This window comes from Zea mays, chromosome 1 (assembly GCF_902167145.1).
Source record: "Zea mays cultivar B73 chromosome 1, Zm-B73-REFERENCE-NAM-5.0, whole genome shotgun sequence".
Lineage (NCBI taxonomy): Eukaryota > Viridiplantae > Streptophyta > Magnoliopsida > Poales > Poaceae > Zea > Zea mays.
In genome coordinates this window covers 152153866-152225954 of record NC_050096.1, presented here as the reverse complement: position 1 = coordinate 152225954, position 72089 = coordinate 152153866, and the positions used below count along the sequence as shown (strand labels likewise).

General features: G+C 47.3%; 1 protein-coding gene across 1 annotated transcript; it reads right to left on the bottom strand.

Moving 5' to 3' along the window:
* Positions 1-45683: 45683 nt before the first annotated feature.
* Positions 45684-53936, bottom strand: LOC103639488 (intermediate cleaving peptidase 55, mitochondrial). Its single transcript, XM_008662240.4, has 13 exons — positions 53727-53936; positions 50587-50694; positions 49515-49778; positions 49352-49444; positions 49059-49262; positions 48125-48228; positions 47895-47961; positions 47706-47813; positions 47504-47596; positions 47300-47390; positions 47116-47186; positions 46310-46438; positions 45684-46218 (listed from the first exon to the last, which is right to left on the bottom strand). Exons 1-13 carry the CDS (start codon positions 53760-53762, stop codon positions 46102-46104), a joined length of 1485 nt encoding a protein of 494 aa, XP_008660462.1. The 5' UTR covers positions 53763-53936; the 3' UTR covers positions 45684-46101.
* Between the last annotated feature and the right edge of the window lie 18153 nt (positions 53937-72089).

Sequence of the window (72089 nt, the reverse complement as noted above, 5' to 3'; positions counted from 1 at the left end):
TAATGACTTGCGGACGAAGGTTATGAAGGTCATACCTTCATAAATTCATCAAACAATGACGAAGGATGAAACATAAAGAATGTAAAAGAAAACATGAACAATCATTTATTATTATTGAGCGTAAACAAAAATATTATTGAACTACAGGTGTACCTTCAATCGGAAGGAAATGACAGTACAAGTGTGACGCAAAAAGCGAATGCCAAGTCAGCGTGAACAGTACGGGGATACTGTTCACCTATTTATAGACACAGGACGCAGCCCTTACAAAATTACATTCATGCCCTTTACATTTGATAATAACTCTATAGTAGTCTATTGAGGTCTGAATAGCCTTTTCATCTTTAAGTCGGTTCCACTCTTTGCTGTCGCGCCGAAGCTTTCCTGCTCGCACCTTCGGCTCTGAGTCAACCTTCGTATTATTCCGGTTCACTGCAATGCCGACTTTAGTCCGAGGATACCTGTTTACACATTGTACTGCAGGAATACTGTTAAATCCTGTTTTTGAGGACCTTCGGACGCCGAAGGTCCCCAACAGTAGCCCCTCGCAATATTAATTTGTTCGAAATAATAAATTTAGATTGCGATATGGACGAAGGCTTTACGCCGAAGGTCCGAAAAAACACCTTCCCTTTGCTAGAATAGCAACATTCAATGACAAGTGGGGCCTTTCAGCTTTCAACGCACCGAGCGTATAAATACGGCCATACCGCGAACTTATTTTGCACGCTTTCTGGCCAACCACTCCCGCTCACTCAATTTTTAGCTCTTGTGCACTGTGATTTGCTAAGCTTTTAGCTTTGAAGCTTCAGATTTAAAAACAGTTTTTTAGTGTTTCCGAAGATGTCTGAAGCTGCTAAGAAGGCTGCTGCTGAGATGAAGCTAAGTCTTGATGAAGAGAAGAACTTAGGGTTTCTTATAGCAATGTCGAAGACCAACACAGAAAAGATCACCAAGGAGATTCTGGAAGGGCTGTCTGAAGATACTGGTGATAGTGAAAGTTATGATGTGGACAGCGGTGGCGAAGACTCCGAAGATCGCCCCTGGCGACCAAGCCATTCAGTTTATGGTAAATCAACTATCAAAGAGAATCATCTTGTTAATATGAGAGGAAGGTATTTCCGGGATCTGTCCGTTGTGAGGGCCGACGAAGGGGAGAAGACTTGCCCAGACCCCAAAGAAAATGAAGTCGTGGTGTTCCAAAGCTTTTTGAAGGCTGGGCTGCGATTGCCCTTGAGCAGCTTCGTCGTGGAGGTGCTGAAGATCTTTGAAGTCTATCTTCACCAACTTACCCCCGAGGCAATCATAAGGCTGAATATCTTCGTGTGGGCCGTGCGAAGCCAAGGTCTGAAGTCTGATGCAAAAAGTTTCTGCAATATGCACGAATTATCATACGAGACAATACCTTGGGGTAAGGAACAGTATCACAATAACTTTGGCTGCTACAATTTTGTTTCTCGGTCTGGGTCAAGCTGCCCCGTGCCAACTTTTCGGAAAAGATGGCCCAGCGGCTGGATGACAGAATGGTTCTATGTAAAAAATGATCTGAAAGCACGAGAAGACATTAAGGGTATAATTATGCGCCCTATTTGGCAAAGCTTCAGCCTTCGCAGGCCGAAGGTTGAAATGAATGAAGCTGCCGAAGAATGCCAGAGGGCCTTCGGAATTGTCTGTTCTTTTATAGGAACAAGAGACTTAGTACAAGAGCATATCGCCTTCAGGGTGTGGCCGCTTGCGGAGAAATGGGAAATGCCACAAGAAACCATTAAAGAGGCCGACGAAGGTGAACTTATCAGGTTTAAGTACACTTTTAAGTTTGGAGATAAATTTATTGAGCCAGATGATGAGTGGTTGAAAAGCATTGACAATTTAAGTGATGAGCTGCTTGGGACCTACTCGAAGGCCGAAGATACTGCAATGTCAGCAGCCTTCGGAGGCCGAAAAAAGAAGAGGCTGAATCGGGTATTTGATGCCATCGGGTTTGTCTACCCTGACTATTGCTATCCCACCCGAAGGCAGAAGAGAAAAAACACAACCTCTGCAAAGGAAGAAACTGCAGCTGCTCCTAGCGAGCCAGAACCGAAAAGGAAGAAAATAAAGGTTCTTACGCATCGGCCGCGCTATATTGAACCAGCTTCGGTGCCTGAGTTTACCGGAGAAACTTCTTCGGCCACCGAAGCTGAAAAACCAGCCGAGCCAACTTTGCTGCCAGAAGTCGCAGAAACGGCCGAAGTGCCAACAAAGACAAAATTGGAGCAATCAAAAATTTTGGCACCAGAAACGAAAGAGAAGGCCGAAGCGCCATTTACAGAAAAAATGGAAGAGATAAAGGAAACATCTGAGGGCTCCAAAACATCAGAAGTTTTGAGTCCTACAGCAATCATTGGGATAGCAAAAAATGAAAAAGTGCCAGCCGTAACTCCGAAGAGAAAGAGAATGGCTAATGTGCTAGATGTACTAGAAACGATCATATCTTCGAGCACACCTCCGAAGAAGGCTGCTGTTACTTCTGAAACAACAACTGAAATTTCTGGTTTTATAGTTCCAGAGCAAGAAATTGAAGCCGAAGCTGGGCCCTCAGAGCCCGCAAAGGCAAAAGCCTTGGAAAGTGAGGCAGAAAAAATAACAAAGCCAACTTTTGTTGAAGAAACTGGTGTTGTTACCCCCGAAGCATCCCCCAAAATTCGTGATTATATTTTTCGTCATGCTTCGGGGAAAAAATTATCAGAAAAAGAAGAACAAGAGGCCCAGCACTATGCCCAAAAGTTGAAATATCCAAAGGGGGCGTTGATATTTAATGGCAGTGGAGAAGAAGATTTCTTGTATTGTCTCCCCGACAGCAAGGAAATTTCTGTCTGTCGGGAGATGAGCAGAAGCTTCGGATTCCCAACTTTAGAAGACGGACTTTCGGTGCTGTCAAAGAACAATCTGGCTGACAGCCTAGCTTATAACAGTTTAAAGGTGCGACAAATGGCATTCTTGTATTTTTTGTTGAGTTCAAAAATTTTCGTTTGCTTAAAACTATTGACACAGACATATTCCTGTTTGCAGGGCCTGATACTCAGCAATGCCCTCAGGGCACAGAAAGATGCTGAAGACGAAGGGTGTACTATAGCCCTGAGCAACCTTCGTTCCGAAGTAATTGAACTGAGGAACGAAGGTCTCGAAAAAGACAAAATATTATACTCATTGATAAATAAAATAAAAGAGGACGAAGCTGCTTTTAAAAGTCAAGCTGAAGCTCAGAAACGCGAGATTGAAGACCTTCGGAAACAACTGGCCAGAGCCAAGGAAGAACGCATACTTGAAGAAACAAAGCGTGAACTCAGCGATCAATGGGCAGATCACCTAGAAGTGACTGTTGAAGAGCTTCGTTCGTCCAAAAAGAGATGCTACAATAAATCTATAGATTGTGTCAAGAAATTAAAAGCTAGCTTCGCCAAGGTCGGCGCATTCTCAAGTGAGGAAAACTTTTCAAGAGGCAATCCCGAAGGTGTCATTGAATGGATTAACCACGAAGCCGAAGCCTTCGAAGAAATTTTAAATAGCCGAGGAGATATATGCGCCTTCTCTGGCGCCAGAGGGATTGCCACCATCTTAGAGAAGAAGGGCTGCGAACATGTAAAAATTTTAGCACAGTCCGAAGCTGCCTTGTCCTTTGAAGATACAAGAGATCCTTCGGCCGAAGCTAGCATAATTGGTGGAAAGTTTTTTACCGATATCTGGGATAATGGTGGCCGAGAAATGGCCGGAGAAATTATTCGAAGAAGTGAGAAGGGCATTCACGATGCTAGAGAAGTAGCTGAGGCTGCTGACAAGAGCGCAGAAACCGAAGGTCAATTAGGTACTAAATAATAGTTTTTATTGTGTTGTAATCTTTAGGCTTTAAGATCTGTTTGCGATTTGTAATAGCAATGTAGCCGTGCCCTGCTTCAGATCCGACTAAAGCGCCTTCGGACCCTCAGCCGAAGGGGGACGACGAAATTAAAAAGATGGCCGAAGATATTATGGACGAAGTCGTCAATCGGCTCCTGAATGAGGCTGCAGAAGTCGTTTTGAGAGAGGATTAAACATTTTTGTAAAAAACTTCTGAAATGTAATATAGTGTAACATTTTGTAACCCCGAATGTAATATATTTATTTTTGTTACTCAATTCTTTACGATGCATGAAACTTTACACACGTACCGTTTTTGAGTCTTTGGCGAAAAAACACCTTCCCTTCTTTTCATGCTTCGTGAAGAAAAATTACCATTTATCACAACAATATCCGAAGTATCCTGAAAGAGTGTTGAAGCTTCATAGAAACATGCTTCAAGGCTATACTTCAGAAATCAATATTGTTGCTCCTTGTGACTTGGCATGATTTGCCCCTTTTTCAAAGCGTTTTCCCGAAGATTGATATCATATTTTTTCCTTATGCCACATGCAGTATGATGTATGATGCTTATGTTATGCAAAGATGATGTGATGATGTTATGCTATGTAAGGTGATATTCCGAAGGTACACGCATATCTGTGCGATAAAACACAATCTTTTTGTGAATCAGCGTTGACTTTTTGCTATAAGCCTCCCTTAGGAGCTTCTTCGCCTTTTACTTCAGCGGAATCAGCGTTGACTTTTCGCTGTAAGCTCTGCATTCCCTTAGGAACGTCTTTGGAGCTTCTTCGCCTTTTACTTAGGCGGTATCAGCGTTGACTTTTCGCTGTAAGCTCTGCATTCCCTTAGGAACGTCTTTGGAGCTTCTTCGCCTTTTACTTAGGCGGTATCAGCGTTGACTTTTCGCTGTATGCTCTGCATTCCTTTTGGAACGACTTTGGAGCAGAAAACTTACGCTGCGCTCCCTTCGGAGCGGCTTTTTGTGACTTCGTCAAACTTACTCTGCGTTCGTTAGAACGACTTTTTGTTGCTTCGAATAATTTTTGATAGTTCGAAGGTCCTTCTTATTGTCACAAGTCTTTAAATTTCGATCAATTTAAGCCTGTGGAGAAAACAACATATTTTTTGTAGGAATTAACGAAACTAATTACCCGAAACCTAAACAATGTCCTTTATTATAGAAAATAAAACTGAATGAAAAAGATTGCTATTAAGGTAGGATATTTGTCAATAGATGTGCTTTGACTCTGGCACAGTGCTATTGACTGTACGAGCTTCGGACTGTTCTCTGAAGTCCCTCTGGTGTGGATTATACTGGCTCCCTTCTGGCTACTGGCCTTGTTGCAACGGAGGTGGAGGCGGAGGCTGTTGCCAAGAAGCTTGAGGCTGACTCGCCGAAGCAACAGAAACTGCAGGATGATTACCCACATATTCTGGGATGTAGGGCGAATGATACGAAGCTGTATGCATGACCTGCTTCGGCTGAGCCTGTTGTGCTGCTGCTTCAGCTATTTCCTTTTGCTTCTGAATAGTAACGTGGCACATCCTGGTAGTATGGCCTTTGTTCTCACCGCAGAATAAGCAAAAGATTCTTCTCGGTTGGTCGCCGAATCTTCCTTCGAAGCCCCTGGCGCCTCTACCTCTTGGAGCTGGAGGTCGGAAGGAGCTTTGCTGTTGTCCAGAAGCCTGCGAGGAGCATTGTGGCCTTTGCTGTTGGCTTCCTCTGTCATCATTTTGTGTAGAATTGTGGATTGATCTCACATGCCTTGGATAAAACCTCCCTCCGAAGCCCCTGGTCATTTCAGAAAACCTGAAAGCCTCTTCCCTTCTTTGGCGAAAATCATTGTCGGCCCGAATGTATTCATCCATTTTCTGGAGAAGCTTCTCCAAAGTTTGAGGAGGCTTCCTGGCGAAGTACTGAGCTGACGGACCTGGCCGAAGCCCCTTGATCATGGCCTCGATGACAATTTCATTGGGCACCGTTGGTGCCTGTGCCCTCAAACGCAAGAACCTTCGGACATATGCCTGAAGGTATTCTTCGTGATCCTGAGTGCACTGGAACAGAGCCTGAGCAGTGACCGGCTTCGTCTGAAACCCTTGAAAGCTGGTTAACAACAAATCCTTCAGCTTCTGCCATGAAGTGATCGTTCCTGGTCGAAGGGAGGAATACCAGGTTTGAGCAACACTTCTGACAGCCATAACGAAAGATTTGGCCATGACTGAAGCATTGCCACCATACGAAGACACTGTTGCTTCGTAGCTCATCAAAAACTGCTTCGGATCTGAGTGGCCATCAAATACGGGGAGCTGAGGCGGCTTGTAGGACGGAGGCCAAGGTGTAGCCTGCAGCTCAGCGGACAGGGGAGAAGCATCATCAAAAACAAAATTCCCATGATGGAAATTGTCATACCAGTCATCTTCGTTGGGAAAGCCCTCCTGATGAAGGTCTTGATGCTGAGGCCTTCGGTGTTGCTCATCCTGAGCAAGATGACGAACTTCTTCAGAGGCTTCGTCTATCTGCCTCTGCAGTTCAGCTAGCCTGGCCATCTTCTCCTTCTTGCGTTGAACCTGCTGCTGAAGGATTTCCAGATTTTAAATCTCCTGATCTAGATCATCCTCCGGAGGTGTTGGACTGGTAGCCTTCCTCTTCTGGCTTCGTGCCTCTCTAAGAGAAAGGACGTCTTGATTGGGGTCCAGCGGCTGCAGCGTGCCAGCCCCTGGTGCTGAAGCCTTCTTCGGCGGCATGACGAAGGTGATGCTTGCCGAAGGTGTTGAAAAGCTTCAAGAAATGGAAGTGAGTTCACCGGAGGTGGGCGCCAATGTTGGGGACTTGTTCTCAAGTGCTAAGAGTTAAGAACAAGGCAACATAGAAAATGTTAATCGTTAATATCCTTCGTCCTTCAAAGCATTATTTCCCTTAGGACATAATGACTTGCGGACGAAGGTTATGAAGGTCATACCTTCATAAATTCATCAAACAATGACGAAGGATGAAACATAAAGAATGTAAAAGAAAACATGAACAATCATTTATTATTATTGAGCGTAAACAAAAATATTATTGAACTACAGGTGTACCTTCAATCGGAAGGAAATGACAGTACAAGTGTGACGCAAAAAGCGAATGCCAAGTCAGCGTGAACAGTACGGGGATACTGTTCACCTATTTATAGACACGGGACGCAGCCCTTACAAAATTACATTCATGCCCTTTACATTTGATAATAACTCTATAGTAGTCTATTGAGGTCTGAATAGCCTTTTCATCTTTAAGTCGGTTCCACTCTTTGCTGTCGCGCCGAAGCTTTCCTGCTCGCACCTTCGGCTCTGAGTCAACCTTCGTATTATTCCGGTTCACTGCAATGCCGACTTTAGTCCGAGGATACCTGTTTACACATTGTACTGCAGGAATACTGTTAAATCCTGTTTTTGAGGACCTTCGGACGCCGAAGGTCCCCAACATAATTTGTATTATAATGTGGCTTGTTGGCCGTATTCGCACGCCTATGCTGATCCGACTGCACCCTTGGGCGACTTTTGCACGGAGTGTCTTTTTAATAAAAGACTTCAATTAACGCACTTGTTGTGCTATTCCGGCTGCACCCTTAGGCGACTTTTGCACGGAGTGTCTTTTTAATAAAAGACTTCGATTAACGCACTTGTTGTGCTATTCCGGCTACACCCTTAGGCGACTTTTGTGCGGAGTGTCTTTTTAATAAAAGACTTCGATTAACGCACTTGTTGTGCTATTCCGGCTGCACCCTTAGGCGACTTTTGCGCGGAGTGTCGCACGCGAGGGTAGTCTGCGCTACCTGTCGCGGTGACTTCGGAGTGGTCAAATGCCGAAGACCGTTGATGCGGTGTTTTTCGACACGTTGCGTCTGAGTTTTTGTTTTTGCGGGGGCTTTTGCAGGTATATTACATGGCTCCGCCTCATTAAAAACCTCACCCCGGGAGGAAAAGAGTGCGGGCCGAAACAGTATTGTTTGGTGGATTACAAGGGCTCGTGGGATCTGAGGGTTAAACAAAAAATTTGCGGAGATTATCAATGTTCCGGGAGTGCTCTAAGTCTTCGCCAGAGGGCGTTGATAGCCTGTACGCATTGGGGGATGCCTTCGTCTTGACGATGAATGGACCCTCCCATTTTGGCTCCAGCTTGCCCCGTGACTCTGTCCGGGTGGTCCGGACGAGTACGAGGTCTCCTTCGTTGAACTCTTTTGGGACGACCGCGTTGTCGCGCCAGGCCTTGGTTTGAGCTTGGTATTTATTGAGGGCCTGCAAGGCAAGGACACGGTCTCCGTCGATGAGGTCTTTAAACGTTGGTTCGTCGACGTCGGGGACCGCTGATATGCTTGTTCGGGGTGACCCATGCTTTATCTCCTGCGGCGTCATGGCCTCCGATTCATATAGTAGACGAAAAGGTGTGAATCCGGTTGCCTGGCATTCGGTCATGTTTAGGGCTCATACCACTTCAGGTAGTTGGTCGGCCCATTTACCCTTCTTGTCGTCGAGAAGTCTTTTCTTGATGGCAGTGAAAATCTTGCCGTTGGCGCGCTCAACGATGCCGTTGGATTGTGGGTGGTAAACCGAGGCGAAGGCAGGCTTGGTGCCGATGGAGAGGCAGAAGTCCCTGAAGTCCTGGCTGTCAAACTGTTTGCCGTTGTCGACTGTGAGCTCGGACGGGACCCCGAATCGGCAAACAATGTTTTGCCAGAAGAACTTCTGGGCGATCTTCGACATTATTGTGGATACTGCCCTGGCCTCGATCCACTTGGTGAAGTATTCGACGGCGACGAAGGTGAACTTGAGGTTCCCTTGAGCCATAGGTAGTGGCCCGACAATATCCGGCCCCCAGGTTTGAAGGGGCCATGTGTGGGCGATCAGCTTGGTGAACTACGAAGGGTTGCTCGAGCGGGGAGAAAACTTCTGGCAAGCTTCGCAAGACCTCGTGACTCGATTCGCGGCGCAGATTATCGCGGGCCAGTAAAATCTTTGACGGATCACCTTGGCGGCGAGGGCCCTGGGCCCTGAGTGGGAGCTGCAAGTTCCGTTGTGGACTTCGCGAAGAATTTGAATGCCTTCGGTTTCGGTCACGCATTTTAGCATGGGTTGACTGATCCCCTTCTTGTATAGCTGGCCCCCAACTAGTACGAAGTCCCGGCTTCGGTGCTTGAGGCTCATGGCCTCATTGACGTCACTTGGGTGGTAATATCCTTGCAGAAATAGGGTTATTGGGGCCCGCCAATCTTCAGTCATGATGAGGTTGAGATGCGATGGCCTTCGGCGTCATTGGTTACTTGTAAGCCCTCTGGGTTGCGGACGGCTAGTGTGCCAATGACGTGGTAGAACACGTCAGAGGGCAAGGTCTCGCCTCTAGCCGCTGCCTTAGCTAACGCGTCGGCCTCTTCGTTCCTGGCACGGTCCACATGCTGTAAGGTGAAGCCCTTGAACTGTTTCTCGAGACTGCGAACAGCTGTGAGATACTGCATGAGTGCGGGGTCTGTTGCTGAATATTCTTTTTCGACCTGGCCGGCAACTACTTTGGAATCTGTCTTGACTATGCAGGTGGTGACACCGAGTGCTCTCAGCTTGCGAAGGCCTAGGATGATGGCTTCGTATTCTACTATGTTGTTTGTGCATCTGTTGGACTCCAAAGCAAAGCTGAGGCGTGCTGCTTATCTGTGCTTGACGCCTGTGGGTGACGTGATAATTGCAGTTACGCCTACCCCCGCATGGCACCATGTGCCGTCGCAGTAGATGGTCCACACCTTCTCTGGAGGTTCTTCTTGATGCCGTGTCGACCCAGTCCAGTCAACGATGAAGTCTGCCAGGACCTGCGACTTGATTGCTGTCCTGGGTTCGAAGGTGATGTGGTACCCGGAGAGTTCGGCTGCCCATTTGGCATTTCGGACGGACGCCTCCGGGTTTCTGAACAGTTCTCCCAGTCCCCTGTCCGAGGTGACCCGCACCTTGAACGCCTCGAAGTAGTGGCACAGCTTGCGCGATGCCATGACGACTGCGTAAGAGATTTTTTCCAATTCAGTCATGTTTCACTTGGAGGTCGTGAGGACTTCAGAGACGTAGTAGACTGGACACTGCCGGGTCGTGCCCTCTCTGTCTTGCTCTTGGACTAGCGCTGCGCTGACTGCATATGGCGAGGCTACGATGTAGAGCAGCAGTGGCAGCGAGGGGTCTGGACTGGTGAGAATTGCCAAGTCTGACAGGTGTTGCTTGAGTGATGCGAAGCCTGCCGCCTGTTCTGGTCCCCACGTGAAGTCTTTCGCACCACGCAGTGTCTTGAGGAAGGGTAGACTCTACTCTGCGGATTTGGAAATGAATCTGTTGAGGGCGGCTAGTCTGCCTATCAGACGCTGGATGTCCCTGGTTGACTGCGGGGGTGTCATGTTGATGGTTGCTTGAATCTTGGTTGGGTTGGCCTCGATCCCACGGTGCGACACCAAGTAGCCTAGTATCTTCCCCTGGCAGACTCCGAAGACGCACTTCTCGGGGTTGAGGCGAAGCCGTGCGTCCCGCATGTTTGCGAACGTCTCTGCGAGGTCAGCCAGGTGGTCTTCTTTATTTTTGCTTGCGACAACGATGTCATCCACGTATGTGAAAATGTTGCGGCCCATTTGGCTCTCGAGCACCGTCTTGGTGAGGCGAGAGAAGGTTGACCCAGCATTCTTGAGTCCCTCTGGCATCCTGATGAAGCAGTACGTGCCGAAGGGTGTGATGAAGTTGGTGCTGGCCTTGTCTTCCTCCTTCATGTATATCTGGTGGTAGCCGAAGAAGTAGTCGAGAAGTGACATAACTTCGCATCCGGCTGCACTATCGACTATTTTGTCAATTCATGGCAGCGGGAAATTGTCCTTTGGACATGCCTTGTTGAGGCTGGTGAAAAGTCGATGGACATCCGCCACTTGCCGCTTTTCTTTTGTAACATGACTACGTTGGCGAGCCACGTAGGGTAGGCTATTGGTTCGATGAAATTGGCCTCCAGCAGGCGGTGCACTTCGGCTTTGGCGGCTTCCATCTTTTTATCGGACAGTTTGCGCAGCTGCTGCTTTTTTGGGCGCACCGAAGGGTCGATGCCCAGACCATGCTCGATGACGGTGCGGCTAACTCCGACCAGGTCGAGGGCGGACCAGGCGAAGACGTCCTTGTTTCTGGAGAGACAGGAGATGAGTTTCTCCTCGTCTTGCGGAGTCAGGTCTTCGCTTATTACGACCATTTGCTTGGGCGTCGCCGGGTCGAGGGGAACTGTCTTCGTTTTGTCGTTGCTTTGCAGCTGCGTCGTTGCTTTTTTGTCCGCAGTTGGACGGGTCGCTTCGGAGACTTCGCGCTGTGTTGTAAGGCAGTGTACATTCCGTTGACCTAGAACAAAGTCTCTCTCAATGTTGCGCGCAGTCTGTTGGTTATCATAAACCGTTATCACGCCTTGCAGACCCGGAATTTTCATGCAGAGGTACTAAAAGGGAAATAGGCTTACACCTTTTCCTATATGAATTTTGGTGGTTGAATTGCCCAACACAAATTAATTGGACTAACTAGTTTGCTCTAGATTATGAGTTCTACAAGTACCAAAGGTTCAACACAAACCAATAAAAGTCCAAGAAAGGGATCAAATAAAAAGAGCAAAAGACAACCCAAAGGCAGCCCTGGTCTGGCGCACCGGACTGTCCGGTGTGCCACCGGACAGTGTCCGGTGCACCAGGGAACCCAACTCCAAACTTGCCACCTTTGGGAATTCTGGGAGCCACTCCGCTATAATTCACGAACTGTCCAGTGTGACACCGAACTGTCTGGTGTGCCAGCGGAGTAATGGTTATACCACGCCAACGGTCGTCTGCAACGCTACAGTGAAACGCTACAGTGCGCGACTGCGTGCGCAAAAGTCAGAGCAGGCGCAGAAGGCGCACCGGATAGTGAACAGGACCTGTCCAGTGCACCACCGGACTGTCTAGTGCACCACCGGACTGTCCGGTGGCCTAGTTGTTAGAAGCTCCAACGGTCCGAACCCAACGGCCTGGTGACGTGGCTGGCGCACCGGACAGTGTCCGGTGGCGCACCGGACTGTCCGGTGCGCCATACGACAGAAGCCTTCACAAACGGTCAACTTGGTGATTGGGGCTATAAATACCCCCCAACCACCACACTTCAATGCATCCAAGTTTTCAGCCTTCAAACCTCATACAAGAGCTCTAGACTTCACTCCAAGACACAAACAAAGAGATCAGATCCTCTCCCAAGTCCAAAGATCATTCCAATCAAATAGTGACTAGTGAGAGAGACAATTGTGTTCATTTGAGTTCTTGCGCTTGGATTGCTTTTCTTCTTCCTTCTTTCTTGTTTCCAACTCAATTGTAATCAAGGCAAGAGACACCAATTGTGTGGTGGTCCTTGTGGGGACTTAGTGTCCTGATTGATTGAGAAGAGAAGCTCACTCAGTCTAGGTGACCGTTTGAGAGAGGGAAAGGGTTGAAAGAGACCTGGTCTTTGTGACCACCTCAACAGGGAGTAGGTTTGCAAGAACCGAACCTCGATAAAACAAATCACCGTGTCATCTGCCTTATTTGCTTGTGATTTGTTTTCACCCTCTCTTTCGGACTCGTTTATATTTCTAACGCTAACCCCGGCTTGTAGTGGTGCTCAAACTTTATAAATTTCAGATTTGCCTATTCACCCCCCCTCTAGGCGACTTTCAATTGGTATCAGAGCCCGGTACTTCATTAGAGCCTAATCGCTCGAAGTGATGTCGAAAGCATCCGCCATGAGGGAGATCGGGACCGGCGACAAGTCCGCAAGCTCGGGGAGAACAAACTCACGAGAGTCCGCCCACAAGCACAAGGAGGAATCCTCTTCCTCCATCAAGTCCCAACGGAAGGGTGACAAGAAGAAGATGATGAAGAAGGTGGTCTACTACGAGACCGACTCTTCGTCACCCTCCACCTCCGGCTCGGAATCGGCATCCGCCACTTCTAAGCGCCATGAGCGCAAGAAGTATAGTAATATGCCCCTTCGCTACCCTTGTATTTCAAAACGCACTCCATTACTTTCCGTCCCATTAGGAAACCCACCTATGTTTGATGGTGAAGATTATTCTATGTGGAGTGATAAAATGAGGCATCACCTAACCTCACTCCACAAAAGCATATGGGATATTGTTGAGTATGGAGCGTAGGTACCAAAGGAAGGGGACAAGGATTATGATTCGGAGGAGGTCGAACAAATCCAACACTTCAACTCCCAAGCCACTACTATACTCCTCGCCTCTCTAAGTCGAGAGGAGTATAATAAGGTGCAAGGGTTGAGGAGTGCAAAGGAGATTTGGGATGTGCTCAAGACCGCGCACGAAGGAGACGAGGTGACCAAGATCACCAAGAGGGAGACGATCGAGGGGGAGCTCGGTCGATTCATGCTTCACCAAGGGGAGGAGCCACAAGCGATGTACAATCGGCTCAAGACCTTGGTGAACCAAGTGCGCAACCTCGGGAGCACCAAATGGGATGACCATGAGATGGTCAAGGTTATTCTTAGATCACTCGTTTTTCTTAACCCTACACAAGTTCAATTAATTCGTGGTGATCCAAGGTATAAACTAATGTCTCCTGAGGAAGTGATAGGAAAATTTGTGAGCTTTGAATTGATGATCAAAGGCTCCAAGAAAATCATCGAGCAAGACGCCACCTCAACACCCGAGGTGCAACCCATCGCATTCAAGGCGACGGAAGAAGAAAAGAAGGATTCTACACCAAGTAGGATTCCCATCGACGCCTCCAAGCTCGACAACGAGGAAATGGCGCTCATCATCAAGAGTTTCCGCCAAATCCTCAAGCAAAGGAAGGGGAAGGATTACAAACCCCGCTCAAAGAAGGTTTGCTACAAATGTGGTAAGCCCGGTCATTTTATCGCTAAATGTCCTTTGTCTAGTGATAGTGACAGGGGCGACAACAAGAAGGGAAAGAGAAGAGAAAAGAAGAGGTACTACAAGAAGAAGGGCGGCGATGCCCACGTTTGCCGGGAGTGGGACTCCGACGAGAGCTCCACCGACTCCTCCTCTGACGAGGACGCCGCAAACATCGCCATCACCAAAGGGCTTCTCTTCCCCAACGTCGGCCACAAGTGCCTCATGGCAAAGGACGGCAAGAAGAAGAAGGTAAAATCAAGATCCTCCACTAAGTATGCAACCTCTAGTGATGAGGATAATTCTAGTGATGATGAGGATAACTTGCTTAATCTTTTTGCCAATCTTAACATGCAACAAAAAGAGAAATTGAATAAATTGATTAGTGCTATTCATGAGAAGGATGAACTCTTGGATAGCCAAGAGGATTTCCTTATTAAGGAAAACAAAAAACACGTTAAGGTTAAAAATGCTTATGCTCTAGAGGTAGAAAAATGTGAAAAATTAACTAGTGAGCTAAGCGCTTGCCATGACACTATTTCTAGCCTTAGAAATGAAAATGCCAAATTAATTGCTAAGGTTGAGAAATCAAATGTTTGTGATGATTCAATTGTCAACCTTAGAAATGATAATGCTAATTTGATTGCTAAGATTGAAAAACTGAATGCATCCCTCTCTAGCCTTAAAATTGAGAATGAAAAATTAATTGCTAAGGCTAAAGATTTAAATGTTTGCAATGCTTCTATTTCCAATCTTAGAGATAAGAATGCTATTTTACATGCTAAGATTGTTGAATTAAATACTTGCAAACCCTCTACATCTACCGTTGAGCATGTTACTATTTGCACTAGATGTAGAGACATTAATGTTGATGCTATTCATGATCACCTAGCCTTAATTAAACAACAAAATGATCACATAGCTCAACTTAGTGCCAAAATTAATGAGCATGACTTAGAAAATAAAAAATTTAAATTTGCTAGAAGCATGCTCTATAGTGGGAGACGCCCTGGCATTAAGGATGGCATTGACTTTCAACAGGGAGGCAATGTCAAACTCAATGCCCCTAAGAAATTGTCCAACTTTGTTAAAAGCAAGGCTCCCATGGTTCAGGATAACGAGGGTTACATTTTATACCCTGCCGGTTATCCCGAGCACAAAATTAGGAGAATTCACTCTAGGAAGTCTCACTCTGGCTCTCATCATGCTTTTATGTATAAGAGTGAGGCATCTAGTTCTAGGCAATCCACTCATGCTAAATTGCCTAAGAAGAAAACTCCTATTGCATCAAATGAACCTAGTATTTCATTTAAGACTTTTGATGCATCTTATGTTTTAACTAACAAATCAGGCAAAGTAGTTGCCAAATATGTTGGGGCTAAACACAAGGGATCAAAGACTTGTGTTTGGGTATCCAAGGTACTTGTTTCTAATGTGAAAGGACCCAAGACCGTTGGGGTACCTAAGAACAAGGCCTCAATTTGTTTTGTAGGTTTATGCATCTGGGGGCTCAAGTTGGATCATCGATAGCGAGTGCACAAACCACATGACAGGGGAGAAAAGGATGTTCTCCTCCTATGAGAAAAACCAAGATCCCCAACGAGCTATCACATTCGGGGATGGAAATCAAGGTTTGGTTAAAGGACTTGGTAAAATTGCAATATCACCTGACCATTCTATTTCCAATGTTTTTCTTGTAGATCCTTTAGATTACTACTTGCTTTCTGTTTCTCAATTATGTAAAATGGGTTACAACTGTCTTTTTACGGATATAGGTGTTACTGTCTTTAGAAGAAGTGATGATTCAGTAGCATTTAAGGGAGTACTCGAGAGTCAGTTATACTTAGTTGATTTTAATAGAGCTGAACTCGATACTTGCTTAATTGCTAAGACTAACATGGGTTGGCTCTGGCATCGCCGACTAGCCCATGTTGGGATGAAGAATCTTCATAAGCTTCTAAAGGGAGAACACATTTTGGGACTAACCAATGTTCATTTTGAGAATGACAGGGTTTGTAGCGCAAGTCAAGCAGGGAAGCAAGTTGGTGCTCATCATCCACACAAGAACATCATGACGACCGACAGGCCGATTGAGTTACTCCACATGGATCTATTTGGCCCGATCGCTTACATAAGCATCGGCGGGAGTAAGTATTGTCTTGTAATTGTGGATGATTATTCTCGCTTCACTTGGGTATTCTTTTTGCAAGATAAATCTCAAACCCAAGAGACCTTAAAGGGATTCTTGAGACGAGCTCAAAATGAGTTCGGCTTAAGGATCAAAAAGATTAGAAGCGACAACGGGACGGAGTTCAAGAACTCACAAATCAAAGGCTTTCTTGAGGAGGAGGGCATCAAGCATGAGTTCTCTTCTCCCTACACGCCACAACAAAATGGTGTAGTGGAGAGGAAGAATAGAACTCTATTGGACATGGCAAGGACCATGCTTGATGAGTACAAGACTTCGGATCAGTTTTGGGCCGAGGCGGTCAACACCGCTTGCTACGCCATCAACCGGTTATATCTACATCGAATCCTCAAGAAGACATCTTATGAACTCATCACCGGTAAAAAGCCCAATGTTTCATATTTTAGAGTCTTTGGTAGCAAATGTTTTATTCTTGTTAAAAGAGGTAGAAAATCTAAATTTGCTCCTAAGGCTGTAGAAGGCTTTTTACTTGGTTATGACTCAAACACAAGGGCATATAGTCTTTAACAAGTCCACTGGACTAGTTGAAGTTTTTTGTGACATTGTGTTTGATGAGACTAATGGCTCTCAAGTAGAGCAAGTTGATCTTGATGAACTAGATGATGAAGAGGCTCTGTGCGTCGTGCTAAGGAACATGTCCATTGGGGATGTGTGTCCTAAGGAATCCGAAGAGCCTCCACAAGCATAGGATCAACCATCTTCCTCCATGCAAGCATCTCCACCAACTCAAGATGAGGACCAAGCTCAAGAGGATGAAAATGAAGATCAAGAAGATGAGCCACCTCAAGAGGAAGACAATGATCAAGGGGGAGATGCCCATGATCAAGACAAGGGAGATGATGACGGTTCAAGAGTCCACCAAGCAATCCAACGAGATCACCCCATGAACAACATCCTTGGCGATATTCATAAGGGGGTAACCACTCGATCTCGTGTTGCTCATTTTTGTGAACATTACTCTTTTGTTTCCTCTATTGAGCCACACAGGGTAGAGGAAGCACTTCAAGATTCGGATTGGGTGCTGGCGATGCAAGAGGAGCTCAACAACTTCACAAGGAATGAGGTATGGCACTTAGTTCCACGTCCTAATCAAAATGTTGTAGGAACCAAATGGGTCTTCCGCCACAAGCAAGATGAGCATGGTGTGGTGACAAGGAACAAAGCCCGACTTGTGGCCAAGGGATATTCACAAGTCGAAGGTTTGGATTTCAGTGAAACCTATGCACCCGTAGCTAGGCTTGAGTCAATTCGCATATTACTTGCCTATGCTACTTACCATGGCTTTAAGCTTTATCAAATGGACATGAAAAGCGCCTTCCTCAATGGACCAATCAAGGAGGAGGTCTATGTTGAGCAACCCCCCGGCTTTGAAGATAGTGAGTATCCTAACCATGTCTATAAACTCTCTAAGGCGATTTATGGGCTCAAGCAAGCCCCAAGAGCATGGTATGAATGCCTAAGAGATTTTCTTATAGCTAATGGCTTCAAAGTTGGAAAAGCCGATCCTACTCTATTCACTAAAACTATTGCAAATGATTTGTTTGTATGCCAAATTTATGTTGATGATATCATATTTGGGTCTACTAACAAATCTACTTGTGAGGAATTTAGTAGGATCATGATTCAAAAATTCGAGATGTCTATGATGGGAGAGTTGAAGTATTTTCTAGGATTTCAAGTCAAGCAACTCCAAGAGGGCACCTTCATTAGCCAAACGAAGTACATTCAAGACATTCTTGCAAAGTTTGGGATGAAGGATGCCAAGCCCATCAAGACACCCATGGGAACCAATGGGCATCTCGACCTCGATACGGGAGGTAAATCCGTAGATCAAAAGGTATACCGGTCGATGATAGGATTTTTACTCTATTTATGTGCATCACGACCGGATATAATGCTTTACGTATGCATGTGTGCAAGATTACAAGCCGATCCTAAGAAAGTTCACCCAGGGCCGTGAAATGAATCTTGAGATATTTAGTTTATACTCCTAAGTTTGGCCTTTGGTACCCCAGGGGATCCACTTTTGATTTAATTGGTTATTCCGATGCTCATTGGGTAGGGTGTAAGATTGATAGAAAGAGCACATCAGGGACTTGCCAGTTCTTGGGAAGATCTATGGTGTCTTGGGCTTCGACGGTAGAAAGAGCTACAGAATTTTGTTTCTTATAAGAAACAAAATTCTGTAGCTCTTTCTACCGTCGAAGCCGAGTATATTGTCGCAGGCCATTGTTGTGCGCAATTGCTTTGGATGAGGCAAACCCTTAGAGACTATGGTTACAAAATAACCAAAGTTCCTCTCCTATGTGATAATGAGAGTGCAATCCGCATGGCAGATAATCCCGTTGAGCATAGCCGCACTAAACACATAGCCATTCGGTATCACTTTTTGAGGGATCACCAACAACGGGGAGATATCAAGATTGCTTACATTAACACCAAAGATCAATTAGCCGATATCTTTACCAAGCCATTAGATGAGAAATCTTTTACCAAACTTAGGCATGAGCTAAATATTCTTGATTCTAGAAATTTTGATTGATATTTTTGCACACATAGCTCATTTATGTACCTTTGATTATATGTCTTTCATGTGCTATGACTAATGTGTTTTTCAAGTGAATATTATGCTAAGTCATAGATTGAAAGGGAAATAGAGTCCTCGGCGAAGACAAAAGGCTTCCACTCCACTCCATCGAATTATTCATTCTCCGCCGTCGCTCCACAACGCTCTCCAAATTGGTATAATCTTCACTCCTATATCATTTACCAAAGGGGGAAAAAGTTTGAAAAAAGGGCTTATATTTCACTCACAAGTATCTGTTTTTGGTGATTCATGCCAAAGGGGGAGAAAGTATTAGCCCAAAGCAAAGGACCGCACCACCACCAATTTAAAAAATTTAGTCTTTCAATTTGTATTTAAAGTAGTGTTTTCAAATTGGTATCTTATTGTTGATATAATTTCAAATTGGTATACCCTCTTCAAATTAATATCTAAAACCCTCTTGAACACTAAGAGGAGAATTTCTTTGAGGGGGAGTTTTGTTTAGTCAAAGGAAAAGCATTTGAAATAGGGGGAGAAAATTTCAAATCTTGAAAATGCTTCTCAAAATCTTATTCATATACCTTTGACTATTTGCAAAAGACTTTGAAAAGAATTTGCAAAACAAAACAAGTGGTGCAAGCGTGGTCCAAAATTTTAAATAAGAAGAAAGCCATCCATGCATATCTAGTAGAAATAATTATTGGTTTCATTCCAAGCAACCTTTGCACTTACCTTATGCAAACTAGTTCAATTCTGCATTTTTATATTTGCTTTGATTTGTGTTGGCATCAATCACCAAAAAGGGAGATATTGAAAGGGAAATAGGCTTACACCTTTTCCTATATGAATTTTGGTGGTTGAATTGCCCAACACAAATTAATTGGACTAACTAGTTTGCTCTAGATTATGAGTTCTACAGGTACCAAAGGTTCAACACAAACCTATAAAAGTCCAAGAAAGGGTTCAAATAAAAAGAGCAAAAGACAACCCAAAGGCAGCCTTCGTCTGGCGCACCGGACTGTCCGGTGTGCCACCGGACAGTGTCCGGTGCACCAGGGAACCCAACTCCAAACTTGCCACCTTCAGGAATTCTGGGAGCCACTTCGCTATAATTCACCGGACTATCCAGTGTGACACCGGACTGTCCGGTGGCCCAGTTGTCAGAAGCTCCAACGGTCGGAACCCAACGGCCTGGTGACGTGGCTAGCGCACCGGACAGTGTCCGGTGGCGCACCGGACTGTCCGGTGCGCCATACGACAGAAGCCTTCACCAACGATCAACTTGGTGGTTGGGGCTATAAATACCCCTCAACCACCACACTTCAATGCATCCAAGTTTTCAGCCTTCAAACCTCATACAAGAGCTCTAGACTTCACTCCAAGACACAAACAAAGAGATCAGATCCTCTCCCAAGTCCAAAGATTATTCCAATCAAATAGTGACTAGTGAGAGAGACAGTTGTGTTCATTTGAGTTCTTGCGCTTGGATTGCTTTTCTTCTTCCTTCTTTCTTGTTTCCAACTCAATTGTAATCAAGGCAAGAGACACCAATTGTGTGGTGGTCCTTGTGGGGACTTAGTGTCCCGATTGGTTGAGAAGAGAAGCTCACTCGGTCTAGTTGACCGTTTGAGAGAGGGAAAGGGTTGAAAGAGACCCGGTCTTTGTGACCACCTCAACAGGGAGTAGGTTTGCAAGAACCGAACCTCGGTAAAACAAATCACCGTGTCATCCGCCTTATTTGCTTGTGATTTGTTTTCACCCTCTCTTTCGAACTCGTTTATATTTCTAACGCTAACCCCGGCTTGTAGTGTTGCTCAAACTTTATAAATTTCAGATTTGCCTATTCACCCCCCCCCCCTCTAGGTGACTTTCAGGTACAATCCGTGAATGGCCGCTTCAAATTTATTGATGGAGCCCCGACCCATTATAGCGTTGTAGGGATAGACCATGTCGACAATGTCAAAGGTGACTTGTTCACTTCGTGCATTGGGTGCTACGCCGAATGACAGGGGTAGCTCTATCTTGCCCCCAGGGAAAGTGCCCTTGCCGCCGAAGCCATAAAGAGGGTTGTCCGAAGGCTTGAGTAAGATGTGGCTGATGCCCATGCGGTCGAAGGCGTGCAGGAAGATGATGTCCGCTTGGATGCCGTTGTCGACTAGGACTTTGTGGAGGTCCCAGCCTGCTACACTGCAATTGATTACCATGGCGTCGACGTGGGGTTCGCTGCGCAGATCAACATCTCTGGCGTCGAAGGTTAGTGGCACATGTGACCACCTCGTTTGCACCACTGGGCAGGTGAGGGCGACATAGTTGACACTCCGATAGTGATCCCTCTTTTGTCGCTTCGTCTCGAAGTCGACGCTGGACCCTCCGGTGATCATGTGGATGACTAGCGATACGGCTGATCGGCGAAGTCCTCCTGCTTTGGTGCCTGGGGGTGATTTTGGTGGTGTGGGTTCTGGTGATGCGGATGCAGAGGCGGGGGTGGAACGATTTGTACTTCCTGATGGTGTGGATATGCGTAGTTGGGTGGGTGCTGGACTTGGCCGTTGTTGTATGGTTGTGGGTGGTGGTGATGATATGTGTGCGCGACAACTCTCTGGTTGTCGGCTGGTTGTGCCCGAGACATCATGTCCCTGGTGGCCTTTGTTTCTAGGCAATCTCTTGTTGGGTGTGCGCAGTCCTCGCCATGAAACAAACAGTATTATCTGTGCGGCTGTTGCGCCCGTCCCCGGCCCCTGTAACGCCCTGAATTTGGGGGTAGAATTTTTTCTTCTTTTCTCTCACCAAATTCGGGCGTTACTCTCTTTTCTCTTTCCCCGTTTGCTCCTTCTTCCCAATTTCAAACTAGTATAGCGGCAGGTGTCCGTGTCATGTATAAACCAAAACCTAAGTGTCATGGGTGTTGCATCATGCCGAAGCACATTTCTTTGTCTGATGTTGAGTGTTCGTCTCGTTCCGTTCCGGATTTCGGTTCGCGTTTTAATTCCGTTTAGTGGTCGTGCACGTCGTGGGTTTTCGATCCGCGAAGTGGCCCGGCCCAACCTAGTCCAGCCCAGCCCAGCCGGCCCGGCCCGCCCCGGCCTGCGCGCCCCTGGCGCCCAAACCCCCCATGCGCCCCCCTCCCCTCTCTCTCTCTCATTTGGATCTCCCGCGCAACAACCTCTCCTCTCCCTCTTCCACCTCTCTCTCCCCGTGGTGCCCTAGGATTTGGAGACGGCGATCACCGGATTTTGGACCCCGAGGTGAGCTCCCCTCCCCTCCCCTTCTTCTCTCTCTCTCCCTCTCCCTCCTCTTCTCTCCCCCACGCGCGCCTCCCTTTTCTTCCCCTGCTCGCGCGCGTCCCTGCCCGTCCCTGCTCGCCGACGGCGCGGCCGGCCCCGCCCGCCCCGTGCCGCGGCGGCGACCCCGTCCCCGTCCCCGCCCCCGTCGGCGGCGCTCCCCCTTCCCCCCCGCGCGCGGCGGCGCTCGCCCGCCCTCCCCGACCCGCGGCGGCGTCCCTGCCCGCCCCTCCCCGGTCCCGTGCGGCGGCGCTCGGCCCCGCCCCGGCCTCCCCGGCGGCGCTCGGCCCCCCGCTCGGCCCCTCCCCCGGCCTCCCCGGTGGCGCTCGCCCGCCCGCCCCTCCCCGGTCCCGCGGCGGCGCTCCCCGCCCCTCCCCCCGCCCGCGGCGGCGCCCGCCCGCCCCCTGCCCGCCCGCGGTGGCGATCCCGCCCGCCCCTGCTCGCCGGTGCGCGGCCCCCGGCGCGGCCTCCGGCCCCCGGCGCGGTTCCGGCCGACCCAGCCGCCCCTGGCCGGTTCAACCGCCCCGTGCCCGGCTCGGCCGCCCGTTCCCCCGTCCCGGCCTCGCCCGACCGTATCTTCGCTCGCCCGCGCTCGCGGTGATTATTTGTTAGTTAGCATGCTGCGTCGCGCGCTTCGCCGCGCGACGGATTATCTAATTTCAGATTCTATCTTGTGTTGCGTCGTGCGCTTCGTCGCGCGACGATCCATTTTAATTTCAGGTTGTTTAAGGTGTAACGCCGCGTGTGTATTCACGCGACGTTCCACTTTGGACTCAGTTTAGTCGACGTATGCCATCGTGCGCTTCGTCGCGCGACGCTTAACGTCTCCTCATAACTAAGGCGAAGTGTCTCGTTGCGTGCTCGGTCGCGCGACGAGTCGTTAATTTCTTAATTTGTTTTAGAGAGCTTTGTCGCGCGTCTCGCCGCGCGACCATCCTTTTATTTATCTCCACCTGCTTATAATAATTAGACATGAAACATGACTTTACTTTACGCTAAACATAGTGTCTACATTAAATTTCCTTCCATTAAGCGAGTGGTTAATTTATAATCATGTAACGTGATCGTTTCTCGACTGTCTTTTCCTCTTTCTCTCTTAACCGTACTTGCGAGCCCGCGTGGAACGTCTGTTTACTTATTGCATTCTATTGTATGGTGTACTGTTCTTTTGTATTAAATGTGTGGATATATGTGTGTTTGCGCTCGCATAGAGAACGATCCAGTCGAAGAGCCCGAGGAACTCGCAGGAGAAGCCCCTGAGCAGCAGTCGGTTGGTGGAGGCAAGTGTCCCTTGACCTATCTCTGTCCTATTCATTATTTAATTCACCTCCCGCTTTACACATTTATGCCTAAGGATTGACTAGCTTTTGTTATCCATGTCCTTGTTTACCTATTTGGGTTGGATTATTATTGTTTAGCTCTATGCTATTGCTCAAACTCTAATCAATGAACATGATGAGATTATCTATGATACGCTGTTTTCCCTTCTCTTATTATGATGTTATACTTGTGGTCTTCAAGGGGGCTCGAGCGGTTTCTCGAGTGCCTCTCCGTAAGGACCTGTTCTATGGATGACCGCCCGGGAAAACAGTGCAACCATGAGGGTGGAATGGGATGCCCTTAGCTGAATAATTAGAGGATCCGGGGTGTAGTTCACTTAGCCGTCGTGCCGTCAATGGGGCTCGGTGTATGCGGCTCGCTCTGCCAAGTTTGGGTTCGCCCCTTGGGGAGGAGTGCGGTGCATTTAGGAAACCTAACGGGTGGCTACAGCCCCGGGGAATCTTTGTAAAGGCTACGTAGTGATGTCCTGCTGGGTCACCTTGGTAGTGATCAATGGAGAGTCATGATCTCCTGGCAGAAAGGGAATCACGGCTTGTGGGTAAAGTGCACAACCTCTGCAGAGTGTTTGAAAACTGATATATCAGCCATGCTCGCGGTTATGAGCAGCCAAGGGAGCTCCAGTGATTAGTGGTACTTGATCAGAGATACTTTGGTACAGGTGGTTATGAGATCGATGGTTTTGGTTATGACTATGGTGCTAGTAAGTGGTATTCTTTCCGTTTGGAAAGGGTACATCGGGTTAATAACTTGGGTTAATGCTAAAACTTGGCTTTCTACTAGTAAGTAATAATCTGACCAACTAAAAGCAACTGCTTGACTTATCCCCACATAAAGCTAGTCCACTACAGCCAAACAGGATACTTGCTGAGTATGTTGATGTGTACTCACCCTTGCTCTACACACCAAACCCCCCCCCCATCCCCAGGTTGTCAGCATTGCAACCACTGCTCAGGCGAAGATGAAGCTGTGGAAGGAGACTACCAGGAGTTCCAAGACTACGACGAGTTCTAGGTGTGGGTTAGCGGCAACCCCCAGTCGACTGCCTGTGAAGGCCGCGGTTATCTACGTTTCTTTTCTGCACTTTGATTTATTGTAAGAACTATATGGACGTCTCAGACGTATGATGTAATCGACTATTTCCCTTCTTAATACTATTTTGAGCACTGTGTGATGATGTCCATGTTATGTAACTGCTGTGTACGTGAATAACTGATCCTGGCACGTACATGGTTCGCATTCGGTTTGCCTTCTAAAACCGGGTGTGACATAAGTGGTATCAGATCCATGCTGACTGCAGGACCGCTAACCTAGAATAGAATGGTCGTTCTAAGGACTATAGACCTCTGTCCCTGCCTTGACTTTGATATCCCTTCAAAAGTTGGTCATACCGACCAAACCTATGTTCTACTATATATAATACCTTGCTGAAAATTGTGTTTTATTCTAATCCTTCATTTACTTATGATTCATTATTTGCTGGTCATATTAATTCTGTTCTCACCCTTTTGCTTGCGATGTCTTTTGTAGATGGCTCGACTTAGACACACTGCGCGAAAGTCAGGCATCCCCTTCTTACCCTCCCGCCTTGCTGAGCGTCTGCTTCGCCGTCCCGTGGTCGGACAGTCCAGCCACTTGGAGAGACTGCACCACCGCCTGCATGAGGAGCAGGAACGTCGACGACAGGAGCAGCAGGGCTCTTCTTTCTCGCTCCACCAGGAGATAGAGTCCGTGAGGAGCTGCTCCCCTGTGCTTCCTCTGGAGGCGCCCCCTGCACCACCACTGGGCGCCCCAGCTTCTGGAGTAGCTGCTGGAGGAGACCCAGACGACGGAGGTGGCGACGACAGCTCGAGCCACGACACCGACTTCTCTGCTAACCCTGAGCCGGAAGGATGGGTTGCTCGACCCATCACTCGCGACGCTGCTCGCGGGTGTCACTTCCACGATACGCTCGACACCCTGCTACGTCGGGCATTTAACCGGCATACTTGGTCCATCGAGTATCGCTGTGTGGTCTACCCGCATAGTCGCGGGGTCTACCCGGACCGCTGGGAGTTAACCTGTTTGGTGCGCTGCCCGGAGAACAGTCTCCAGGGTGCGGAGGCCTGCTCAGAGCACTATTCTATCTCTGAGCGGGACTCAGCTGAGGCAGCCATGCAAGATGTTGCACGGCGTGCGCTTTCGCACTACTGCTCGGTTTTTGGTGTGGCAGCTGACGGTCTTGACCTGAAGTATTACCCCCGCCGTCCATCTGGCAGCACAGGAGGCGTGATTGTCTCACCTGTCGGTGAGGGCAATACTAGGTTGAGCAGCACAGTCAACCAAGCCGTCGTGCTAAACACGGAGCTGGACCATGCACTAGACGAGCTGAGTAGGGCTCGTGCTGAGATCGCCCTGCTGCGGGTTGAGCGCGCGGAACGTCGTCACCTGGACGGTGGTTCCCCCGCTCCCGTCGGGACTCAGCACCCGTACCGCTCACCTCAGCGTGGACACCAGTCTTATGGTCACCCCGACTGCAAGACCAAGATAACTCTAGAACCATAGATCGTTAGAGTTGGATCTTGTAATTAATACAAAATATATACATAGAAGCTACAGTCTTAGCGTTAGTCTCGGTCTTAGTTAGTCTTAGTTAGACAGGGTAGTTTGCTATATCCTGTGCATCTATGTTTGTCATGATGAACTATGTTTGGTTTGGATCTTTGTAATGACTGTCACCAGAGTGTGGGTATCCCCTGCATTTTGGTTTACCTATTATGTTAATGGAGTTAGTTATATAGTTGGGAAACCTTTTATTCCACTTTCCTCTTTATCTGAGAAGCTGTGTGGTCTGTGTTGGAGATCAGTGAAGATGCTCATCTATTCAGTGCTGTTGAAGAATTCTATTCTCTTTTCTTATGCTGCAAGATTGGCCAGATCAGTTCTGATATGTGGTTGCATTCTGCAGATGTCAGAGAACAGGCGCAGAGGAGGAAGGCGTGCTCAGCAGGAGCGAGCCGCTCAACAGGAGGAGGTGCCCCAGCAGCAGCACCTGCCGCCCCCGCCCCCGATGTCCATCGAGCAGATGTTTCTGATGCAGACTCAGGCAGTTCAAGCCATCGGTCAGACTTTGGCCGCCATTCAGCAGCAGCAGCAGCAGCAGGCACCACCTCAGCCTCAGATGCCTCAGATGCCCAGAGACAAGCGTGCTGAATTCATGAGAGGTCATCCACCAACGTTCGCTCATTCTTCTGACCCCATGGATGCTGAAGACTGGCTGCGCACTGTGGAGCGGGAGTTGCATACCGTTCAGTGCGATGACAGGGAGAAAGTCCTATATGGTCCCCGTCTGTTGAGAGGAGCAGCCCAATCATGGTGGGAGTCTTACCTCGCCACCCATGCCCACCCTGACGCCATCACCTGGGAAGAGTTCAGAGGTAGCTTTCGTCAGTACCATGTTCCTGCAGGTCTGATGACAGTGAAGAAGGAGGAGTTCCTGGCTCTCAAGCAAGGGCCATTGTCTGTCAGTGAGTACCGGGACAGGTTTCTGCAGTTGTCTCGCTATGCTCCTGAAGATGTCAACACCGACGCCAAGCGGCAGTACCGTTTCCTGAGAGGCTTGGTCGACCCTCTGCAGTACCAACTGATGAATCACACCTTCCCGACATTCCAGCACATGATTGACAGAGCAATCATGACAGAAAGGAAGCGTAAGGAGATGGAGGATCGTAAGCGCAAGATCAGTGGACCTCAGCCTGGAAGCAGCAATCGTCCTCGTTTCTCAGGCAATCAACCTCAGCAGTTCAGGCAGAACCAGCGTCCACCTCAGCAGCATCAGCAGTTCCAAAGGCAGTATCCTCAGCACCAGTACCAGAACCGTCAGAGCAACCAGTCAGGAGGTCAGTTTCAGAGGCAGAATCAGCAGGCACCTCGTCTTCCTGCCCCAGCAAACCAGCAGAACAATCAGGCAGCACCAGCTCAGGTTGGAAACAGAGCATGTTTCCACTGTGGAGAGCAAGGCCACTGGGTGATGCAATGCCCGAAGAAGGCAGCCCAGCAGCAGTTAGGCCCCAACGCCCCAGCGAAGCAGAATGTGCCTCAGCCTGGAGCAGGCAACCGCTCCCAGCCGCGCTATAATCATGGGAGACTGAACCACTTGGAGGCTGAAGCAGATCAGGAGACCCCCGGCATGATAGTAGGTATGTTCCCAGTCGACTCCCATATTGCAGAAGTGTTATTTGATACTGGAGCAACGCATTCTTTCATTACTGCATCATGGGTAGAAGCACATAATCTTCCAATTACTACCATGTCAACCCCCATGCAAATTGACTCAGCCGGTGGTAGAATTCGAGCCGATAGCATTTGTTTGAATATAAGTGTGGAAATAAGGGGGATAGCGTTTCCCGCCAACCTTATAGTAATGGGTACTCAGGGAATAGATGTCATCCTAGGGATGAATTGGCTAGATAAGTATCAGGCAGTTATCAGTTGTGATAAAAGGATCATCAAGTTGGTGTCCCCACTAGGAGAGGAAGTGGTGACCGAGTTAGTCCCGCCTGAGCCAAAGAAAGGAAGTTGTTATCAGATAGCTGTTGATAGCAGTGAAGCAGACCCGATCGAGAGTATCAAGGTTGTGTCTGAGTTCTCAGATGTGTTTCCAAAGGACTTACCGGGTATGCCACCAGAGCGGAAAGTTGAGTTTGCTATAGAGCTTCTTCCTGGAACCGCCCCTATCTTCAAGAGAGCTTACAGAATATCCGGACCAGAGTTGGTTGAGCTTAAGAAGCAAATTGATGAGCTGTCATAGAAAGGTTACATTCGGCCAAGCACCTCGCCTTGGGCCGCCCCTTTCCTATTTGTGGAAAAGAAAGATGGCACCAAGAGGATGTGTATCGATTACCGAGCTTTGAATGAAGTCACGATCAAGAACAAGTATCCCTTGCCCAGAATAGAAGATCTGTTCGACCAGTTGAGAGGAGCCAGTGTGTTCTCCAAGATTGATCTGAGGTCAGGTTATCATCAGCTCAGGATCCGACCTTCGGACATTCCGAAGACGTCATTCATTTCCAAGTATGGTTTGTATGAGTTCACAGTGATGTCTTTTGGTTTGACCAATGCGCCAGCGTTCTTCATGAACTTGATGAATAGTGTATTCATGGATTATCTCGATAAGTTTGTGGTGGTATTCATTGATGACATTCTGGTTTATTCTCAAAGCGAAGAAGAGCACGCAGATCATTTGAGGATGGTATTGCAGAGATTGCGAGAGCACCGGTTGTATGCAAAGTTGAGCAAGTGTGAGTTCTGGATCAGTGAAGTCCTGTTCTTGGGTCATATAATCAACAAAGAAGGATTGGCTGTGGATCCGAAGAAAGTGGCAGACATTCTGAACTGGAAAGCGCCAACAGATGCTCGAGGAATCAAGAGCTTCATTGGAATGGCCGGATATTATCGGCGATTCATTGAAGGGTTTTCGAGGATTGTGAAACCAATGACAGCGTTGCTAGGCAACAAAGTTGAGTTCAAGTGGACCCAGAAATGTCAAGAGGCCTTTGAAGCGCTGAAAGAGAAGTTGACTACAGCGCCTGTCCTAGTCTTGCCTGATGTGCACAAGCCCTTCTCGGTGTATTGTGATGCTTGTTACACAGGTTTGGGATGCGTGTTGATGCAAGAGGGAAGAGTTGTGGCTTACTCGTCCCGACAGCTGAAGGTTCATGAGAAGAATTACCCAATCCATGATCTAGAGTTGGCAGCAGTGGTTCACGCACTTAAGACATGGAGGCACTACCTGTATGGACAGAAATGCGATGTTTACACAGACCACAAGAGTCTGAAGTACATATTCACTCAGTCAGAGTTGAACATGAGGCAACGAAGATGGTTAGAGTTGATCAAAGATTATGAGTTGGAGATTCATTACCATCCAGGCAAAGCAAACGTAGTGGCAGATGCTTTGAGCAGAAAGAGTCAAGTCAATCTGATGGTCGCTCGTCCGATGCCTTATGAGTTGGCCAAAGAGTTCGACAGGTTGAGTCTCGGATTTTTGAACAATTCGCGAGGAGTCACAATTGAGTTGGAACCTACCTTGGAGCGCGAAATCAAAGAAGCGCAGAAGAATGATGAGAAAATCAGTGAGATCCGGCGACTGATTCTAGATGGCAGAGGCAAAGATTTTCGAGAAGATGCAGAAGGCGTGATATGGTTCAAAGACCGCTTGTGTGTTCCTAATGTCCAGTCCATTCGGGAGTTGATTCTCAAGGAAGCTCATGAGACGGCCTATTCGATTCACCCTGGCAGTGAGAAGATGTATCAGGATCTGAAGAAGAAATTCTGGTGGTACGGAATGAAGAGGGAAATCGCAGAGCATGTGGCTATGTGCGATAGTTGCCGAAGAATTAAGGCAGAGCACCAGAGACCTGCTAGATTGTTGCAACCGTTGCAGATCCCTCAGTGGAAATGGGATGAGATTGGTATGGATTTCATAGTCGGATTGCCTCGCACTCGAGCCGACTACGATTCCATCTGGGTAGTAGTGGACCGCTTGACCAAGTCAGCCCACTTCATACCTGTCAAGACCAACTACAGCAGTGCAGTATTGGCAGAATTGTATATGTCTCGGATCGTTTGTCTTCATGGTGTGCCAAAGAAGATAGTGTCAGACAGAGGAACGCAGTTCACCTCTCATTTCTGGCAGCAGTTGCATGAAGCTTTGGGCACGCATCTGAATTTCAGTTCAGCTTATCATCCGCAGTCAGATGGCCAGACCGAAAGGACCAATCAAATTCTTGAAGATATGTTGAGAGCCTGTGCGTTGCAAGATCAGTCCGGATGGGACAAGAGATTGCCTTATGCAGAGTTTTCCTATAACAACAGTTACCAGGCCAGTTTGAAGATGTCACCATTTCAGGCGCTCTATGGAAGGAGTTGCAGAACTCCGTTGCAATGGGATCAGCCTGGAGAGAAGCAAGTGTTTGGGCCAGACATTTTGCTTGAAGCCGAAGAGAACATCAAGATGGTCCGAGAGAATCTGAAGATAGCGCAATCAAGACAGCGAAGCTATGCAGACACAAGAAGAAGAGAGCTGAGTTTCGAAGTCGGAGACTTTGTCTATCTGAAAGTGTCACCGATCAGAGGAGTCAGAAGGTTCGGAGTGAAAGGCAAGCTAGCACCCCGCTACATTGGTCCGTATCAGATTCTTGCAAGACGTGGAGAAGTGGCCTATCAGCTCAGTCTGCCAGAGAATTTGTCTGCTGTGCATGATGTCTTTCATGTGTCTCAGTTGAAGAAGTGCTTGCGTGTGCCAGAAGAGCAGTTGCCAGTGGAAGGTCTTGAAGTCCAGGAGGACTTGACCTACGTTGAGAAACCAGTGCAAATCCTTGAGGTTGCAGACAGAGTCACCCGAAGGAAGACCATCAGAATGTGCAAAGTCAGATGGAATCATCACTCTGAGGAAGAAGCAACCTGGGAGCGTGAAGATGATCTGATGGCCAAATATCCTGAGCTCTTTGCTAGCCAACCCTGAATCTCGAGGGCGAGATTCTTTTAAGGGGGATAGGTTTGTAACGCCCTGAATTTGGGGGTAGAATTTTTTCTTCTTTTCTCTCACCAAATTCGGGCGTTACTCTCTTTTCTCTTTCCCTGTTTGCTCCTTCTTCCCAATTTCAAACTAGTATAGCGGCAGGTGTCCGTGTCATGTATAAACCAAAACCTAAGTGTCATGGGTGTTGCATCATGCCGAAGCACATTTCTTTGTCTGATGTTGAGTGTTCGTCTCGTTCCGTTCCGGATTTCGGTTCGCGTTTTAATTCCGTTTAGTGGTCGTGCACGTCGTGGGTTTTCGATCCGCGAAGTGGCCTGGCCCAACCTAGTCCAGCCCAGCCCAGCCGGCCCGGCCCGCCCCGGCCTGCGCGCCCCTGGCGCCCAAACCCCCCATGCGCCCCCCCTCCCTTCTCTCTCTCTCATTTGGATCTCCCGCGCAACAACCTCTCCTCTCCCTCTTCCACCTCTCTCTCCCCGTGGTGCCCTAGGATTTGGAGACGGCGATCACCGGATTTTGGACCCCGAGGTGAGCTCCCCTCCCCTCCCCTTCTTCTCTCTCTCTCCCTCTCCCTCTTCTTCTCTCCCCCACGCGCGCCTCCCTTTTCTTCCCCTGCTCGCGCGCGTCCCTGCCCGTCCCCGCTCGCCGGCGGCGCGGCCGGCCCCGCCCGCCCCCTGCCGCGGCGGCGACCCCGTCCCCGCCCCCGTCGGCGGCGCTCCCCCTCCCCCCCCCCCCCCCCCCCGCGCGCGGCGGCGCTCGCCCGCCCTCCCCGGCCCGTGGCGGCGTCCCTGCCCGCCCCTCCTTGGTCCCGTGCGGCGGCGCTCGGCCCCGCCCCGACCTCCCCGGCGGCGCTCGGCCCCCCCGCTCGGCCCCTCCCCGGGCCTCCCCGGCGGCGCTCGCCCGCCCGCCCCTCCCCGGTCCCGCGGCGGCGCTCCCCGCCCCTGCTCGCCCGCGGCGGCGCTCCCCGCCCCTCCCCCCGCCCGCGGTGGCGATCCCGCCCGCCCCTGCTCGCCGGTGCGCGGCCCCCGGCGCGGTTCCGGCCGACCCAGCCGCCCCTGGCCGGTTCAACCGCCCCGTGCCCGGCTCGGCCGCCCGTTCCCCCGTCCCGGCCTCGCCCGACCGTATCTTCGCTCGCCCGCGCTCGCGGTGATTATTTGTTAGTTAGCGTGCTGCGTCGCGCGTTTCGCCGCGCGACGGATTATCTAATTTCAGATTCTATCTTGTGTTGCGTCGTGCGCTTCGTCGCGCGACGATCCATTTTAATTTCAGGTTGTTTAAGGTGTAACACCGCGTGTGTATTCACGCGACGTTCCACTTTGGACTCAGTTTAGTCCACGTATGCCGTCGTGCGCTTCGTCGCGCGACGCTTAACGTCTCCTCATAACTAAGGCGAAGTGTCTCGTTGCGTGCTCGGTCGCGCGACGAGTCGTTAATTTCTTAATTTGTTTTAGAGAGCTTTGTCGCGCGTCTCGTCGCGCGACCATCCTTTTATTTATCTCCACCTGCTTATAATAATTAGACATGAAACATGACTTTACTTTACGCTAAACATAGTGTCTACATTAAATTTCCTTCCATTAAGCGAGTGGTTAATTTATAATCATGTAACGTGATCGTTTCTCGACTGTCTTTTCCTCTTTCTCTCTTAACCGTACTCGCGAGCCCGCGTGGAACGTCTGTTTACTTATTGCATTCTTTTGTATGGTGTACTGTTCTTTTGTATTAAATGTGTGGATATATGTGTGTTTGCGCTCGCATAGAGAACGATCCAGTCGAAGAGCCCGAGGAACTCGCAGGAGAAGCCCCTGAGCAGCAGTCGGTTGGTGGAGGCAAGTGTCCCTTGACCTATCTCTGTCCTATTCATTATTTAATTCACCTCCCGCTTTACACATTTATGCCTAAGGATTGACTAGCTTTTGTTATCCATGTCCTTGTTTACCTATTTGGGTTGGATTATTATTGTTTAGCTCTATGCTATTGCTCAAACTCTAATCAATGAACATGATGAGATTATCTATGATACGCTGTTTTCCCTTCTCTTATTATGATGTTATACTTGTGGCCTTCAAGGGGGCTCGAGCGGTTTCTCGAGTGCCTCTCCGTAAGGACCTGTTCTATGGATGACCGCCCGGGAAAACAGTGCAACCATGAGGGTGGAATGGGATGCCCTTAGCTGAATAATTAGAGGATCCGGGGTGTAGTTCACTTAGCCGTCGTGCCGTCAATGGGGCTCGGTGTATGCGGCTCGCTCTGCCAAGTTTGGGTTCGCCCCTTGGGGAGGAGTGCGGTGCATTTAGGAAACCTAACGGGTGGCTACAGCCCCGGGGAATCTTTGTAAAGGCTACGTAGTGATGTCCTGCTGGGTCACCTTGGTAGTGATCAATGGAGAGTCATGATCTCCGGGCAGAAAGGGAATCACGGCTTGTGGGTAAAGTGCACAACCTCTGCAGAGTGTTTGAAAACTGATATATCAGCCGTGCTCGCGGTTATGAGCGGCCAAGGGAGCTCCAGTGATTAGTGGTACTTGATCAGAGATACTTTGGTACAGGTGGTTATGAGATCGATGGTTTTGGTTATGACTATGGTGCTGGTAAGTGGTATTCTTTCCGTTTGGAAAGGGTACATCGGGTTAATAACTTGGGTTAATGCTAAAACTTGGCTTTCTACTAGTAAGTAATAATCTGACCAACTAAAAGCAACTGCTTGACTTATCCCCACATAAAGCTAGTCCACTACAGCCAAACAGGATACTTGCTGAGTATGTTGATGTGTACTCACCCTTGCTCTACACACCAAACCCCCCCCCATCCCCAGGTTGTCAGCATTGCAACCACTGCTCAGGCGAAGATGAAGCTGTGGAAGGAGACTTCCAGGAGTTCCAAGACTACGACGAGTTCTAGGTGTGGGTTAGCGGCAACCCCCAGTCGGCTGCCTGTGAAGGCCGCGGTTATCTACGTTTCTTTTCCGCACTTTGATTTATTGTAAGAACTATATGGACGTCTCAGACGTATGATGTAATCGACTATTTCCCTTCTTAATACTATTTTGAGCACTGTGTGATGATGTCCATGTTATGTAACTGCTGTGTACGTGAATAACTGATCCTGGCACGTACATGGTTCGCATTCGGTTTGCCTTCTAAAACCGGGTGTGACAGCCTCGGCCTCGCGTGCCATTGCCGCGATCCTGGGGGGGATATTCCTGACAGCGAGTAGCCTCATCGGCGGGGTGCTGGTTGGCTATGTTGTGCACCTGCTGCTGATTGCGGCTGTCCCGTCCGGAATCTGGCTGCGAAGGCCTTGTCCAGGTTCGGCTGGACTGCGGAGGGTCCTTGGGCTTTCTCTGAGACTCGACCTTCCGCTGATGGAGCTCTTCGGATCTGGCGTACTTCTCGAATAGCTGATATAGTTCTTGGAGATTTTTGTGTGGGTCCCTGATGCAGTGACTGTATAGGACGCCAGCCCGAAGGCCACTGATGGCGTAGTGTATCGCGATGTGGTCGTCGACCAAAGGCAATTGTGACTTGAGAGTCAGGAACTTGCGGTAGTACTCCTGTAGGGTTTCCTTCTCTTGCTGTTTGCAGAGTGATAGCTCGACCAAAGCATCAGTATCGGGTCGGTATCCTTGGAAGTTGAGTAGAAACTTGTCTCGGAGTCCTTTCCAGGAGTCGATGGACAATGGGGGCAACCTGGTGTACCAGGTTAAGGACGGACCCTCGAGGGTGATGATAAAAGACTTGGCCATTGTGGCGTCGTCCCCTCCTGATGACGTGATGGCGACTTGGTAGCTCATGATGTATTGTGTCGGGTCGGTGCTGTCGTTATACTTGGGGTAGGTCCCTGCTCTGAAGTTGGCGGGCCACGGTGACACTTGGAGTTGCGGAGCCAGGGGCTCCGCTCATCAAGGTAGTTGATGCCTTGGAAAGCTGCAGCATGCGAGATGAAGGGCCCGCGCTGGGGTATGAATAAGTCTCTGGCTGGCGCGCGTTGTTGGAGGGGCGGGACGTGCTGCAGATCGTGCTGGCCTCTGTTTTGCATGAGCGCGATCTCTTGCCCGAGTTCACGGGCTTTCTGCTCCTCGTCTCGTATCATCTGGCGCACCTTGGCTTGCGTGGTGACACATTGGCGCTTGGCCTCGAGGATGTCTTTCTGCTTTTGGAGGTTGCGGTTCTTGATGCGCAGGGCCCATAGCTGTAGCTGTTCTTCGGCTGAGACATTGATGACTTCACCGTCCTCTGTTGCGTCTTCGCCCTCTGGTGGAGGAAGCCTGGGTGGTTCTTGTGGTAGTCCTCCAGAGCTATAGGTGCGTAGGGTGCCTTCGAGAGTGGGGTGTTCGTTGCGTTGTCTCTTGCTGAGAGCTTCGTCTTTGCAGGCTTCTTGGGGGGTGTTGTCTGCGAGGGCCTTGCCTTTTTTCTCGGCTAGCAGTGCTGCCTTCGCTGCTTCGTCGACGGATGGGGCTACCTTCGAACTAGCTCTCTTGGGTGCCATCGCGGGTGGTTTGTTTGGAGCACGAATGGTGGGCGCCAAATGTTGGAACTTTCTCTCCTGGGCAAGTGGATCCAACGGGGGGAGTGGAAAGAGTGCTAGCAAGGTTTAACGAGGGATGGCAATAGCTTTGTTAATCTGGCATCTCAAGGGCACTGTACGGGGGTATTTATAGGTACTCGAGCGGCCAACGTCCCAAGGCAAGGACGTTTATGCCCTCGGGTACCCAGGTTATCCCCAGAATATTCCCATAAATGGAGGTTACAAACCGTCATTACAGAAAAGCTATTACAGATTAGGCCCGTAACACGCTTGTCCACGCGGGGCCCATTACAGTGGGTCGAATTCCACGTGGGCATCTGGGCGAGATGAACACGCGGGATTAGCAGACTTCGTCTGAGTCTGGCCTTCATCTTGCAATGGAGAGGACGAAGGGCAACCGTGCCGATCATCTCGCGTTGGTGTAGCGAGGCGACGAAGGCTTCGCACGAAGGGTAGCGTCTTCGCCTTCGCCCCAACACTCGCCTTCGAACAAGCCGAAGGTATCAATGTAACATTAACATTGTTGATATTCATATATGTTTTATGGAATACAAGAATAAATAAATTATTAAGATATAATTATCATGTTTATTCCTTCGTATTCCTATCCTTGCATTAATATGATGAAGGTTTGTCTTTCTTGACCTTCGTCTAAGAAGCATTATACCCGTAAGAAAATAATGCTTCGAAGGACGAAGGTCCTTAATGATTAACAATTGTGTTGCCTTGTTCTTGACTCACAGCATTTGAGAACAAGTAACCAACATTGGCGCCCACCTCCAGTGAACTCACTTCCACAACTACGATAATGGTTTTGCAAGTCAACCAAGCTGTGACACCTTCAGCTACGAAGCTGGTGCTCCCAATCACAGGCGGCTCAAGTTCTGAACCAGCCAACAAGAAGCAGAAGAAGGAAGCACAAAGAAGGGTGCAACATGTTGGAGTGCAAGGACCTATACCAATTACCTTCTCCCAAGAAGATCTTCAGCTCAAGGATTATCCCCACAACGATGCAATGGTCATATCTTGTGTCATCAAGGGATTTTTGGTCAATAATGTCTTAGTGGACACGGGCAGTGCAGCAGATATCATCTTTGCAAAGGCTTTCAGGCAGATGCAAGAGCCGGATGACAAGATACATGATGCAACACACCCTCTTTGCGGCTTCAGAGGAAGGCAGATTGTGGCACTTGGCAAGATAACTATGCCAGTCACCTTTGGCTATGTTCACAACACAAGGACAGAACAAGTTGTCTTTGACATTGTCGATATGAACTATCCTACAATGCAATCATTGGTCGAGGGACGTTGAATGCCTTCGGAGCAATACTTCATCCAGCATATCTTTGCATGAAGATACCTTCGGAACAAGGGTCCATTGCTGTGCATGGAAGCCAATAGGATGTCAGGAGAGCTGAAGGAAACTCGATGGATTCGAAGGCTATCCACAATATAGATGAATCTGAAGCTCATCAGCAATATAAGCATAAAAGAGAAAAGGCTACTTCAGCAGATCAACCAAAGCCCATGCTTTTGTGTGAAGACATAGCCGAGTAAAAAGTGCTATTGGGATCTCAATTATCTGATGAACAAGAGAAGACCTTGTTGAGATTTCTGTTCAATAACAAAGATGTTTTTGCTTGGTCGGCCAATGATCTATGTGGTGTCAATAGAGATATCATTGAGCACTCACTCAACGTAGACACGGCCTTCAGACCAAGAAAGCAAAGGCTTTGGAAAATGGCCGATGACAAAGCCGAAGGTGCACAAAACAAAGTGAAAAGACTTCTGAGTGCCCGTGTTTTAGAGAAGTGATATACCCAGAGTGGCTAGCTAATACTGTCATGGTAAAGAAAGCCAATGGAGAATGTGCATTGACTTTACAGATCTCAATGTGGCATGCCCGAAGGATGAACTCCCATTGCCAAGAATAGATTCTCTTGTGGATGCAGCAGCTACTTCGGAGCTCATGAGCTTATTGGACTGCTACTCAGGCTATCATCAAATCTGGATGAAGAAGAAGGATAAGCCAAAGACAAGCTTCATAACTCCTAGTGGAACCTATTTTTACCTTCGGATGCCCGAGGGGCTCAAGAATGCTGGAGGAAGCTTCAGCAGGATGACTGCCAAAGTTCTTCACTCCCAAATTGGCAGAAATGTGCTGACATATGTTGATGATATAATAGTGAAGAGCACAAAGCAAGAAAACCATGTTGCTGATTTGCAAGAGACATTTGCCAACTTCAAACGGGCTGGTCTTAAATTAAATCTAGAAAAATGCTTCTTTGGAGTGAAGAAGGGCAAGTTTCTGGGTTGCTTGGTATCAACAAAGGGAATCGAAGCTAATCCAAGCAAGATAGAAGCCATACTTCGAATGGAGCCACTAAAGTCAAGGAAGGGTGCCCAAATATTGACAGGGAGGCTGGCATCATTAAACAGATTCATTTCAAGGTTAGTAGAGAGGAATCTGCCATTCTTCGAAGTGCTGAAGTCAGCCAAAGTCTTTCAATGGAGAACAAATCAGCAGAAAGCCTTCGAAGAACTGAAACAATACTTAATAGAACTGACAACCTTGACTCCACCTTCGTCAGGAACTCCATTGCTGTTGTATGTAGCTGCTTCTCATGCTGCGGTTAGTGCAGCATTGGTGCAAGAGAAGCAGGAGGGCCAGACAAGAAAACAAGTGTCAGTTTACTTCGTTTCCGAAGTGCTCAGTGCATCAAAGAACAATTACACAGAGATAGAGAAGGTACTATATGATGTACTAATGGCTTCCAGGAGGCTTCGACATTATTTTCAAGCATATCACATTATAGTACCTTCTTCGCAACCTCTCAAGGACATAATGAGGAATAGAGAGGCCACATGAAGAGTTGGCAAATGGGCTGCAGAATTAAACGAATTCACTATTGGTTTCGTTCATAGATCTTCGATCCAATCCCAGGTGTTAGAAGACTTCATTGCTGATTGGACGCCAGGGGCTCAGGACAAAGAGAAAACAACCGATGCCGAAGCCTGGATAGTATTTTGTGATGCGTCTGGGAGAACCTTCGGCACAGGAGCAGCAACTGTCTTAATTTCACCATCAAAAATAAAAACTTGCTATGCAGCAAGATTGGACTTCAGTTGCACAAATAATATTGCAGAGTACAAAGCCCTTCTTTTGGGGCTTCGAAAGCTTAAGGCGATGGGAATAAGAATGGGAGTTCTCAAATCTGACTCACAGGTCATCACAGGCCATGTTGATAAAAGCAGCAGAGCAAGAGATCCGAAGCTAGAAAAATATCTGGATGTCGTCCGAAGGTTGGAAGCCTCCTTCGAAGGTTTTTCTGTAAAACATATTCCGATAGGAGAAAACGAGCACGCAGATTTGCTAGCTAAATCAGCAGCACAGGGGCTTCCGTTACCTTTGGAGGTTTTCTTCGAAACAATAAAAGCACCTTCGGTTGAGCTCATGGAAAGAGCGGTGCTCACAATTTCACTAGTACATAGTGAAGATTGGAGGACTGAGATTGTATCTTTCCTCCAAGGCAACTATCTTTCGAATGATGAAGTTTACAATAAAAGAATGGAAGCAAGGACTAGACCATATGTAATTATAGAAGGGGAGTTATACAAACACGGAGTTTGCTCTCCATTGCTCAAGTGCCTGTCTAGAGCTGAAGGTCTAGAATTGATGAAGGAAACATGTGCAGGTTTATGTGGGGCTCATATTGGGTCTAGGCCTCTGCTGGGGAAGGTTTTTAGACAAGGTTTTTACTGGCAGAAGGCAGCTTCGGATGCAGCAGATTTGGTTCAAAAATGTGAAAATCGCCAAAGATGCGCTAGAGACCAGAAGCAACCTTCGTCTTTTGTTTCGGGCTTCGGCTGGAACATCAACCAGGTCCGATGATGAAAGGCTGAAGATTGGCCTGTTGATAGCCCTTGCATGATTACACCCGGCTTTTATGAAAGCGGCGGTCGTAACACGAGAAGCCACCAGCGCACAGAAGTCTCCATGGCCGGTTATGACTTCGTCGAGGATGTCAACCTCTTTCTCGACGCATTCAAGGGGTCCGGGGACATCTTGAGCAGAAAGGCTAGCTTCCTCCGATGCAGCTCAACTAAATTGAATATGCTTTTCAACCGAGTGGTGCATTGGCTTGCAAAGTTTAAGCATCTCTCTTTAAGAGTTCTAAGCGCTTCGCTAAGCTTCATGTTCTTCTCAGCCTCAACCTTCAGTGTCATTTTTAAAGCTTCGGATTCATGGTTGAATCGACTGGTGTTTTCTTCCAGAAGTGTATGAGCCTCTGCCAGCTCTTTGCCCAATTTCTTATTTTGAGCTTGCGCTTCGACAAGCGATCCTTCGGCTGAGCACAACAACTCATCTTTTTCTTTTAGAGAGTCCTCAAGTTTTTTGATTTTATCCTCCAAACACTTGACAATAACTTCGTTCTTTCTGTCCTCATCATCTTGTTGCATTTTTAAAGCTTTGCTTAGTAACAAACTCTGTAAAAACAAACTCAAAGTTAGAATACATAAGCTAATACGGACATATCAGTGGTAACTTGTAAAAAGGTTCTTACTTTGAAGTTAGAATAAAACAAGCTGCCTATGATGTGCTGACGCATGTAGTAGCTGATGTCCTTTTCGAGCTTCGGGAATCCGACACTCTTAGACAAGGTGCTTATAATCTTAGCACCGGCGTGATCACGGATGCATCCCACAACTTCTTCGTCGCCCCCGCCAAAGAGCATTGACCCCGGCTGGTAGCCACATGAGATTGCAAATTCTTTCAGCTCCGATATGTCCTCTTCGGAGAGCTGTTGGCCGCTCAAGTGCCGAAGGTCGAAATTCACTCCTTCCGAAGAGGTTTCTTCAATCTTCTTTCCCTTGTCTAAAACTACTGTGGTCACCTCCTTCTCCACAACCACGTCTAATATAAGTCTGTCAATTTCGGACAGAGTGGTTGTGAGATTTTCGTCTTCGGCTGCAACGGTAGCTTTGGCATCAGTCGGTTTAGTAGCTTTGTCTGCCGAAGCTGGGGGCGGGGTTTGCTCAATGGCTTGCAGTATATTCATCATGTGTCGTTTCTTCTGGCCCCCATCTCTCCCATCAGCAGCTGAAGAGATTTCCTTTTTCTGTAAGAGGCTCATCAGTTCCAATCCCAAAGAACTTAGGGGTGTGAATGGGAAGGACTTAGTCATTACCTTCAATATTTCTGAGACCTCTACAGCAGAAGACGAAGGGCTTGCAGTTTGTTTCGACACATCTTGCGTTTTCATCTTCTCAAAGGATTTTTCGGCAAGCTTCCATTTTTTAGGAGTCGATACCTTCGGCTTCGGCATTGTTTTTATCTTCTTTGAAGTCTCTTGATCTTCCTTAACAGACCGAATAGCCTGCCTACTCAGAATACTGACCGCCCTTTTTCTTTTGACTCCTCCGGCCCCTTCATCAAGCCTTCCATAGTCAAGGTACTCAAAAATTAAGAGCATCCATTACACTGTTCAACCTTCGTTTTGGCCGGGTGTCGAAGGCAGCAGCCATCAGCTAATCTTCTTTCTTCGTGTAGTTCCCGAGAATTTCATTGCACATTGTTTCTATCAGCTCCAACCATTCAGTGCATGGTTTGCTGAATCTTTTTTGGAATTTGAACCGATAAGGAAGGCGTACAAGTTCATATTTTTTCCCTCTTCCTTTTTCTTCGGCATTCCTCATCCACTAGAGGTTGGGAAAGTTCTGTTTGCTAAGTATTCCTGCACCAAGTCCCTAGTACTAATGTGCTCAGCCACCACCCTAAATTCCACTTCGGCCAGTTGGCAGGGAGACCCTAGCTGCATATTGCACAAAGGTCGAGTCATGTCGAAGCTTAGCTTTAAAGGACTCATTACCATGCTCATGAGCTTCTCCCTCTTATTCTCATGAGCCTTTATGTAAAACCACTCATTAGTCCACCTGGTCGGCCATTTAGTGCAGTAGCCAATCGCAGGGGCCTTGGTATCCTCCCGGTATGCAAAATTATAGCACTCGAAGTTCTTGTGTAGACCATCAGCTCTGGCCTTCGTCTGATAATGAAGTTCGTGCACGTGATAGAACCCTTCAGCATTAACACTTTTTCCTTGGCTTCGGAGAGCCCATATGTAAACGCTAAGCCTAACAATAGCGTTCGGGGTCAGCTGATGGAGATATATCTCAAATCTCTTCAAAACTTTCCCTATCATATCGTACAGGGGGAACCGAAGCCTCGTCCTAAAGAAGCTCTTGAACACAACAACCCCATCTTCCTCCGGCTCTGGAATTACTTCTTCTCCAGCAAAGTGAATCGGTCGATCTTCATTTTCTCCAAAATAACCTAGCTTCTTCATCACAACCAGGTCCTCTGCTTTTATTGTGGATTTTCCAAATTCAATATGACTAGGTTTGGTTGGGCACAGATTGTTATCGTCCTCTTCACTTTCGTTGTCACTCCCAACTTCAGCCACAGTTTGTTCAGCTTCGGCGTTGGAGGTACCTTCAGTAGTAGCTCCCTCTTGCACAACCAGACCTGATCGCCTCATCACTTCTGATATGGGTGATGTCTCGGTTACTTCAGTCTCGTCTCCCTCACGGGACACCCTGGTAGTAGATTTTACTCTGGCCATTTCAATGTTCAGTTTCTTTCAGACGAAGCTGATCTTAAGTGACGAAGTGCTTGTTTGAAAGCACAATGCAGAGAACTTTGGTTTTGGTTAAAGTTTTCAACACCACAACAGTGCAATGGCAATGAATGATGTGGTAACTTCTCACCAACTTGTCTGTTTATATAGTCCTACAGGAGAAGAAGGTGAACCGCCAAAGCGTGCATACTGGCTGAACGATGGACCGGCCAGTGCTCAGAATATTTTAATCGTTTTTTGATAACAAGCTCAGGGAAGGTGTTTTTCGGACCTTCGGCATTCCGAAGCCTTCGTGTTTTTCGCGGACCGAGCTCGTTACGAAAAAACGATCTAGCACCACGAAGGGGCTACTGTTGGGGGTCTTCTTCTCCGCCGAAGGTCCTCAAAACAAAAACACCTTCAGCAAAATGATACAAAGGTCTTCCCTTCCCCTGCCGAAGATTCTTAAAACGAAGGCCTTGCATAGAAGCAACATTACCAAATGCCGAAGCTACCATCAGCTTCGGTTCAAGTCAAGCAGGAGAAGAAAAGACCAGATAGACCTTAGTAATCCAGGTTGTCTGCAGATAAATGTTGAGGGTCATGAATGTAATTTCACCCGGGCTGCGTCCTGTGCCTATAGATAGATGAACAGTAACACCGTACTGTTTACGCTGAATTGTAATCAGCCTCTCGCGTCTTCACGTTCGAACAAGCCGAAGATATCAATGTAATATGAATTCTGTTAATATTCATACATGTTTTCAAGAATACAAATTTGAATGAATTAACGAGATGCAGTTATTATCTTCGTCCCTTTGCATTCCTGTTTACACATTAAAATGATGAAGGTATGTCCTTCATGACCTTCGTCTGATGAGCATTATATCCTTAGGAAGATAATGCTTCAAAAGACGAAGGTCCCTAATAATTAACAATTGTGTTGCCTTATTCTTGATTCACAGCATTTGAGAACGAGTGACCAATAGTACAGATAATCTATTAATTCTATTAAGCCTTAGGCCAGGATATCACCATCCTAGGGGCCAAGATATCACAATCCACCCCCATTAGAAGACTGACATCCTCATCGGTCAACCCCAATCTAGGAACCTCTCCTCTTAGCCACGTCTGCGTGTCTAGTGTTGTCATATGTCATGTCATGTGACCACTCTGGGCCCACATAAGCCATGCGCCATATACCCGAACCCCTAACCCACACACGCCCGTGAAACCGTGAGGGTCGGCTCTGATAACACTTGTAACACCTCGTCCACTCCCGAACTGGCGGTACTTACTCCTGACAGCTCTCTAGTATCATATATTGTTCCCACAGACCAACACGAGTCTTTTGTGCGTAGTTTGTCGTCACTCATGCGCACCCGAGAAAACTTCTCGGTCGGTCATCCCAAATTGCTCGAAGCCATGCACGCTTAACTTGGAGGTTCTTTCGAGATAGGCTTTCGAAAAAGAAGATGCACCTTATTGGTATGGATACTCTATTAATTCTATTAAGCCTTGGGCCAGGATATCACCATCCCAGGGGCCAGGATATCACAGTAGTGGGACAAACACGGGCGATTGATACAATGCGAGGTCATGCATGGTAGAGACTAGAGAGAGGAGCCGAGCATTGGAAGTGAGCATCGTCGTGCATCCGTCTTCGTCTCTTCCCGTCCTGGCCCTCACTCATGACCTAACCTACTAACTAGGGGTGAAAACAGGACATATATGGATGGATAGTACGTCATTCTTTATCCTACCCTAATGTATTTCAATCAGATTCGAGATCGGATACGGATAGTTACAAACGGGACGGATACAGATATTATTTGGTCGGATATCGGGTACTTGTCAAATAATTAATGACTTACTTATCGTTCACTACAGCTTAGTTCACATATAAAACGATTACAAACGAGCATTGCATAGAACATAGATCGACATAACAATATAACAATAATCCAACACAATATTTCAAACATATTGACAAGATTCGAATCACACAAAAGTCTAATACAACATAATATAGTTTTTAAATGGTATCTTGTGGGTTTTAAATTCCAACCATTTTTAGATATATATGTGGACATATGATGCGCCTTATGAATTTTTGTGGCTATTTGTGTATTATTAATTTCTTTCTATAGAAAATCATCAAATGTAATTAAATTGATAAATATTCTAGTTTTCAACCAAAAAATGCAGATAAGTTACCAATACTAGAAAACATTATATAAGAAGATAACTTCAAGTCTGCGTATGAAAATGATAAAGAGAAGTATAGATTATGTTGAAACTTGGATACTTAGAGCGATTTCACGTGTAACTCACGCAACAAACATAAGTGAAATGGAAGAAACGCGGACATCTTGTGCATTTTCATGTCCAAACATTTTTTATAATTATATGTGGACATATGTTGTGCCTCCGTAAAATTTCATGATTTTTTCAGACAATTTGTGTATTATTAATTTCTTTCTATAGAAAATCGTAAAAATACAATTAAATTCATAATATATTGTAGTTTCGACCGAAAATTGCAAATAAGCTACCAAAACTAATAAACATTCTATAAAACGATAACCTTAAGCCCCACGTGAAAATGATAAAGTAAAGTATTGATTATGTTGAAACTCGAATATTTAAAGTGATTTCATGTGTAATTCACACAATAAGTGGCAGTGAAATCGAAGAAACACTCGCATATTATGGATTTTATTGTCCAAACATTTTTAAAATTATATGTGGTCATATGGTGCGCCTTCATAGAATTTCATGATTTTTTTAGACTATTTATGCATTATTAATTTTTTGGAGAAAGTCATCAAAATACAATTAAATTTATCAAATATTCTAGGGTGGATCAAAAATTGCAAATAAGTTATCAAGACTAACAACCGTTCTATAAGAAGATAATCTTAAGTCCCAACATAAAAATGATAAACAATCTATTAATTGGATATAAATTTGGACTTTTTCAATAATTTCGACGTAAAGTTTATTCAAACAAAAATGTGATGTACTATAAAGTTGTAGATCTCTTCAGACTCTACAATTTTCATATAAACTTTATCTTCATCCGATTTCATACGTAAAAATTATGATTTTATAATAATATTATGAAAACGGGTACCCAAAATCCGGGTAACCATATTCGACCCGAATATCTGGGTATTTATCGGATAGTTCTCACTTTATATCCGATCTGAATCCGAAGGTGCACTATCCGGGTACTATCTGTATCGGTTCCGAATATAAATACTCGAATTTGTATAAAAAATGGGTACTTTTATTATCCATATTCGGTATCCGACCCGTTGACATCCCTACTACTAAGGTCCTGTTTGTTTCAGATTATAATCTGGTGAGATTATATAATCCAGCGCAAATAATCCGACGGGTAAACAAACACCTAGATTATAGATACATATTATATAATCTAATTTTCATATTATGATAATCTCATAATCTACTAAGAGTAGCTTATTTCAGATTATTTTTGGTAAAATACCTACTACTTAGTAAAGTAGTTAAAAATTACAAAACTTGTCATCACCATCTATTCTATCAGTCGTCCATATCTTCTCCAGGCTCCAAGCCGCCGCCCCTGCGCGCTACGCATCCCTAAGCACGCCGCCCCCTACCTTCCACCAAGTATGATATTTGTACACAAGTTTTATTTTGAAATTCAAAAAACTTTGTTTTTAAATTTTTATGTTGGAAATAAATAAAGGCATTGTTGCCATTATGACTTAGATAATGCCAAACAACATATATATTATAATCTAGACAGATTATAACATGAATTATATAATCTAGATTATAATCCAGATTATATAATGTATAAACTGAAACAAACAGGACATCACTACAGGTCTACAGCCTCCCGCATTCATGGCCGCCCCAGCCGACTGTTGCATGCATCTGCTAGCGCCACACGGCTGGCTGTAATCCGTGTGGTCACCATGCCATGGCTCACGGTAAGATTCGGCTAACCGTTCTGAACGGCGACAAAACAATATAAAGAAGCTGAATGCGGCCACAACACAACTGCGCATGCAAATACAATGACGCGCCATGGTAAGGGTCCAGAATATAACACCTCCCATTACCTTAAAAAAACACCTGCCCAATTCGCTATCTGTTCCCGTGATTACAACAGTCCAATCAATGGATGCAACGGGTATTCGCAGAGCACGTAGATTCTGCTCCACGACGTCGTGCCAGGTCTACTAGGTCCGGCCGCCGCCACGGGCATGACCTCACGCACGCAGCCGCCTCAGCTAGCTGCAGGCGGCTCGCAGCTCATGGCCATGGGCGTCCGCAGCCGAGCCGCCCCTGCCCATGTTCATCAGGGTGGTCAGGTGCGAGACCTCCTTGGGCACCGACGCCGTCAGCACCTGCATGACGACAAGGCCACCGTCACCATTCACCATTTCATTCATCGCATCACGCTCATCTTCAACGCACAGCGTTGTTACGTATACGCACCTCGTGGCCGTCGTCGGTGATGAGGACCTCGTCCTCGATCCGGATCCCCATACCGCGGTACCTGCTCGGCGCGCGCTCGTTCAGGACCGGGGCCGCCGGGATGTACACCCCGGGCTCGATCGTTATTACCTGCACAAATACAACGCGCACGCACATGGACCAGAACGTGCTTGTCAGTCACTCACTCACTGCTGGAGCTGCTCCAAACTCCAAACTCAAAAATGGCGATTGACCTGGCTCTAAGCCCCCAACAACGGATTTAATTGGTGCCTGACCGGTCCGGCAAACATTACATTGCAGTTAGTGGGTGGTAGTAATACGAATTCTGTGAGGATGAGCTACTGTTGGGCCTGTGATGGTGCCAGACACAGAAGCCAATTGGGCTGTTGTACTTGTATATATCCCAGATTCAATCAACGCGTGGACAAAAAAAACTCGACCGGCGGGGGTAAGACAGCCCCCGGGCATTGTATTAAAAAGAAGACCTTTTCACACAGGTGGAGAAAACCCTCGAACCCTTGCTCCACCCATACATAGCGACATCGAAGCCCATGTGAGAACGACCACGACCGGGGCTGAGCCTTAGACCTGTGCTTTGACGTGGGACAGACGAGGAGATTTTTTTAACCACAGCCTGAAATTCGCTCCCACGGGGAGTCGAACCCAGGACCTGAGGAGTGCTACTCAGACAACCTAACCAACTCAGCTAGAGGCCCTTTCGCAATCAACGCGTGGACACAGCAGGGGAAAAGGGGGTAAATGAGATAGCTACGATAGGAAGGGAATGGGGAAATAGATCGACTTACGACGCCAGGCTCCAAGGGCTTGTCCTTGGGGAGTGTCATGGAGTCATGAATATCCATGCCTAACGAGTGGCCTGGAAACAGGGACACAACACAAAGGATCATGTTAAGTTTTGGTCCCCCACGGTAGCACCAAATACATTCAAGACCAAATGTAGAGAACAGATGGGCAGCCAGATGGTGGGACCTATTGCGGTTGGGTTCAAGTAGTTGTATTGGATGGATTTCCCCTTCTCCAGGATCCTCAGTTCTTGGAATCCCTTTATCAACAGCTTTACCTGCATTTGATAGATTTTTTTGGGAGATATGTCTTCTCTGAATTTTTCATGGCATTTAATATATTTATTTTACGGAAATAGCAAGGAAACCAGAATAGCTCCAAGGACAATACCGAATGATTGTGTATCTCGTTAATGCTTGTGCCGGGTTTACAGAGCTTTATGCACTCCTTATTTGTCTCCAGTATTAGGCTGTACAGCTCTTCCTGGGGTCAGTCACGATGAGGATTCATACTCCGAGCTCAAATCATCAAAACACCACACTGTACCACAACTGTGTGTGTGTGTGTAGGGCAGTAAAATTTGAGCACCTACCTGAGCAGGTGAAAACCTGCCACAGGGTGGCCATGTTCGAGTCAGATCGCTAAGGTAGCCATGATACTCGCAGCCAACATCCATGAGCAGAAGATCACCTGTCCTGATCTGTCAAACAACTGCATTATAGCCTTTACAAGAAAATAGCTCTGAGATGTGGAATTAACCAACAAGAGACAAAGAACTTACTTTTCTATCGTTTCTTGAATAATGTATAATGCTGCCATTTGCTCCTCCACCAACTACGGGATGGAACCTAAGATATGGCAACCAAGAACAAGGTAAATAAATTGTCTGATAGTAGCGCCTAGCTCCTCGAATAAAAAAAACTTCCTGGACCCACATCTATTCTTAAAAACATAACTAAATTGTCAATTAACAACTAAATGGATAACAAGGATACACGGCAGAAAGCTTACGCCATTCTTTGGGCACCTCTCATTTTGCACTCGTATTCAATCTTAGCTGCCAACTGGCTTTCCTCTCTGTGGGTCCTCGACATCAACATTGTTTGTAAAAGAGACTAAGTCAAGTAGAGAGAATCTATCAGTCCTCCAAAAAAATCAGCTGTCGCACATATTCAAGCCAACTGTTAAGTACAATATTTATGTGTCTTGCAGCCAGCCAATCATTTGGTCTTGTGTTTTAGGCTTGATGCTTTGTGTCCTGCATGCATACTGCAAGTCGCTAACTGAACTAGAAATTCCAGGCACGCTAAATTTTCAGTGGGCTTTGTTGAGGCCCAACCAATAGTAGGAACTAGGAAGACACATTATGTGAGGTGTCTGAGTGCAATATGCACAGGCAGCATGGAATGGATAATCATTAGCAATCACTTGTAGCCTTGGGTTAATCAATCCGAAAAGGAGTACATATTTCTGATGGGCTCGTGTTGGATGCCCAACCATTAGTAGGGAGATGCACTATATGGTGGTGCTTGAGTGCACTAACCTGAGTTATGGAGACAACCAGAAGGCAGGAAATATGTTCAGGACAGTGTGGTATGGATAATCATTAGACAGTGTACCTTTGGTTTTACCAAACCAAAAAGGACTACATGTTCACCCACCTATCTAATTAGCTGAAGTACCTTCAGTGTTGAGTCTCTGTTACTCTACCAATGGTTTTCCCCACATCAACTCCAAAAGTTCACCTAAGAAATTAAAAACCATCTTGACCCTTCCCCATCCAGAATAACCACAGCTCCTAATAATTTATCAGAAGCAAGCTAGACTAATATTAGGAACTGGAACAACAAACAGACTCAGAAAATTCTCTATGCAAGGCTGAACTGAGAAATTAATACTCTATGACCTAAGGCTGGATGCCAAAGGTAAACATTTAACAAAATACCTGAGAAACAATAGATGCTGATTCCCTCATCAACTTAATTTCTGATTTCGACTTGACCCACCGTAATTCATCAGTGTAATTTGTAAGATCTTTTACTTTATTGTTGAGTGATGCCCTACGAAAGGCATCCAAGTTCTTATAAGAAGATGTTGTATTCACATTGTGATACACCCCTTTTGATTGCTCAATCAGTTCAGGAAGGATCTGCATTTTAGTAGCAATAGCATTAATGTGGCCAGCTGGAGAATTCAGTAAAATTTATACCAAAGTATCACTAGCCTCTGAGTGCTGACCTTTTGCATCTGACTAAGTGGAAATGCTTTATCTGCTTTAAAGAAATCCACAGCAGCCTCAACTCCAGCAGTTTCACCTTGCCAAACTAAATCCTAGCTCAATAACGCATTAATAAGAATTGTGAGGCTCACCAAAAAAAGATATCAAAATAAGGCTCATTACCTCCTTATTTGTATCTGGCATGAACATGCAGAACCCTGTTTCTTCACTCAAAACTGCTACTCCACCGGGTTGTGTACAACCTGTAATATACAGGTAATCACCATTCTGTCTGAATGGATATGGCACTACATCAGTCATCATCTGCTGATCAGCAGAAGCAATAATGGCCAAGCTCTTCTCTGGTAGCACCTCTAAAAGTTTTTTTCTTCTAGAGATGTATTCCTCGTTTGTGATGCCTGGTGTGATCTCTCCATCAGCTAATAACTGGCTCATATTGTAGCAATGTTTAAGAAAAGGCATACAGCATTTGGGTTTACAGAATAAGAAAAAAATAATAAGAGCAGGATTTAACTAGATTTGCAAGACTGTATTTTAGTGGATGAGAGATCTATATCAGCATATTCAGCCTAACACCACCCACTGTGGACCAGATTATAGCTCTAGTAACTTAAAAGCCTTAATTAGTTTATTTGATAAATAAAGTACTTTGTGTACACTCAGCTCATAAACCTATATAAGATTATAAGCGATGAGGACAATCTTCTACCCCAACTTCAACCTCTCTGTATGAAAGGATTATGGGCCTCATAACTTAAGCTTGAAAATGAACCAGGTGCCAGGCCTTAGATATAATAGTAGATACTAGTACATCAAAAGAGGAACAAAAGGTGGCATGATTTTATTTAGAATGGCGCAAATAAAGTCATTCCTTTATTAGATGCATGTGTTTTCGGTGGTCCTGCACTCTTGCTGCATCTCTCACAGAAAAACTCAAATTGTCATATTGCGAAAGTACTAGCAGTGGCAGAGCTTTTCACAGGCCGAAATGAGCCATCAGCCATGGCCACCCCTAAACTTGTGTAAACTCCAAAGTTGCAGCCATTTTGGCTTGATAAAAACTAAAGATTAACCTTGTTCTTTAATGATTGGCCCCTGCTGGATTTAGGTCCAAGATCTGCCACTTGCGACTACTATCAGTGTCTAAACACTAAATACCAAATATGCAAAGCCAGGGCCAACATGCCGACAAAATCTGGTACAAGCAGCAAGTAACATATGAGATTGGCAATACCTCTGGATGAGACTGGGGTGTTGGTTGGCCAACATCGACTATCCCACCAGCTGTGTATGCAGCTCGCTGGACGAAACCATGGGAAGCAGATAGAAATCGAGATGCCACCTGGGTGCAATGTTGAAAGAAAGATGAATCACTATCATGGTGCTAAACAATAAAGACATTTGTTTTTCATTAATTCCATCTAACTGCAGGCAAAGTTCACATTTCAAACTGTGAATTGTATCACAATATCTTTGGAATCAGGTTCTGATGTGGATTTGCTCTTTGGAGTAAACCCATTACAAACTCCATGTTTTGACATATGTGCTTTCCGAAAATTTTGTAAACTGGACAGCATATTAACATGGTTTGCTTAGAAACTCTCACCCATAGTTATTAAGGCGGTAAGGCAACATAAGGCGACCGACCCCCTGTTTATCTTTTAGGCGATAAAGCGTAAGGCGAGGCGACGCCTTAGTTATATAGAAAAATATAAAAAATTAGATCAAACATTATTTATATATCACTAATTTAAAGTTAATAAGCAAGATAGCACTTTTATAAGGTCTAATAGGTCCAATTTCAGCATTGTAGAAGGCTAGAAGCATAAAAAGGAAAGGAAGAACCTCACAAGTGAGTCCGGCCCAACTCGGCCTAGCTCAACCCAAAACACACTTTTGGGTCACAGCCGCCAGCAACCTAGTAGCAGCCGCCAACCTCTATGTCTCCCTCATGCTGCATCTCTCTCCAGTCCCCTCTCGCTCCCTCTCCCACAGCTCTCCTCTCTCTCTCCCTCGGTTCTTCCACCACAGTCTCCCACCTCCAATGTCCGGAGCACTGCGCTCCGACGAGGAAGGAGGCAGCAACTGTAGCTGCCACACAGGTCAAGCCCTATTCTCTGTTTCCAGCTGCAGCCCTTCAAAACTCTACCTATCCCCTAAGCGTCGCCCCACTGACGTCCCGCCGGCACCTTACGCCGTGGTGGACGCCTTACTCCCCGGCGCAAGGCGAGCTAGACGCCTTGCCCTGTGAGCGCGCCTTAGCGCTAAAGCGATGCTAAGGCGACGCTTAATGGACGCCTTGATAAGCATGCTCTCACCAAAATATGCAACAGTTTGCCATAGATTCTGGGTTAGTATTCTTGGATAGTTGTCTGTGCATCAATTGTTTTGTAAAGGGTCACCTTTCCTCCAACAAAATCTGAACCGTCTTTCCAAACTTAATCAAACTTCCTAGCAAGAAAGCATAGTTTTTTAGGTACCCTCTATTGTGCACTTGCTCCCAGACTAAAACCATTGTTCCTCCATGCTGGCATTTGCTCAAGCACATGACCGTTGACATTACTTCTTTGAATAAAAGTCTGAAACCCGCCAATGATGGCACTATCTCAGCAGGAAGAGAGCAGTATCAATTCTGCACATGTCAAGGCCACAAACACGAATTTCTTTCATTTCTTCACAATTGACAACTTCTCACTGTCCCAATTCAACTCCTGTTTAGAAAGCACTTTATCGAAATTATCATTTACAGTCATGCTTAAAAAGGCGTCCATTAAGCGTCGCTTAGGCGCTAAAGTGGGCTCACAGGGCAAGGCGTCTACCTCGCCTTGTCCACGGACATAAGGCGTCCGCTGCGGCGTAAGGTGCCCTCGGGGCGACACCTTAGGGAATAGGGAGGGATTTGAGAGGGGGGGTTAAGTGAATTGGACCGCACGGTCACATGCCTATCGGGTCAGAGCTTCAAGAGACGGCTCGGAAGAGAGAAGAGCGCTTGAGCTGTGGCGGCGGCGGTGTGCAGCTGCAACCTCATTCCCCGGCGGCGCCCACAAGCAGTGCACGGGCGTGTTCCCTCTCTCAGCTCAGGCGGCGCGTGGGCATGGGGCAGCTGCGCTTGCGGCGGCACACGGGCGTGCTCCCTCTTTCAGCTCAGGCGGCGCGCGAACGTGGAGCAGCTGCCTCGCGGCGGTGTGCGTGCTCCCTCTGCCCTCTCTGTCTCAGGCGGCGGGCGTGCTCCCTCTGCCTTCTCCTGCACTCCATCCCTCTATAGATTACAACCTCTGCTCCTGGACTCCTGGTATAGCCTCTGTCCCCTTCCTCCACTGCTACCCTTGAGCATATAAGTCATGTACCTCATCACCTATAGATACTGTCATCTCCAGCACATCATCTCCCTGTCGTTCTTTGTAGTTGCCCATTGGTGCTATGCAAGCTAGAGCTGTGTGCTAATAACTCTTCCAACACTTAACTTTCTGACCATCTTACCTTGATGTGTCGCCATCAACCACTTGGTTTGAGTTAGACTTCGGGTTCCATGGGTAGTGATAAGTCAAAAAAAAAGGGCAATCAAGTTGTCAGCAATCAACATGGAAGCCGACTTTGTCTTATGATCATACAAGTACTCATCTTCCCCCAAGCCTAGCTGTTGCAACAAGGCATCATGCACGGTCATGTCAGACGGCATCTCTTTGTCCCACACAACCTCACTAGGCATTTCATCAAACGCCTCTTGTGACTCTCCGATACAGCAGAGGCCCTGAAACTATCTGCTTAGTCTGTGCTATTGTGCCATCCTTAAGAGACATTTCATCAAACATATCAGCTAGAGGATCCACGCCAAACTCCCAAGAAAGGGAGCGCTGGTGAGCTGAATGAGAGTGAACATATTGTCATTAGCTGGCTGAGGAAGTAGCTTGCTCCCCTCACCACCACTACTTACCAAACTCTGCTAATTGCTGAAACAGACTGGCCTGAAGGTCAAGGTCATACCACATCCTTGCAAAGAATGTCATCAGACACATCTCGTGCAGCAACTCTCGATGCAACCGCAGCCTGGAACATGATCTACTCAGCAGGTATTGCTGCGTCATCCCATAGAGGCGTTAGCTCGAACAACTAGTGGGCATCCTTCTCAAACACCACCGTTGTCAGTTGCCATGGAAACTAAACTACTTGCTCAGGCCACACCGCCACCTGCGCGCCCGGAGGCCTGGAGTACCGGCTCGGCCGCCACACACATGCACGCCGTCACCCAAGGCGAACAGCCAAGCGACAGAATCCCAACCTCCCCTCCTCCCAGAAAATGAAAAATCAGACAAAGAACGATAAGGGAGGAAGGGCGAAGAAGTGTTGGGAGTGGGGAGCATCAACCATGCTTACCTCGGTTGCTCGCAGCAGCCGCGCCGCCATGGCCATCGGCAACAGCCTCCTTGAATCCCTTTCTCGAGTTCGCTTCTCTCTCGGTCCCCTCCTGCTGCGGTGCGAGATTCTCTCTCTGGCTCAAGTTCGCTTCGCCTTCTCTCTAGTTGTCACCGATCTTAAAACACAGTTAAGGCCCTTTGGCATGGCCCTTTCGAACCGTCAAAAAAAATATAACTTCTCGTCAAAAGCCCATCAATGGTCAAGAGCCCATCAAAAGTCAGAGTCGTTTTTTTAAAGAGCCGGAGCATAAAAAATATGATTGTAACAGCTCCTCTTACATTTTACATGAGCACATAAAACCTGTTCGCGTACGATCCGCATGTGCGCAAAATCAGTTAAGGTTCCGAGTTTATCGCAGAATTTGTTAGCCTGTAGATTAATTTGAAAAATTACTTGTAGCGAGTCTAGACCTCCCCTTTATATAGATGAATGGCTACGGCCGATTGAACACCCTACAATCGATCAAATAAGTCTAATTATCATTTTTACCGTATGCATTAGGAGTAGTTCTAGTTTAGCCCTAGTTTACTCTTCTTCTGTCTCAAATCCTCACCTCTTCGGCTCTACTTCGACTAGAGGCGTTTTGTGTTGTCTGCGGACGCCAAGACACACCCTAGGATCTCTTCTCCCTGACGGGGTCCCTCCCGTGAGCGAGATTCAGGCGCTGCCGACGAACTCCGCCGCCCTGCGCACGCGTAGACCGTCCGACTCGTCAGGCAAAAACTCTAGCCTCTACGCCAGGTTGCGGACCGTCCGACCCCTAGCCGCGGACCGTCCGCGCCTCCGCAGAGAGCACCGCCGCTGATTCATCTCCAGTGTTTGACGTCCGAATCGGCGCCAACACACGTCATTTGAAATAAACACAATAGAAAATGTTTTGTGAAACAAATTACAAAACAGCTCTAACTCCTACAGAAAGGGCAATGAGCCAAAGGAGCGAGAGCCGAAGTTGTTTTTGGAGGAGCCGAAGCCCTACCAAAGGGGCCCTTACTGATGAGGACATCACTTCTATATATACAATAAATGGACCGATAACACGATCTCGTGCACGACAGCTAAATCTCCAGGTACGTTCTACCCTTGTCAATTGTGTTTTAGAGCTTACGCTTGGGGCCATGGATGTTTTGATGATTAGGTACCTTAGAGAGAACCAGTAAGGACTTGGGAAAGGCCAAGGTGTTGAGGAGGAGCAGCAAGGGCGTCCACAACAGGAAGGAGATCAAGTCCGAGTCGGTTGCGACTCTATCTCGGGTTCCAGGACCAGTCTGCACTAAAATTGACGCCCAAGATGCATCCGGACTCCGATTGCAACGGACTGGATATGGTTGGAAAGATAACGAGATTATCTAACCAACCCAACTGGTTCCACCCTAAAATTCATCCGGAGTCAACGGGAATCGTCGAAACAAGTCAGCGTTCAGATTCTGTTTTGGTGCTGCGACACCGTCTGTTGGGCCATTGGGCCGTGTATCGCGTCGGAGCCCATTAGGGGCGAGTCTAGGGCTACGCACGCCCTAATACTCTATTTATTCAGCAGCCGCCGCCACATTTAGGTTTGGGTTTTGCTTAGATCAATTCTGTCATCGAACAGTGTCGCCGTCATCGGCTTATGAGACCCCCTCCCGTAATCAATACAAGTTTGGTTGCGTTTCTTTCCTGTTCTTGCTTGTGTTGTTGATTGCGCTTGCAGGGATAAGCTTTCGTGGCGAGGTCATTCGTGTGTCACGGGTGATAACCAACGGAGCCGTGGTGTAGTGATTGCGAGGAACCGTTTGCTCGGAGCCTTGGATCATCAACGTCGAGATCTCCACTCAATCAAATTATCGTATCTCACGGAAGATCGGGCCGCGTCTACTATCAATTGGTATCAGATTTCCAGGTTGCCCGTGAGGTATAATTCTACCTTTAGATTAGTTTTGTTTCGTCCCATAGTCCACAAAAAGCCAAAAAAAAATTACGATCAGTTCATTCCGACCTAAAACCATCGCCTTAGCCTTTGCACAATTCAGTTTTAGAGTCCGCAGTTCTGAGTTCGTGTTCTAGTTGAGTTTGGTTGCTGGATTAGATTTGTTTTGGTTCAGTTTGATTGTATCCATCCGCTTCCATCCTATAAAACCGACCCTATCCATAAAACAGATTCTATCTCTACAACCGACAATATCCACAAAACATATCCTATCTCTAAAACCGACCATATCCACAAAACAGATCCTATATCTAAACCAACCATATCCAGAAAACAAATCCTATCTCTAAAACTGAACCTGTGCTCCATAGCCGTCGCTTCGGTTCCTGCCGAGTTGTGCCTTTGAAAACCATAACTTGAGGTACCTTCCATAAAACGGGCATAACTTTTCGCTCGGTGCTCCGTTTGAGCTCAAATTTTTACAACAGATTCTTGACTCCATTCTGGGGTGACCCAAACTGGCCTATGGCCTGTTTGGTTCGGTCAAAAAATTCAAAAAAAATCGGGAAGATAATTAAAAAAAATTGTTTAAGTGTTTTCACGAATTTCAGAGATCCTTTGTGAATTTCTCTAGGCCACAATACAACTATGTTTCAAGTGAAATTTTGTGTGCTTCCATCCTTTGTGTTTTTGGATCAGTGGTAAAAAATTCAGAATATTTCGAGCTCTTTTGATGGTACTCCTTTTGAAACGCGCCTTTGATTTCTACTAGTGCTGAAAAATCTGCCATATTTACAGAACTGCCATTCCCACTAGATACTTGTACCTCCTTTCTTGTGCTTTGGTCCAACTGTTCTATTACATTTTCTAGGCCAGCAACTAGGACGAGTACTTGGAACACTTATTCAGCATTGCTATCTGTTACTGACTTGTGTGCCACATATATATATTTAGTTAGCCTTCCCATAGCTCCAATTTTCTCTCGAGCAGAACAGGTACTCTTTTGCAATCACACCCACGCTCGTTGGACAGTCACACCGGTCACTGTTTGCCACCTGCAGTGCTGGTAAGAACGTTGTAAGAGCGGGGTAAGACGCTTCATAATTTGTATTCCACCACCTCCACCACCACCCTGAGAGATAGTTGTAGGGTTCACATTGTTTGTTGCATTTTTGTCTCTGTTTTGTGCTAACAATGACAGGACCAAAGAATCAAATGGACAAGGACAAGGGGCCTAAACTTAACGACGATGAGTGTGTGTCTCAAATGGAATTGAAGGAGATGATGCGCGCGATGACTGAAGCTTTTAAAAAATACCAGGACTCTGCCTCGACATCCTATGAGCAGCTTGATCGACGAGTTGCTAAACTTGTTACACGCATGGACGTACTGGAGGCTCGTCCCCCACCACCAACTCCAGCCCCAGCTCACTCTCCTGTGGACGACGACGACGATGACGACGATGTTTATGCACCGCATCGACAACGCCTCGCACGTAATCGACAAGGTATGGGAGGTAATGGTAGACGTCGTCATCATAATCCTGAACCAGACCATGATCTATTTGCTAAGATTAAGTTTTCTATTCCACCGTTCATGGGTTCTTATGATGCTGAAGCTTACTTAGACTGGGAAATGACGGTAGAACAAAAATTTAATTCTCATCTTGTTCCTGAGCAGCATAGGGTTAGACAAGCCACTAGTGAATTTAGAGATTTTGATATCATTTGGTGGAATGAACTTGTTAACACACGTGCTGCACCACAAACATGGAATGCATTAAAAGAGGAGATGCGAGCTCGCTTTGTTCCCCCTTCTTATAGACGTGATCTTCGAAAAAATTGCAACGCTTAGATCAGGGAGACATGTCGGTACAGGAATACTACCAAGAACTTCAGAAAGGTATGTTACGATGTGGGGTAGTTGAGGATCCAGAGGATCAAATGGTTAGGTTTTATGGGGGATTGAGGCGGGAGATTCAGGATATTGTTGATTATAAAAAATATCATTCTATACAACGCTTGTTCCATCTTTCTATGTTGGCAGAAAAAGAATTGCAGGGTCGTCAACAACGGAGGAGCAGCACTTTCGCTCCACGCCAGCCACCGGCGCCAGCCAAGGCGTCATCATCTTCGGGCGTACGGACGTCCACATCTTCCACTGTACCTTCGGGTGTTGCAGCAAAACCTGCTACAACCACCTCTTCCACAGGCCGCTCCTCCGACATCAAGTGCCACCGCTGCCAGGGACTTGGTCATATTCAGCAAGATTGCCCCAGCAAACGGGCATACATTGCTACTGGTGATGGTGGGTATGTTAGTGCTTCTGATGTTGAAGATGAAGATACTGTTGGAGCTAACATTGCAGAGACTTATGATGGTGATGAAGAGGTTCTTGGTACAACAGCGACCGAGACCTATAAGGCCTTGATTGTGCAACGAGCTTTGAGTACCACGGCTAGTGACGACGACAACAGACAGCGCCACAACCTTTTCAACATGTTCCTCATCGTCAAGGACTGCCGTGTACATACCATCATTGACGGTGGTAGCTGCAACAACTTGGTGAACGTTGAGGTGGTCAAGAAGCTTGGCTTGACCACACGAGAGCATCCCCACCCTTATCACATTCAATGGTTTAACAACAGCGGTAAGTTCAAGGTAACAAAAACAGCAAGGGTGCATTTTTCTATTGGCTCTTACCATGACTTTGCTGATTTCGATGTGGTGACTATGGATGCTTGCTCTCTTTTACTGGGACGTCCTTGGGAGTTTGATACTGATGCTATTCACCATGGTAGATCTAATAAATATACTTTTATGCACAAGGGAAAGAAAATTGTGTTGCTTTCTATGACTCCCACTGAGATTGTCCACTTTGAACATGAGAAAAAGACTAATGCTAAGCAAAAAGGTGTTTTGAACTCTGAAAATCAGCAACCTATTAAGTTAAAAACTCCTACTTTGCTAGCCACTAAATCTGATCTTGATGAGTTACATGCCTCTCTTGGACTTTGCTATGCCTTAGTGTGCAAAAATGCTTTCTATTCCATTGATGATACATCTATTGTCTTGCCACCTGCTATTGCTAACCTTTTGCAAGAGTATATGGATGTGTTTCCCTCCGAGATACCCCCTGGATTGCCACCTGTGTGAGGCATTGAGCACAAGATTGATTTAATTCCAGGGGCGAGCTTGCCCAACCGTGCTGCCTACAGGACCAACCCCGAGGAGACTAAGGAGATTCAGCGCCAGGTCCAAGACCTTCTAGACTGCGGGTACATTCGTGAGAGCCTTAGTCCTTGTTCTGTTCCTGTTCTTTTGGTTCCTAAGAAAGATGGCACTTGGCGCATGTGTGTTCATTGTAGAGCCATTAATAACATCACAATTCGGTACAGATATCCTATTCCTAGATTGGATGACATGCTTGATGAATTAAGTGGTTCTATTGTTTTCTCTAAAATTGACTTGCGTAGTGGATACCACCAGATTCGTATGTCTTTAGGTGATGAATGGAAAACTGCATTTAAAACTAAGTTCGGTCTTTATGAGTGGTTAGTCATGCCTTTTGCGTTAACTAATGCGCCTAGCACTTTCATGAGATTGATGAACGAGGTTTTACGTGCTTTCATCGGTAAATTTGTGGTGGTATATTTTGATGATATTCTTATCTATAGTAAGTCTCATGATGATCATATTGAACATTTACGTGTTGTTTTTTATGTTTTGCGTGATGCACGTTTATTTGGTAACCTTGAGAAGTGCACCTTCAGCACCGATCGTGTGTCTTTTCTTGGATATGTTGTGACATCGCAGGGCATTGAGATGGATGAGGAAAAAATTGTTGCCATCACGAGCTAGCCACTTCCAACCACGGTCACGCAGGTTCGAAGTTTTCTTGGTCTTGCAGGATTCTACAGGCGATTTGTGCGGGATTTCAGCACCATTGCAGCACCTCTCCACGAGTTGACAAAGAATGGAGTGTCATTTCGTTGGGGACCATCACAATAGCAAGCCTTTGATGCCCTCAAGTCGAAGCTCACACAAGCACCACTACTGCAACTTCCTGATTTTGACAAGACATTCGAGCTCGAGTGTGATGCGAGCGGCATTGGGATTGGAGGAGTGCTCATTCAAGGAGGTAAACCTATTGCTTTCTTTAGTGAAAAATTGAATGGTCCAACTCTGAATTATTCTACATATGACAAAGAATTATATGCTTTAGTACGAGTTTTACAAACTTGGCAACATTATCTATGGTCTAAAGAATTTGTCATACATTCGGATCATGAATCTTTGAAGTATCTTAAGGGACAATCTAATCTAAACAAACGACATGCTAAATGGATTGAATTCATAGAATCATTTCCTTACATTATTAAGCATAAAAAGGAAAGGATAATGTAATTGCTGATGCTTTATCTAGACGTTATACTATGTTGTCCCAACTTAATCATAAAATATTTGGTTTGGAGACTATAAAGGAATTATATGCTGCTGATTTGGACTTCAAAGATGCTTTTAAAAATTGCAGAGAGGGAAGAACGTGGCAAAAATTTATGCTGCGTGAAGGCCTTCTCTACCGTGCTAACAAGTTGTGTGTTCCAGCTAGCTTTGTTCGTCTTCTACTCTTGTAGGAAGCACATGGAGGTGGCTTGATGGGACATTTTGGTGTTAAGAAGACCGAGGATGTGTTGTTTACTCATTTCTATTGGCCTCGGATGCAGCGTGATGTTGAGCGCTACGTCTCTCGTTGCACCACGTGCAACAAAGCTAAGTCCCGACTTAACCCCCATGGTCTTTATTTGCCTCTTCCTGTTCCTCGTGCACCTTGGGAGGATATTTCTATGGATTTTGTTTTGGGATTGCCTAGAACAAAGAGGGGGAGTGATAGTGTTTTTGTCATTGTCGATCGTTTTTCAAAGATGGCACATTTTATACCCTGTCACAAAACTGATAATGCTTCACATATTGCTGATTTGTTCTTCACTGAGATTGTGCGTTTGCATGGTGTGCCAAATACTATTGTTTCTGATAGGGATGCTAAATTTTTAAGTCATTTTTGGAGAACTTTGTGGTTTAAATTGGGAACAAAGTTGTTGTTTTCTACTACTTGTCATCCCCAAACTGATGGGCAAACAGAGGTTGTTAATCACACTTTATCTACCATGTTGCGGGCTATTTTGAAGGATAATTTGAGGTTGTGGGAGGAATGTTTGCAACATATTGAGTTTGCTTATAACAGATCGATTCATTCCACAACCAAGCTTAGTCCATTTATGGTAGTATATGGTTTTAATCCTCGTGCCCCAATTGATTTGCTACCTTTACCACCTTCTGAAATAGTGAACTTGGATGCTACACAACGTTCTGAATTTATTCTTAAGTTACATGAAACAACTAAGTTGCAAATTGAAAAGATGAATGAAAAGTATCGTATTGCTGCTAATAAAGGTAGGAAGGAAATGAAATTGGAACCTGGTGACTTGGTGTGGGTTCATTTGAGAAAGGATAGGTTTCCTGATTTGAGAAAGTCTAAACTTATGCCACGAGCTACAGGTCCTTATAAAGTTCTTGCAAAAATTAATGATAATGCATATACACTTGAGTTGCCGCCAGATTTTGGGGTTAGTTCCACCTTTAACATTTCAGATTTGAAGCCATATATGGGTGACGAAGATGAGGCCGAGTCGAGGACGACTCCAATTCAAGAGGAGGAGGATGATGAGGACATCACTTCTATATATACAATGAATGGACCGATAACACGATCTCGTGCACGACAGCTAAATCTCCAGGTACGTTCTACCCTAGTCAATTATGTTTCAGAGCTTACGCTTGGGGCCATGGATGTTTTGATGATTAGGTACCTTGGAGAGGACCAGCAAGGACTTGGGAAAGGCCAAGGTGTTGAGGAGGAGCAGCAAGGGCGTCCACAACAGGAAGGAGATCAAGTCCGAGTCGGCTGCGACTCTATCTCGGGTTTCAGGACCAGTCTGCACTAAAATGGACGCCCAAGATGCATCCGGACTCCGATTGCAACGTACTGGATATGGTTGGAAAGATAACGAGATTATCTAACCAACCCAACTGGTTCCACCCTAAAATTCATCCGGAGTCAACGGGAATCATCGAAACAAGTCAGCGTTCAGATTCTGTTTTGGTGTTGCGACACCGTCTGTTGGGCCGTTGGGCCGTGTATCGCGTCGGAGCCCATTAGGGGCGAGTCCAGGGCTACGCACGCCCTAATACTCTATTTATTCAGCAGCCGCCGCCACATTTAGGTTTGGGTTTTGCTTAGATCAATTCTGTCATCGAACAGTGTCGCCGTCATCGGCTTGTGAGACCCCCCTCCCGTAATCAATACAAGTTTGGTTGTGTTTCTTTCCTGTTCTTGCTTGTGTTCTTGATTGCGCTTGCAGGGATACGCCTTCGTGGAGAGGTCATTCGTGTGTCACGGGTGATAACCAACGGAGCCGTGGTGTAGTGATTGCGAGGAACCGTTTGCTCGGAGCCTTGGATCATCAACGTCGAGATCTCCACTCAATCAAATTATCGTATCTCACGGAAGATCGGGTCGCGTCTACTATCACTTACTAAGGGTCAGTTTGGAAGCGAAGTATTTTTTGTACTCTCTCCGTTCTAATTTATAATTCATTTGACATTTTAACTCTAAGTTTGAACAACTATTCATATTAAAAAATTCATCATTATTATAATTTTTACTGTGATATTTTTTAGCATATAATATACTTTAGTTTTAGCTTTGAAATTTTTAGTTTTTTGGCGAAAAATTTGAATAAGACGAGCTGGTCAATCATGGTCCAAAAAGTTAAACGAATTATAAATTTAAAAGGAGGGACTCTACTGGAATCAAGTTCTTTGCCGAGTGTCTCGGCAAAGGCCATTTTACACTCGGCAAAGTTTTTACCGAGTGTTACACTCGGCAAAGAAAAGTACTCAGCAAATTAAGAATCGAAAAAACCAAAAAATAGCAACACATGTCGGGAGACCCATCACGAAGTGCAAAGAAGTGCCCTTTATAAATATCAGTCATAAGAACATGGGTCTCCCGCCCGATGGTGGCCATGGGCGAGCCGTGAATGCGTCTCCCGCCCGAGGTTGGCCTCGGGCAAGGTGTGACTGTGTCTCCGCGCCCGAGGTTGGCCAATGGCGAGGCGTGACTGCGTCTCCCGCCCTAGGTTGGCCTCGAGCGAGGTGTGGCTGCGTCTCCCATCCTAGGTTGGCCTCGAGCGATGTGTGACTGCGTCTCCCACCCAAGGTGTGACTACGTCTCCCGCCCGAGGTAACTGCGTCTCCCGCCAGAGGGTGGCCTCGGGCGAGCCGTGACTGTGTCTTCCGCTGAGGGTGGCCTCGTGTGAGGCGTGACTATGTCTCTCATCCGAGGTGCCCGTGTCTCCCGCCCAAGGTTGCCCTCAGGCGAGGCGTGCCTGCGTCTCTGGCCCGAGGGTGGCCTCGGGCGGGCGTGATTGCGTCTCCCGCCCGAGGTGACTGCATCTCCCACCCGAGGTGACCTCAGGCGAGGCGTGACTGCGTCTCTCATCCGAGGTGACAGTGTCTCCCGCCCGAGCCACCCACGATGAGTCGCGATTGTGTCTCCTGCCCGAGGGTAGCCTCAAGCGAGCCGTGACTGCGTCTCCTACCCGAGGTTGGCCTCAGGCGCGATGTGACTGCGTCTCTCATTCGAGGTTGGCCTCTGGTGTGCCGTGACTGCGTCTCACGCCCAAGGTTGCCTCGAGCGAGCCGTGATTGCGTCTCCCGCCCGAGAGTGGTCACGGACGAGGTGTGATTGCATCTCCCGCCTGAGGGTGGCCTCTAGCGAGCCATGACTGCGTCTCCCGCCTGAGGGTAGCCTTGGGCGAGGCGTGACTGCGTCTCTTACACGAAGATGCCGGTGAGGCGCGACTGTATCTCCCGCCCGAGGTTGGCCTCGGGTAAGGCGTGACTGTGTCTCCTGCCCGAGGGTGGCCACAGGTGGGGCGTGACTGCGTCTCCAGCCCGAGGGTGGCCTCGGGCGATGCTTGACTGCATCTCCCGCTCAAGGTGAACTCGGTCGAGGTGTGACTACGTCTTCAATCAGAGGTGATTGCATCTCCCGTCGGAGGCCACCCTCTGGCAAGTCATGACTGTGTCTCCTGCCAAGGGGTGGCCTCGGGCGAGCCATGATTGCATCTCTCGCCTGAGATTGGCCTCGAGCGAGGCGTGACTGCGTCTCTTGCCGAAGGGTGGCCTCGAGCGAGGTGTAACTATGTCTCCCGTCCGAGGTGATTGTGTCTCCATCCCGAGGTTGGCCTCGAGCGAGCCGTGACTGTGTCTCCTACTCGAGGTTGGCCTCGGGTGAGGCGTGAATGTGTCTCCTGCCCAAGGCCACCCTCGAGCGAGCCATGACTACTCCTGCCACCCAGGGATGGCCTTAGGCGAGCCATGACTATGTCTCCTGCCCGAGGGTGGCCTCGGGTGATCTATGAATGTGTTCTCCTGCCCGAGGCCACCCTAGGGTGAGCCATGACTGTGAGATTGCCTTGGGCGAGTCGTGACTGCGACTCCTGCCCGAGCTAGCCTCGGGCGAGTGGTGACTGCGTCTCTCGCCTGAGGCCACCCTCGGGCAAGCCGTGATTGCGAGGTTGCATCGAGCGAGTCATGATTGTGTCTCCCTCCTGGGCTTGTCCTCGGGCGAGTGGTGACTTCGTCTCCCGTCCTTGGGCAAGGCGTGACTATGTCTCTCGCTTGAGGGTGGCCTCGGTCGAGCCATGACCACGTTCTCCCACCCGAGGGCAGCCTCGGGCGAGCCGTGATAGTGTCTCTCGTCCGAGGTTAGCCTCGGACAAGCCGTTACTGAGTCTCCCACCTGAGGGCAGTCTCAAGCGAGTCATGACTGTGTCTCCCGGCCTGGGTTGGCCTCGGGTGAGTCATGATTGCGACATCCGCCTGAGGTTGGCCTCGGGAGAGTTCTGACTACGTCTCCCACCTAAGGGTGGCATCAGGGAGTCGTGACTGCGTCTCCCACCCGAGGTTGGCCTCAGGCAAGTCATGACTGATATAAGACGATGAACTCATTAGGCCAAAATTAGCGGGGGAGGGGACCACTGACCCAGGGCCCGTAGACTGGATCGAAGGCGATGAACTCATCGATGTCGGTGTTGGACCTCTTGAGGAGGGGCTCAATGTGGCGTGGATCTAAAGGAGGGATGGGCGTGGATTTCCGATCATCGCAGGCACGTATCTCTTTCCGTCGCGAGCGTAGCAATCTTGGGGATCCTCCGGCCACAGCTGGACTCGACCTCAGATCCGACGACAGCTGCCATGACCTCCATCTCGGTCGCATGCTCAGCCGTCTTCACATGGCATGTGCTCCTCCGTCTCACATGGGTGTGATCCACCGCAGTGGCCTAGATGACTCGGGCTCTGGGTTGACCTTCCACTCCTTCTCTGTCGCTGCCATGTGCCCGCCGCTCGCCTCTTCAACGGGTGTTGCGACCTCGGTGTCCTCACCCAAGCCGCACGCGATGCTGAGATCCCGTGTGATGGCAGGATCAGCGAGAAGATGAAGTGCTCCACCACGAAATGGGCCTCTTCCACCGTGAGCAGCAGAAGCAATGGGGGGGGGGATTCAGGGCACGTGCAACGCCGAGATGTCGTGCGATAGCAGGCTCCACGAGAAGAGGGTGAAGCATGCCATGATCATCGAGGTGACGACATCCATCTAGGGTTAGGGTTTGTGGTGGGCTGCAACTGCAAGACGGAAGGGAGAAGGGCGCGAGGGATGGAGCGGTCTCCAAGGGCGGGCATCATGCCATGATGGCGGTGGCAGTGACTGGGTGGGGGTGTGGGGGCATCACGAGGGCGAGGGTGCGAGACTAAAATCGTGCGGTGGGACTAGGGTGTGGTACTAGGATCATGCGGCGGGGGTGGGGGTGCAGGACTGGGATCGTGCGACGGGGGTGGGGAACACGTGGCAGGGGCGGAGGGGACGGGGCATGGGAGGTGTGGACGCTAACCTTAGGGTCTTAATAGAGTAGTATAGAAAAATATCAATGCATAATGATTACATGAAATTGAGAAATACATATATTATTATCGACCATAAATATCTCACAAGGTCGATGACCTCTATGTTGCTGCAAAAAAATCTGATTGAGGGAGGCAAAGACTGAGAAAGAGATTGGAAGTTAGGAGTTAATATATGACGACAACAATGAGAGGAGGACTGGTTGTTAGGCGAGATGTGTGAGAGAAAAACAAATATACGTGCTTCGCGTACGATGCAAAAAAGTGGACCCTCCCCAAAAAATAAAATTAAAGTGGACATATGGCCCATGTGAAATTCTAGTTCAAGGATTAATAGAGTACCCATACCATAAGATGCATCTTCTTTTTTGGAAACCTATCTTCAAAGAACCTCTAGTTAAGTGTGCTTGGCCTATAGCAATCTTGGGATGGGAGACCGATTGAGAAGTCTTTTCGGATGTGCATGAGCGACAACAAAGTGCACACAAAAGACTCGTGATGGCATATGGGGATGGTCTATGGTATTAGAGAGCTACTAGGAGAAAGTATTGCTGGTCCAAGAGTGGATGAGGTGTTACAAATGGTATCATAGACAACCCTCCTAGTTTTCATGGATGTGTCTAGGCTAGGGGTTTGAGCATATAGTGCATGGTGCATGTGGGCCCAGAGTGGTCATATGGCATGGCATATGATGACACTGGACACATACACATGGCCAAGAGGGGAGGTTTCTAAGGGGCGGACTGTGCTATCCTAGTCCAAGTCTTAATAGGATTGATAGAATAGTTATACTAATAAGGTGCATCTTCTTTTTTGGAAGCCTGCCTCAAAAGAACCCTATGGTTTAGCATGTTAGGCTCAGAGCAATTTTGTCATGGGTGATCTAAAAGGAACACGGACGCCTAATAGGGAGGGGTGAATTAGGACTTCTAAAACTTTCGCTAAACTAGGCCATAAATAAATCCATAGAGTAAAACCTATGAAAATAAGCAAAGTATAATGTGCAAACTAGGTTTTGTCTAAGTGTTGTTATCTCTACCGCCAAATAATTTTTGCAACCTAAGTTCCAATCCTATCAAATCTAACTAGGAATAGAGAGAAAGAAACTTAAGTACTTGAATGTAAATGCGGAAGCTAAAGAGCAAAGGTAGAGACGCAAACTCCCATGAACGACATCGGTATTTTTACCGAGGTATCTGGCACTGCACAAGGTCCCGACTAATTCTCGTTGGTGCCCCTACGCAAAGGGTAGCCCACGTAAGAGCCAAGCACCATGGATGAGTAACTCTGTAGAGAGCCACAGGCCTTCTCCATGTGCAAGTGGTGCTCTGCTTCCGGCTCCTCTCGAACGCTCCCCATCGTCTTCACTATCGAGCTTCCGGCCAAAATGTCGTGGGACTCGTTCCCTCTGGTACACGGTGGCGGTTGCACCACAAACGCGGTTGATATGGTCTTGCAAGACGATGCCCCACTCGATACAGTTACAATAGCTCGCACAAGAGCCGAGGAATTTATGGTTTGTCTAACCTCATTAACACAACTAGGAACAAACCTAGAGCAAGCGCTCATGCGGTCTAACTAACCTAAACAATTCGCAAAGCACATATGCTAATCGCCAAGTGATTCTATTAAGCAATTGGGTGTTTGTGGGGATGGTCTATGATCCTCTAGAGAGTTACCAAGAGTAAGTATCGTCGATCCAGGAGTGGACGGGTTGTTACAACCCACAATCTACATATTAAACAATAGATATTACACTTTATCTTTGCCAAAAGGCCGAGTAAGAAATAATTTTAAATTTAAAGGGGACTCCCCGTCACAAAAAATAAATTTAAAATTAAAGTGGACATATGGCCACATTCCAGATAATAAACTACAGATACTTCGCTTCATCTTAGCCAAAACATAGAAAGGTATGAATTGAAAAGAAGACTTGCCCCTTTTTATAGCCAGCTCGGTCGCTCGTCCTCCTTCAGCTAGTGAGGTGATACTATCTACTACGTGCAGCTTTTGTATCATGTTGGATCTGGATGTTTTATCACGGCTCATCTGGTAATGGCGAGGAGGAAGCGCTCATGATGTAAGGCATGCGACTTTGTGTCGTGTTGGGTTTGTATATTTTCTCACGACCCATTTGGTAATGTTGGTCACTTGTTTTTGATAAAGCTTCATCTTCATCCTTTACTTGCTTCATCTTAGGAGACGAGTTAATGAAAGGATGAAGATGTGAAAATGAGTAAATGGAACATGTATAATACTTAGGATAAATCATGTGTAATGTAAAGATAAGACATATAATTTAACCTTATGAGATAATTCTCCCTCTTCTTTATTATTTAACAGAAGGTATACCTTTGGATTCGTGAAGTTATAGGAAGAAGAAGGGAGTACAACTTTGGAGACAGCCGCCTGTTTCTCTCTGACTCCAAAAAATCATCCCCAACGTATGGCATAGTTCCTCTATTTATAATCACGAGATACAACTTTTGCACAATTACAATTATGTTGTCAAGACTATACATTTGAACTAGCGGATAATCTAAGAGTAGTGTTGTCTTTTCATCTTGTTGTCTTGTTGAGCAAGCCTTGAGGACTTCTCATAGCTTCGTCTTTCTTTATTATATACGCATATGCCTTGTTAATCTGAAGTTGATGTCTTCGTACTTGTGCCCACAGTCGTTCTAGTCGATGATGACCTTCGGTATTCTACCTGTAACACTTTAAATAGGCTAGAAAATAGCAATTAAGTTCGTTTTTTCATAATGAGCTCGGACCATGACATAAATGAAGGTCTTATGCTGAAGGTCCAAAAAACACCTTCCCTGAGATTGTTAGCGAAAAAACGAATCATTGAAAATATGACTTCGTAAGAACCTGGTAAGGGAGTCCCACTTGTAGTGAGAAGCGAGGTTTTTAAATTTTTTGACTCCCGCGTTTCTTAGATGTGTTGTGTATAAAATGGGTTGGGTTTCTCATGTATCAGTCATGGCATTCACTTGCTTTTGTGAACCAACAATTTCCATTTACTAACATTCTGAAGCTTGCTTCGTAGGATTCGCTTGCCACACATGTTTGTCTGCACAACTTCAATCTTTGTGAGTTCTCAAATGGCTGAAGAGAAAAATAGTGAGGAACTTGCCCTTGTTGTGTATCATGATGCAATGGAGAGGTCCAACGCTGAGAAGGTTACCAAAGATATTACGTCTGGCCTATCAGATGAAATTGATGATAGCAAGGATTTTGATTTTGAAGAAGATGTGGTGATACTAAAGATTGACCCATGAAGCCGAGCCATGTTGTACTTGGGGAATCGACCATGAAGAAGGGGCATATCAAGATGATGAAGGACAATTACTTTCATAATATTTCTATTGTTAGGCTTGGTGGTAAGGATATTATCCCACGTCTTGAAAAAGACGATGTGGTGGCATTCCAAAGCGTCATGAGAGCTAGACTTTGATTTCCACTTCACAAAATGCTAGTGGAGGTCTTGAAGAATTTTGATATCTTTCTTCATCAGCTGACCCCAAATGCTTTGGTAAGAATGGGGATCTTTATCAAGGCAGTAAGGAGCCAAAGCGTGGAGCCAAATGTTGACTGCTTCTGCAACATTCATGAGCTCCATTATCAGATGAAGGCAAGTGGAAAAGAGCAACTTCATAATAACTTTGGTTGTTACACCTTCGCATACCGGAAGGATGTCTGGTATCTTTCCTTGGTGTACCGAAGCAAGTGGATAGCCTCTTGGACGAAGGAATGGTTTTACATGAAGATCGACTTGAAGAAGAGGGAATACATTAGGGATATCATCTAGAGGCCCATGAAACCACACTTTGGCCTAAAGAGGCCGACAATTGTGATGACTGACGAAGCACAAGCTTGTTTGGTGGCCTTCAACGCCATGTGCCACTATATCAGCACAAGGGATCTAGTCCAAGAGCATTTGGCCTTTAGAGTGTGGATGTGGGGGATGGATATCCCCCGGGTCCACTCAAGGACAAAAACTTCGCTTGGGGCCACATGGCAGTTGACCCTCTGTGGCATCCCGTCATGGGCCGGGCGAATGGAAACAATGGAAGCAGGCTGACCCAGGGGCGTGAGAGGCCCACGTCCGAGCTAGTCGCGGTTTAGGCATGAATGTGTCAAGCCCGTTCGCTTTTCTCGCGCTCGACATCCTAAAACACAAGGGATATCTCGACATGGAGGCACCGGATTTTCCTCGGAACAATAGAAGTTGTTTGATACTAATTAGGAGATAAGTAGGAAGAGTGCGATCAACATGCGTGCGGGAAGCACCCCATGGTCGTGTATATAAGGCCAAGGGGGATCCCCTCGATTTTCATCTCATTTAGCATTCCACTGCCTGGTAGACACCACTTGTAATATCACCCACATACCAAACCACCTCAGGAAGTAGGGTATTACACTCCTCAAAGTGGCCCGAATCTGCTGAAATCCGCTTGTCTCTCTCTCATGCCCGAGCATGAACTATCGAGTCACAATCTGCGACATCATCCTACCCAAAAGCACCACGAGGGTAACCCCGGGTGTGCGGTCGGACACAAAACACCGACAACTGGCATGCTAGGTAGGGGTATGTCGTTGATCAACGCAGACTCCATGGCCATCATTTTCAAAAGCAAGATCACCTTCAGCCCGGGAGCAATTTTTTTGCTTCGGGACCATCTTTTGCGTGGCGGATGTAGAGGGAACTCTGCACCGCATAGCAACTCCACTCGAGAAGAAATCCTCCTCGGGAGCGCCAAGGGGAGCTGTAGCGAAACCGCGAACCGTGCCCCCGCTAACAGCGCGATGGGGCATGGTCCCGCGCGAGCCTGGGCTCGGGAGTCCCTAGACGGTAGAAGGCCAGTCAACCACGACCTCCCCAGCCCGACGAACTGTGTTGTCCACCTCACCTACTAAAGAGTGGATGCAGATCACCCGGCAAAAGGAGATGAATATTACGGGCCGGGGCGGAAAAACACAATGGACGATCACCCCGACACCTCCACCCTTAAAGGAGGATGGGAAGAAGCACACCGCTGCACCTACTCCTTTCTTTCCTGACATCCTCTTCATCCAAGGGAGACTAGAGTCATCGTCCATCTCTGACGATGAACCCACCGTGTTGGGGGAGGAACCTCCCCAGCGCGACTCACGACGACGGAGAAACAGACGCCGAAACATGCGACGACTTCATGAAGCCGGAGAACGGGACCCGACTCAACCCGTCCCTCGGGACGAAGCCTCAGAGATGGGGGAGACCCCTGATGAAAGAACACACCGAGAACATCGCAACTCCCGCTGTCGCGACCGTCGTCAAGCTTAGGAACGCGAGCAGGAGCTAGTTGAACAAGACGCTAGGCTCCGACGGGAGAATCCGCTCCTTGCCCGAGACCTGTACCCCAACTTCGCCCGAGCGTTGAACACGCTGAGCAAAGTTGGAGGGGTCCTAGCGCAGATAGCCAATGGCCTCCCGCGAACCCCAGACGTGGAGGGCTATCGGCGGGTACTCACTCAGGCGACCAATCATGTTCTACCTCTCGGCCACCCACCGAACGATCTGCGTCATGCCATCAACAGCGGACGGGACGCACGGAGCAACATTAGTGCTTCGCGTGATCGTCGACACAAAAATGAAATAAGGCGCCGGGAGGAATACGACCAAGATCATGGTGTACCGACACACATCCGCGCAACCAGGATCGAGTCAGTAGCAGCCTCTACTAACAGTTCGGTCTGGGGACGGTCGAGGCGACCTAATACTCGCTCCCCTCCCCGGGATCGACGACATGATCATCGATAGGAGGATACGTGTGGGGTCTCCGCGCTCACTCCTCGTCTCCGGGCCTTCCAATGACCTCCCAATTTCAAAGTCTCCAACGTCGACAAATACGAACCCAAGCAGGACCCGGGGGTTGGCTGGCTGTCTACACAACCGCCGCCCGGGCTGCTAGGGCAACAGAGGACGTCATGACGACGTACTTGCCCATCGTTCTAGGGCAGGACACACTACAATGGCTCCGACATCTGCCTCAACACTGCATCGACGATTGGGGAGATTTCAGTTGCCGGTTTATTGTGAAGTTCCAGTCCCTCTTCGATAAACCGACGCAGCCGTGGGACCTCAAATCCATCAGGCGGCAGAATGATGAAACTCTTTGTTCATTCCTCAGAAGATTCCAAACAATGAGGAATCGTATCCCCGAGGTTGCTGAGGAAGCTCTCATCGAAGACTTCTATCGGGGATCTGAAAGTCGCCTAGAGGGGGGGTGAATAGGGCGAAACTGAAATTTACAAAGTTAATCACAACTACAAACCGGGTTAGCGTTAGAAATATAATCGAGTCCGCGAGAGAGAGTGAAAAACAAATCACAAGCAAATAAG

Coding starts and splice junctions, on each gene's coding strand:
- LOC103639488 (XM_008662240.4), bottom strand. CDS start 53,762: ATGGCCATGGCGGCGCGGCTGCTGCGAGCAACCGAG. Junction 47,962..48,124: donor AGAGGTGCCCAAAGAATGGC/GTAAGCTTTCTG, acceptor GCCATATCTTAG/GTTCCATCCCGTAGTTGGTG. Junction 47,597..47,705: donor GCAGGTTTTCACCTGCTCAG/GTAGGTGCTCAA, acceptor GACTGACCCCAG/GAAGAGCTGTACAGCCTAAT.